The sequence below is a fragment of the Protopterus annectens genome, chromosome 5.part0 (assembly GCF_019279795.1).
Source record: "Protopterus annectens isolate FY-2018-M chromosome 5.part0, PAN1.0, whole genome shotgun sequence".
NCBI lineage: Eukaryota > Metazoa > Chordata > Ceratodontiformes > Protopteridae > Protopterus > Protopterus annectens.
This window is the reverse complement of record NC_056735.1, coordinates 746363535-746435623: the sequence shown is the minus strand read 5'-3', so window position 1 is coordinate 746435623 and position 72089 is coordinate 746363535.

Sequence of the window (72089 nt, the reverse complement as noted above, 5' to 3'; positions counted from 1 at the left end):
CTCTACAAACTCCAATTCCAAAATTCAAAAATACTGAACTAACCGCTTGTCTCCTACAATTAAATAAACATAAAAATATCTGCATTATCTCACTATATATTTCCCCAGGTGACAACATCTCTACCCTTGAAAATATTCTTCACTGGGCCTCTACTAAAATAAATTTCGAAACCTACATTCTAGGCGATGTTAATATTGATTGGAATAAAATCAAGTCACCTTCTCCCTCCTTATTCATTAACCTCTACAATTTCTCCCAAGTAATACAGACAACCACTCGCCCTAACAAACACCACCCCCCAGGATCAATCATCGACTGGGTCCTAGTCTCCCATCCAAATAAAATAACTTTCTCTGGTACTATCCCAGACACATTCAGTGACCATCTCCCTGCTTTCATACATCGCTCAACCAACAATACTAAACACCAACACCACTATATTCACACTGCAATCTCAGCAACTTCAACCCTCAAATTTCTCAAACACTTTTAAATATATAAACTGGCAAATCCTTTATACTCTTCCCCTTGACAATGCTGTAGAATATTTTAACTCTATCTTCCTAAAAACCCTCAACTCCCAAGCCCCACCAAGAAACAAACGAATCAAGACTAATTCTGCTCCTTGGCTATCCAAAGAAACTAAACAAATCATGCACTCCAGGGACAAATCCTGGAAGCTCTACCAAAAAAATAAGATGCCTTCTACCTTGCTTCAGTACACCCAACTCCGCAACCAAGTAAAGAAACTAATCACCTCCGACAAAAAAAATTACTACAATAAACTTCAGTCCAATAATAAGAACCCTAAACAATTCTGGAAATCTATTAATTCCCTACTCCACCCAGGATCTAGGAATAATCCCTGCCCTGACCCTAGCTTAACCAACTCAGAACTAAGCTTTCACTTCAACACATTCTTTACAGAATCCATTGCTAATCTAACCAAATATTTTCCCAACAATAATCCATCCGACTCTCTCTCCTCTACTCCCAGCACCCCTAGTAACTGTACGCTTAATTTCCAACTCAAACCTGTACCAACTACTTTCATAAAAAGAATCCTATCAAAACTAAAGCCTTGCTCAAATGCCCCAGACAACTTACCCTCCTCCTTCCTCAAAACTGCTGCAGATGGTATTGCTCTCCCTATCAGCATCCTAATTAACCGATCTTTAAAAGAGTCTTATGTACCCAAACTTTGGCAATCTGCCTTCATTCTACCTCTACACAAAGGAGGCAAAAACTACAATAGCTCTAATTTCCGCCCAATTGCCTTACTCTCACCATTATCAAAAATACTTGAAAAATGTGTCCATCACCAACTTATGCCTTTTTTAACTCAGAATCTCCTCTTAACTCCCACCCAGCATGGCTTTCGCCCTGGCCACAGCACCACTACTGCCTTACTATCCTTGTTAGACACAGTAAATCGAGCACGCGATTTTGGATTTCTAGTATCCACAGTACTGCTAGACCATTCCAAAGCCTTTGATACCATCTCCCACAAGCACCTTCTCGTTCATCTCTCCAACCTTCATCTCTCCCCTGATACCCTTTCCTGGTTCTCCAGCTACCTATCTGACAGATCTCAAGCTGTCAGATGGAAGAATTCTACCTCCTCTTTCTTGCCAACACCCACCGGTGTTCCCCAGGGGTCCATCCTCGGACCCATGCTTTTCAACATTTTCATTAACAACCTTCACTCAATCATCCCTGATACAACAGTTATCCAAAACGCAGACGACTCCACCTTAGTCTGTGCCACCTCCAACCTTCCTGAACTATTGACTAAAACTCAAACAGCTTTTTTCACCACCGAAAACTGGATGCACCAAAACCATCTCTCACTCAGCTCTAACAAATCTAAAATTCTTCTGTTTCCTCCCTCCAGAAAATTCTCCTTCGAGAAGAATGCTTTCAAAGTCCTTAACCAAAGCAACTCTGCCATAGAAGTGGTCCCTTCCGCAAAACTCCTCGGCATTACCATAGACGAACACCTTAAATTTGATATCCACATCCAACAAAACATCAAGAAAACCCATCAAAAGCTAGGCATGCTCTATAGAAATAACCGCTTTCTCTCCAACTCTGCAAGGCAAACTATTGCTAATACCTACCTCCTACCCTCTCTATTATATGGAGCCCCTCTACTAACTAACATATCTTCTTCCAACACCTCTAAACTCAAAATTTGCCATAATAAAATCTCCAAATTTGCAACTAAATCCAAAACCTCTACTCACCACTGCTTAACCCTACAATCTCTGAACTGGCTGGAACTCCCAAACCTCCTAGACTATTTCCAACTAACCACTGCCCACAAATTAATATTGTATCCAGATAAATGCCCAGCCTTAACAAACATCCTTCCCCCTTACATCCCAACCAGATCTCTGAGATCTGAACACCAAAATTTAATCTCTGTCCACAAACCCAAATGCCCTGCAGGCCAACACCTTCTCTCTTTCACTGTTGGCAAAAAATGGAACTCTCTCCCTCCTTCACTCAGGACTACTCCTAACTCTGAATCCTTCAAAACCCTACTTTTCTCTTACCTATCCACTAAACGTAAATTCTCCTGCTTTCATCCTACATAACTATCTTAAGAATTTCCCCTTTGAGCTCTTCATTCTCCTGCTTTTCTCTGCACTATTACCTCTTTCTATTATCCTAATTAAACCCAAGCTAACATACTCAGACTAAGCATCCTCTCTCTCTTGACTCCAAGTATTGTATATTTTGTAAATATCATCTAAGTCATATATACTTATTGTCCAGTCAATCTAAACCTACTGTCCTGAATGCAAATACCTACAAACTGTGCTACCTATGTCAAAATTGTATTTCATTGCCAATTTATCCCCTATACCTGATTGCATATATGTATTTTCCACTGTATTATGTAACCTTTGTATCCATTTATGTATGTACTTACCATTGCATTATGTATCCTTGTAACCATATTTCTTATTGGAGCTTTTCTTCCCGGGCCTCAACTGAAAATGGATACACCACTGGCCCAGTGGACTTCCACGGTAACCAAACTGAAATAAATAAATAAAAATATAGATATATATATTGTTTTTTATATATTATGTATTCAATTTCAATGTTAGATTTTATATATTTTGAATGCACTATTATTCTAATGTTTCATTATAGTTTAATGAAATGAGTTCATTTTTTAAAAATATTTGCAGTTTCCTGTCATGTGATGAGTTTTCTGCTATAAAGGAGGTGTGTTTATAACGTTTTTTCATACACCTGAAGAAGCATTCTGAGAAAGCGTTTGTGTTGTGCTTGTTCATTAAAGCAGTTATTAACTGTTGACCTGGAGTTGCCGCTGACATCTATTTCAGGAATAGGAAGCTGGAGCCTTGCCTTTGCTGGTTTTTAAGTTTTATTCATGAACTTTGTCTGTTTTTTTGCAAAGGTACCTGGTTTGTGTTGGGCTACTTTGTCTCTGCATTAAAGTTTAAAATGTGATGGAGAGACAATGTTACAGAATATGGAGCCTAATGTTGGTGCAAATGCTAATGTATTAGAATACAATGTGTCCTTGAGTGTACCAGGGAATGCCTCTTTATACAATCATACTCAAGTTCAGGAATCTGATGATGTTATGGTTAATGTGGAGAATAGTGAAGTAGGAGGGGATTTGAGGATAGTCAATTTGTCTTGTTTTGTGCTACATTCAAACCTGGTGAATGGTTTCCATCTTGGTCCAAAGTTTGTGCCTACAAGATTTCTAGGTTTGGCAGATGTCATTATTGATGCTAAACGTTTTTGTCAGAAATTGCACTTGAAAGTATTTTTTAGTGCAAAAATGCTATGTCTGGAAAGCAAGAAGAGAATTTAGAAAACTAGAACTTGAAACTGAGTTAGTAGCTGGCATTGTGTCCAATGCTGGATTTGAGACAGGTTTTGGCCATCTGCATGTTCCACAATTTTGTAATAAAAATAAATTTATGCCACCCAAGACATTTATGTGTATTAAAATGTATGAACACATTGTTTGTAATCAAATAGAATGTGAGTTTGATGCATTTTTAAAAGAGAAAGGGAAGTTCAATTTTTCAAAAAAAGAATAGGTTGAATTGCAAGGAGTATCTTTGAAATTAAATAAATATATATTTCATAAAGCAGATAAGGGAGGTATTTGGGTAATAAAGGACAGAAAGGATTATGACATTGGTAACAGACTTAGTCCTGGTTGCAGATGAGTATTTTGAGTTGGACATTAACCCTCTACCCAGATTTAATGGGGAACTATTGGAAATCTTGGAAAGAGGTGAACGGTTAGGGTTCCTAAATCAAAAGGTTATTCAAAAATTGTTTAATGGGGAACCCAGGCATCCAAGATTCTATGTTCTACCTAAGATACATAAAAAAATTGAATGCTCCCCCCAGGAAGACCCATTGTTTCAATGATAGGATCATACTTAGAAAATATTGGAAAGTTTCTGGATTTTCATCTGAAGAAATACCTAAAGAAAGTGCCCTTTCATATTAAAAATACAGTGGATTTGTGTGGAAAGTTAAGGAAGATAATTTGGCAAAGAGGTTTTTATTGGGCCATGGCGGATGTAAAATCATTATATACAAGTATTGAAACCAGGAATGGCTTAGAAGCAATGGGAAGAATGATGGGGGAGGGTCTCTGCTCTTCATTTCTTCTTGCATTATTAGAATGTTGCTTGATGCACAATTATTTCTGATGGGAAAAGCTGTTTTTTCTCTAGAAAAAAGGCACAACGACGGGGGTGGCCTTTGCCCCTTCACATGCAATTGTCTATATGGGTGACTTTGAGAATAAATTTGTTTATAAGAATAGGTTTTTTATTGAAAAATGTGGTTTACTATGGAAGATTCATAGAGGATTTGATTTTTGTTTGCAAAGGTGAGCAAGTGAAATTTTCAAAATTTATGGAGGATTTGAATAATACTGAACATGGTTTAAAATTTACTCATCACATTAGTTCCACTAACATTACATATTTGGATGTGGAATTGTATGTGAGTAGGGAAAATAGAATTGAATTTAAACCATATATAAAGCTTACTGCAGTCAACAATTTTCTACATGCAGAGAGCATGCATCCCCCTCACTTAATTAAGGCATTACCGTTGGGAGAACTGAAAATAATTTATTTTAATACATCTGAAGAGAGTTTGAAAAAAGTATTTTTAGATGAGGCCATTGAGAGATTAAAGTATAGGGGATGATCTGTAGACCTTTTACAAGATGCCGAGGATACAATCCTAGGGGTCAGAAAAATGAAGAGAACAGAAAAGAAACAGTGGAAACAGAATGTAAATGAACTACAGGAGTGAAATAAGGAAAATAAAATATTTTTGTAGGGTCGAGCATATTATTAAAAAAATTGGGTATATGGTAAAAGGACCCTAGTGTAGGACATCTTTTTTCCTGAACATATAACTTTTTCATTCAGTCAATTTGGGAATCTTACAGAGATATTAAATGGAAATGGTGAAAGGGCAATGGCCACAAACAGAGTAGGCATGCATTCATGTGGAAATTCTTGTGTCTGCAGTAGGATAAAAATCTTGATGGATTTAGAATTAATGGTAAATTCTATAAAGCCAGGTACACCTTTCATTGCAATTCACAGGGAGTTGTTTATATTATAGTTTGTGGTTGTGAGAGACTGAAATGGTATGTAGGTCAAACAAAAAGGAAAGTCAAAATAAGAATTATGGAGCACCTAGGGGACATCAGAAAAAGAAATAACTTAAGTCCAGTAGCAGAACATTTCATGTCAGTACATGGGGGAAATAGTAATGAATTATTTTTAGTGTACTGGCACGTCCCTTTATGAATAATAGAGGGAATTTTAAAAAATAAACTTGACAAGTTCAAATGTAAAATAATAATAAACTTCAGAACACTTCAACCTAGGGGCATGAACATAAAAAGTAATTTAACTTTGTAGAAAGTCTAGAATGTTTTATATATAAAAGGAGTATGATGGAAAATTGTGATATGCGTTATTTAATTAATATTTGAAGCATTCTGATTAAATTGTATTTGTTTGTGTTATATAATATTTAAAAGGAAAAAGTTACACTAGAAACATGCCTTTAACTTTGGAATGAAAACACTGGTTTCAATTAAGGTTTTAATTAAGGTATTTATGGTGTTAATTCACATTGAGGTTCGATGACTATAAAATGGGGGTATGTTTACATATTTGTATTCCTTTGAAGGTGAAAAGAAGAGATACTAGAATAAATGATTTGAGAATTTTTCACCCTGGAGTTGTGTTTGCCTTGAAGCTGTGCTTTGCTTTATGTTTTTTTGGTTGTCAATTACTGGGTGTGAAGTCGAGTAATAATTTTTAGTCTATAAAACAGCCTGCTGCAGACAGTTAACAGATAGTTGTGACTTGTTCAAAGATGTACTGTGCAGTGTATACCCAAAAGGACTCATCAAGAACTGTAAGTCTACCTTTGGTCTGTCGTAGTAATTTAGTTTAGATCAGGGACAGTGTTCTTTAGTCAGATAGGAAATTATAACTAATCAGTTGGATCAGTTAGAGTTTTTCTAAATGATGCATGTTCTATCCTTCAGTATTGATTTCATTTTTCTGGTGCTTGAGTTCTGTTTGTTTATTGGAAATTACTGTTTTTTATTTTTAATCATTTTGCTCATTATTAAATACTTCTATTAACTTACATTGTGGCTGGTCAATCAGTGTTTTTCTTTAGTGGTTTGTGAGTGCTTATACTTGCCTTGAAAACTTCCCTGGCCACTCTGAAAGCTTGGCTGCTTAGGTCATTTGCTGTCATTTGTTTTAATATCTAATTTTCATAATTGGATATACCATTAAAAGGGCATGAAGGCTTTCTGATTGGTGCAGCATGTTCATAGGTTCATAGGTTTATACTAGGCTATCTGCCCTAAGGCATTTATAAGCCTAGCCCAAATTTTTGTGGCTTACGCCACCCCTTATATGAAAAAATACTGTGCCCATTAGTTTGTTGTGCCTCTGTCCAGCAGTGACACAGATATGATTCCCGGGGTAAACCTACGATCTCCCATCCACAGGTCTAGATTTCTCTTGAACAGAGTCAGCGAGGTGCTCTGCATCACATGGACCGGGATTTTATTCCACAGCATAGGGAGTCTCTGAGTGATAAATCTATCCCTCCAGCACGTCCTATTTATATCCGTGCTAAGGTTTAAGTCGCTTGCTCTAGTGGTTTTGGTGGATTTGGATTTTTTGAGGTGGAGCATGTCCATTAATTCCGGGTTGGACATGGCCTTGTATGTGAGGCACATGTCACCTCTGAGCAGACGGTATGCGACTGAATAGAGATGGAGTTTCTTCAATCTGGCAGCATATGACAGATTTTGGAGTCCCTTTATCCTTTTGGTGAGGAACTTTTGGGGTCTCTCCAATTGCTGCAGATGTCGGGTGAGATACATCCCGAATGGGGCATTGTACTCGATCATTGGTCTGATAAGTGAAGAGTACAGGGGAACAATGACCTCACTAGATCTGGATGTGAATCCCTTCATGATCAGGTGGGCAATGTAGAAGGTCTTTCTAACCACTTTAGCAATGTGAGTGTCAAAAGAAAGGCCACTGTCAACCTGGGTCCCCAGGTCCCTGATAACCTCTTCTGTGCTTAGTGGATTGCCACCTATATGGTAGCTTGGGGTTACCTTGTTTTTCCCGAAGGGTATGACTATACATTTTTGGCGTTTAACTTCAGGCCATGGCTCTGGCACCAGCTATCTGTTTCCGTGAGTCCCTTCTGAAGGATATCCGTGTCCGATGCACTTTCCACTATGGCGCCCAGTTTGCAGTTGTCTGCAAACTTTGTCAGCCAAAGTCCTCCCATGTTGGCCTGTACTTCTGAGAAGTAGATGCCAAACAATAGGGGCCAAGGACCGAACCCTGTGGGACACCACTTGTGACCGGCTTGGAGTCTGACACAGCGCCAGCAACTCTAACCCTGTGGGTTCTGTCCTTAAGCCAGTTTGCAACCCATCTTGTGACATATGGGTTTACATTTAAGCTGGTAAGTTTTTCTACAATACCCGAGTGGGGTATTGTGTCGAAAGCCTTTGCAAGGTCAAGGTAGGCTGTATGGACTGCCTTTCCCTCATCAATGGCCTTGGTGACTGTTTCGAAGAAGTCGACCAAGTTCAAAAGGCATGATCTTCCCTTGACAAAGCCAAACTGGGTCAGGTCCAATGTCTGCAAGTCCCCTATATCTTTGTTTATGAGCTCCATTATGATCCTCTCCATAGCTTTGTAGACTAGACTTGTTAAGCTTATGGGACGGTAATTACCAGGGTCCGTAGAGGCGCCGCCTTTGTGGAGTGGGACCACAGTTGCCGTACGCCACTCCTTGGGCACGTATCCTGTGGTAAGGCTGAGATTAAACAGCTGCCTTATGTGCGGGTTTAATTCCTCATTTAGCTCGTGTAGCACACAGCCGGGGACACCATCCGGTCCCATTGATGCTGTGTTTTTAGCTTTAGAGAGAGCAGCTTTCACCTGCGCATTTGAGATGTCCGGGAGGCTACACTCGGCTGGGATAATTATCTCTCCTTTAGGGGGGGAGGGGGGGGTGAAGTTTGCACTGAACCTGTCTGCCAGTATGTTGGCAATGTCTGTGGGTTCAGTGATTTTTGTATCATTTTGGACTAATTCTGAGCATATCTGGGAGTTTCCACCCAGGTTCCTAACATAGCTGAAAAAGGCCTTACCATATTATTTTGGGAAAAAGGTACACTGAAAATCTTTGTCAGGTTTCCCAAAGTGTTTGGATGTGTGAGAATGAATTTATTTAAGTTTGAGTGTATCTGAGGGCTTATGCTGGGACACATTGGTCTGGAGTATGTAATAAGGATTCATATTTGGGGTGAACAGAAGTATACAGTGCACTCCCAGGCTATGGAACATGTTCCTGTTGTGCTTTTAGGGGGAAATTATAAAATATTACTCCTGTTTAAGTGGCAGTCTCACATTGGAGTCAGTAGTGAAGACTGAAGCTCCTTAGTTTCTGACCAAGGATAATAAGGGATGTCACATTATTTGGTGGTAGTTCAGTGGGATATTATCTGGATGTCACAAGTATGGAAGGATATTTCAGTAGTTAAATTAATCAAAATTATAGAATGCTAAGAGCTGAAGTAATTACAAAAGCAATAGATACTAGATTTATAAAAGCAGCCAATATTATTTTGCAATGGATGTAACACTGCAGTCATGTGAGTTAAGTGACATTGTCCATGTATGTTCTTTCATGTATTGTATATATTAATAATCAGAATCTCAAGCAACACAGTTATTTTCCATTATTTTCTCTTAGGATCATTCAAAAAGTTAATATTTTGAATCAGCACATTCAGAAGTTTTAAGAGGAATTTTCATTTCATTTGTTACTGTCTTTCACTGAGAACCTGGTCAATGAAAATGTATGCAAATTATTCTTACTACGTATACATGAAATGTTACTTTCAATGGTTATGCAGTACTTGCTGATTCTTGCTTCAAATCTAAAAGAAGAGGCACTCTTATATTATGGAATAATACTTGCACAATACCTCAAATTTTAAACACGTTTTCAGATAAAGATGGAATGTTAAGTTTAGTGGTGCTGGAAATTAATAGGAAATGCTATACATTGATGAATTCATACTGGATACCTGGATTAGGAACTAAATACATAAATAAATATATAGATTTCATAACACTATATGCAAAGGGAGAAACTATATTGGTAGGAGACTTTAATTGCTTATTAACAGATAAAGACACTTCTAGAAACAGTAAGGTTAAATTAACAACACAAGCTAAGAAACTAAATAATTTTATCACCTCAATGAATCTTAGGGATATATATAACTTAAGATTACAAAATTCACTTCATCATGCACACTATTCTTTCAGATTTGGCACACAAACAAATATTGACAAGATGATTCAAACAGCATAGACTCAAAAATAAGTGATGTTTTGATAAAGTCTTGCCCACTTCATGATCACAATGTTTTTTTTTTTAGTTTGAGTGTGAAAATGATGATTTGATAATATTACAAAGAATTCCAGCATATATAACAAAACTAAAAGGCTTTAGGGAATGGATACTGAAAGAAATGGATACATTTGTTGAAATCAATCAAATCAAACATCATATTATGGGATACATTAAAAGTTTACATATATGGTAGAGTAAAAGCTTGGTACTTTCAAAAAACAAAGGCGTGGGATAAATAACTTTCAGAACTACAAACCAAAATAGATAAGCTGAAACTAAATTTAAAGTTAAATGATAAAGCAGTACATAATGAAATCTCAAAATTAAATCAAAAATATTTAAAAATAGTAAATCATAAAGTTGCTATAAACCTAGAAAATTTAAAATTACAATCCTATTCTGTAAACACTAGACATTTGCATAAAGTAGCTATTAGATCCGAACAAATTAGTAAGCAAAACCACATCAATTAAATCAAATATAGGAGTAATAACTCAGTTAAAAGAATGACTGATTTAAGAGGTATATTAGAAGCATTTAAAACATATTATAGATCAATAAATGATACATATAAACGTCTAGAGGCAGACAATGTAATAGATAAATTTCTAGAGGAAAATATAAACACTGTCACCAGGATTCACGAAGCTCCATGCAAGAATAAGGCAATTCTTACATGGAGTGGTTCATGTCCATTTAGAATAGCAGCATGCCTTGCATATCCATGAAGGCATGCTGCTATCTAATCTAAAAGGACATGAACCAGGAGCGAGTGCAGGGGGCGTGTGTTAGTAGTGCCTGCACATGTAACACATCCCCTTCACTCAGAAAGTGCAGTATGGCACTTTCTGACACAAATGAGTGTCAATTTATATAATATTAGAGCCTGGCTCTAATATTATATAGTAAATGAGTGTCTGTAGACACTGAAATCTAAATAGCTAACATTTCAGTGTCCGCGGACACTGAAAAAGAAAAAAAAAAAACACAAACACCTAAAACGCAGCAGCCTTCAAGAGCACACCCCCGAATGTATGCACTCTTGCCCTACATGCATGGAAGCAGTAGAGCAAGAGGAAAGCAAAAGAAATTTTAAAAAGTAAGTTTTTTTTCATCAAATAAATCTGAAGTTTAAGCTGTGCACAGCACACCGCTATGTTTAGCCTGGTTGAAATCCTGAAAATGATAGACAAGTGCTACTGTAATAAAAAATATCATCAAGCTGCTGTAGTGTAGTGGTACTGCCATGCTATAGTATGTAGAGCATGCTCAGTTTGAATAACCCTCTGCCAAATTATTTAATAAACATTTAAGGAATTTGAATGATAGATGTCAATCATATGGCTCACATATAGCATAGTAGGTGTGGGAATATGTAAAATATAAATATAAAAAATAATTTATAAATTTAATGGAAAAAAATAGATTTAAGCAATGCTTTGCTAGTATAAGCATTCCTTACCTGCCTTCAGCTCTGCTTAGCTGGTGTAAGCATTGCTATGCGGATTTGTTCAGACCTAAGCATAGTTCGGTATATTAAAACTGGCAATCAAGAAAAAGTGAGGGAAAACTGCCCTATTTAAACCGCACAGGTGGGGATACAGCCATAACCATTTGAGATTGCTTACAGCAGGACCAAACTGTCTGGCATTGGAGGTGTTCGCTTCCAAGTGCAAAGTTGGGGTATCCAAGAGTCTAGGGTCATGGTTTGGCTCCTAATTAAAAACCATGACAGCAGGCTGCTGCAGGGCCAGTACCAGGGCTCACAGTACAAAGCAGAGGCCTTGGATCAGCTTGCACGTGATCTCACCAGTGCCACTGGCATACCCCGGACTGGTGAGCAGGTACATCACCACCAAAACAACCTGAAGTATAGGAGGGGTGCACTCTTGGGCCAGTGGATCCAAGAATCTCGAGTGCAGGATGTCCCACCTGTCTGTAAGTATGCAGTCTTATGTATCTCTAAGTATGGAAAAAGTTCAATTTGTGGCTGTGCAGGTGTGATTAATGTGCAATGTCTCCCCATACAGCTGCTGCGGAGAGGTCCCAGAATGTTGAGGCTCATGCCCAGTGACTGACCATGCTAAATTGGCAGTATGGTGAGTACAGAATACCCCCTATTAGCAGTAAGAAATCAAAATTATAGTAATGGTAGCACCGCCTATATACAATTGTACTGTAAAAGTCAGGAATAAATGCCTGTGTCAGGCTGCCAGTGTTACAATGGAGTATTCCCAGCTGCTCTGTAATACAGATATCAGTAGCAAATAAGGTACAATGTGCAGTAGAGGAATATTACAAAATGTATGAGTATGTCTGAGTGAACCTGCCAAGAAAGTGCCATGTCAGGGCTACTTTAACAGTTAGAAATGAAAAGCATTCCCCTGTGCAGATCATGCAGGAATAGTAAATTGTGGATTTCTGAGTTGTACAGAGATACGTATGTCAAAACTAATAAAGGTGATCCCAAACACTGGTGTGTGTCATCTCATTTGTACCTGAAAAATAGAAATGTGTATGTCCTGCAGAATGCATTAACTGAGGTGAACTGATTTAACTGCTTGTCTGCATACATTAGAATGGGCATGTCAAATAACTGAAAAAAGCAACAGTCCATATTTCCATCAGAATGTGTTTTACTTGTTTGTCTGCCAGCATTGTCCTGTGTTAACCTTTCAATTTCAGCTGTATGTAGCTGTGAATGTACTGAAAAATGTATAAGGCTAACAGGTTCAGACTTAAAGCCTACACTGTATAGTCAGGAATCTAAACAGTGGCTGCTAGTGACTTCAAATTAAAGGGGGGCTGCAGGAGACAGCGGAATGGGTGGGGCCAATGGAAAGGGGTGTGCCCAACTAGAAAGGGGTAGAGCTATGCTCAAAACCACAGCAACTGGAACTTTAAATTTGCTGCCCTGGGTGCCAAACCATCATTACGAGAGTCCAATCAAGACAAAATGAAGTGTAGAAGAAAAAATATTTCAACGCATTGGCTACATAACAACTTACTTAATATCTAGATGGAAACAAAAAGGTTGTGAGGCATGAAAAAATGAATTACTTTTTAAATACATTACTGGAATACCAGTCAAAATCAAGTATATAAAAAAAACAAGCTTCTCCTTGCACTGCAGTTCTAATTATAATTTATATTCAGCTTTATAAAAGTACCAAGTAACATGCTGAAAGTAGCAATCTCTGTGATACCCCCACTTGTAAAAATGTTTCTTATCCAAAAAGACCTGCTTCCTGACAACAACTATCTACTTGTTTCATGGGGAAAACATGATCAAAGTAAAAAATGAACAGAAAACAAGAAACAAGCTCAAGATAAATTGACTAAAGGATTACTGCACAGGTTATGGACCACACATGATAATTTGGCATTCTATTTAGTTTACGGGTAAAGCCTGCTAAGATGAATGCAAATCTCCAACAAATGTAATGAGCTTCTGAAAATACTGTAATCCTGGCCCTCAGGGTATTATCAACTACAGGCTTACAAACGCACAGACATTGTTATTCTCTGTAATGCACACTGACACATTTGTTTGTACTGGGGTCCATAGTTGCAGGTGTTCTTAGGTGTGTACCAGGATATTGTCCATGGAGAGATGAGAAGAGTAGGGCATGTCGGTGAATATATTCACTACTCCCTTCCTTACTTACTTTGTCTCTGTCTCTCTATCTCACTACCTCTCTGGTGGATGTGGAAAAGTGCATCTGCTTTGCTTAGGCAGCAGCTTGAGTTTTGTAAGTAATGCTCCTGATCAGCTGATGGCCTGTGCATGCATTGCAGTCCCTCACTTGCTAATTGCATGTGGAACAGCTGTGGTATCATTCCTATAGTCAATTGCATGGAAACACACTCCTATAACTAAGCACTTATTGTGGGTATTGGCCCTTTTCCTTCACTGTGAGCAGGACTTCATGTGGGTGCTTGACAAACAGCATCAGAGAGGGTAGTTGGATATACCTCTTACAACATACACTGTGAAGACAGGCCAACAAATAGGAGGTGGATGTTCCAGACATGCGGACAGAATGTAAGTATTGCACTTCTACATTTGAAGTAATAGGTTCATAGGTAAGTACTAGGCGAGTGGCCCTAGGGCCTATACAAGCGCAGCCAAAAAGGTACCCTGTCTTTTGCCACCCAAGAAAATTATTTTCCTGTGCTACTGTCGAGTAGAGTCACAGAAGTGATCCCGGGGTGAATTTCCTAGTTCCCATCTAATCATCAAGATTTTTCTTCAAGAGTGTTTGTAGCTCGGAGGGATTAGGATTTCTTTAAGTAGAGCATGTCCAACAGTTTTGGGTTTGACATAGCTTTCTATCTTAGGCAGAGATCACCTCTGAGTAGGCGATATGCAATGGAGTAAAGCTGGAGTTTTTTGAGACGGTCTATGTAGGGCATCTGTTTGAGGCCAGTAATCCTCTTTGTGAGGCATTTCTGTGGCTGTTCGTTGTTGTAGATGTCTTATGAGGTACATATGAAAAGGGGCATTGTACTCTATAATGGGTCTAATGAGTGATGAGTAGAGGGGAACAATGATCTCTTTTTTTCTGGATGAGAAACTTTTTGTGATTAGGTGTGCCATGTAGAAGGATTTCCTGACTACTGTGATGATGTCATTATCAAAGGAGAGACTACTGTCCACCTGTGTCCAAAGGTCTCTTATCAAACGTTTGGTGTTAAGTATACTACCACCTATGTTGTAGTTCATGGGTACAGAGTATTTACCAAAGGGGATGACAATGCACTTTTTGGCACTGAGCTTGAAGCCATGGCTTTGATACCAGGCATCTGTCTCAGTGAGGCCCTTTTGTAGGATGTCCACATCATTAGGAGTTTCGATTATTTATTTATTTATTTTATTTTTATTTTACATTTGTTGACCGGGTTAGTCCAACTGGATACATATCCGTTTTCAGTGGAGGCCCGGGGAGAAAAGCTCCAAAGAACAGAGGTACATAAACACATATACTGACAAAGCAATAGTAAGTTAGTAAGTTAACATAACATAAGATGGCGCATTAAAACAATAAGTAATACAAAAATATAATCCTAGATAAAATAGAAGTTAGTGAGATGGATTGTCGTGGCTACAGAGTAAACCCTTTAGGATTTGGGTTGTGTGGAGGCTTGGCTAGGCTATGTAGAGTCGAGGGCATGCGCTATTAGTCGGGATTAGAGCATGGGCAAAGCCATTGGGTTTTTAGTAAAGCTCGGAGGTGAGTTTTAAATTGGTGCAGAGTGGTCATTAGTCTTAGGTTGCTTGGGAGGGCATTCCAGGTTTTGCCAATGAAATTGGCATAAAGAGCTTCCCCTCCCGAATTGTTAGGTTTGATGGTCAATACTTGAATACATTTGGATGACCTGAGGGATGAAAGATTAGAATAGGTGGTAAGAATGTTGTTCAGTGAGGGAGTTTTATCGGGATGTTTAATAATTTTGAATGCCTCAGTAAGTTGGTTGAGTTTAAGAATATTGGGCAGTTCTAGCCATCCCAGTGTTCTTAGATTTAGGCAGTGATGGGTGCGGTAGGGCATTCCTGTAATAAATCTAGCTATGTGGTGATAGGCAGTGGATAGTTTATTAAGCTCTTTTTGTGAAGGAAGGAGAATATGGGGGAGGCATAGAGGAGAGTGGAGAGGAGATGAGTTCGGGCGATGATTAGTTTGGTGTGTGGGGTTAAGAATTTCTTAATTCTGTACATGGACCCAAGTTTCTTGTTGAGTGATTTAATGGTCAGGTTCACATGCATATCAAATCTAAGTTTGTGGTCTATTGTCACCCCGAGTAGTTTGGTGTGGGTGACTGGAAAGATTTTGGTACCATTGTTAGCGGACACAACGAAGGTTGGGATGTGGGTGTTGGGGGATTCTAGACCGTGAGTAGTTGTTGGAGTAGGGAAGAATAGAAGCAATTTGGTTTTGGTTGGATTAAGTAGGAGTTTTAAGTCTGAGAACCATTTTTCGACTAAAGAAAAGCAGTTGTGGGTAGTAGCTTGGAGTTTGGTGAGAGAGTCATCGGAACAGATTAGGGTGGAGTCATCCACATATTGAATGCAGATGGCTTTGGGAAGGATAGAGTGTAAACCGTTAATGAAGAGGGAGAAAAGAAGGGGACCGAGAATAGATCCTTGGGGGACACCGATATTGGTGGGGAGTAGGTCTGAAATCCTGTTTTGCCACTGTACCACCTGTTTTCTACCAGAGAGGTAGGCGTTGAACCAACTTATAGTGGTTTTGCTAAGATTAAAGGTTTCCAGTGTGTGGAGCAGTTGTTTGTGGTTGACCATATCGAAGGCTTTCGATAGGTCTAGAAAGAGCGCAGAGGATAATAATTTGTTATTCCGGTTGAGGTTGATTGAATCAACAAAGGAGAGGAGAGCAGTGGTAGTGCTATGATGTGGGCGAAAGCCGTGTTGGGAGTTAGATAGGAGATTATTTTGGATAAGGTGGGTAATAAGTTGTTTGTGAATGCAGCGTTCCATAATTTTGGATAAGGGGGACAATATTGCAATGGGTCTATAATTGGATGTGTCAGTAGAGGACCCTCCTTTGTGGAGAGGAATGATATAGGAGATTTTCCAGATTGAGGGAATAGAGGCTTCGGAGATAGACCGGTTAATAAGGATGGATACCGGGTAGGCTATGGCGTCAGCTGCTATTTGTAAGTATTTCGCTGGGAGTAGGTCCGCCGCTAGGGTAGTTGGTTTAAGTTTTTTCAGGAGGGTACGAATGTAGAAGGTGGTGGTGGGTTCTAAGTTGAAGGCAGGTTGATTTGGATCATTGGTTGAGGTTGCGGCTGAGGAGGAAGAGGTAAGCTGGCTGGCGAGGGACTGGATGGTCTCAGTAAAAAAAGAATTAAAAGAGTTAGCTATCTCACTTGGATCTTTGTCCATGAGTGTTTCAGGTGTGGGGGTGGAAGATTTGCCTGGATGGAGGAGGTGGTTGAAACCAGCCCAAAATTTTTTAGGGTTGTTTTGATGCTTGTCTTGGAGGTGACAGAAATATTGTTTTTTATCGGACATAACAGCTGCTTTGGTTGAGTTTCTAAGCTGTAGGAATTTTATGCGGTCCAGAGGGGTTTTTGTGGTTCTCCATTTGTTCCAGGCCTGGTCTCTGAGTTTAATTTTATTTTTTGTGTCTTTGGTTAGCCAAGGTGCGATACGTTCCTTAGTTCTAATGAGTCTCTTAGGAGCGTGAGAGTCAAGTATTTTGAGGAAGGTATCATTAAAGTATGACACACTCTCTTCTAAGGGTAGGGTATTTAGGATGGACCAGTTGCATGCCTTAAGGTCTGCAAGAAATTGGTCAGGGATGAAATTCTTGCTGTTCCTAACAAGTCTGGTTGGGGGGGGTGAGTATTTGGACATTTGTGTTTTATAATAAAGGCAATAAGGTGGTCACTAAGGTCGTTGGGGAGGGTCCCTACGGTATAGTTGGTGGGATCCTTGTTTGTAAGGATCCAGTCTATGATGCTTTCTTTTTGTTGGGCATGTCCAATTCTAGTAGGGGGAAGAATAAGTTGGGAGAAACCGTGTAAGTTAATAGGGAGAGGATTTGGATGAGAGGAGTATAGGGACCAGTCAATGTTAACATCTCCTAGAATTATCGTTTCTTGGGGATAGAAGGTGGTAAGCCAGCTGAGAGTTTTTTCTAGGTTTTCAACGTTGTTGCCTGGAGGTAAATAGGTGACTATGAGATTAATACTTTTTTAGTTGTTTAGGCATAATTTTAGGGCAATCAATTCCTGGTTGTGGACTTTTGGAGGTTGGAGGGGGTTCCTAGTGATGTTCAAGGAGTTCTTGAACATAACTGCAATTCCCCCACCCTTTCTAATTATTCTATCTGCCCTAAGGATGTTATACCCAGGTGGGATGATTTCCTCATCCTTAGTGATAGGTTTGAGCCAGGTTTCAGAAAGACACATGATGTCAGGGGAGTGGGTTTCGAGCAGAGCATGTAAGTTGTGTACTTTGTTGTTGATGCTTCGTACATTGAGGTGAAGCATGCAGAGGGAGCCCGCTAGGCTTCTGGCAGTGTCCAAGGAGTTTGGGCCTAGGTCAATGGAAGGGCCCGGGTTGGGGTGGATATCGCCGTCTTTTGTTATGGATCTTTTTAAATAGTCAAGTATACTTTGGAGTTTAATTAGTAGTTTGAGATGTTCCCTTGTTGAGGATGTTTTCGGGTAACAGAGAGTGAGGTGGAAACTGTAGGGGTTTTTGTTAATAGAAGGGTAGTGAGAGGGATGAATGAGATAAGGGGTGTCATGGGAGTACAGGGAGGTTTGACTGTTGGGTAGGTAGGCACCTGCAGGGTTTAGGGTATCATATCTCGTTAACAGATAGGTTGAGATAAGTAGTAGTATTATAAGAGGGAGAGTACTAAGAGAGTTTCCTACCATGGCGAGGGGGGGGGGATGAATTACCTTGTTGCAATTGGTGAGTAAAGAAACTAGGAGGCGGGAGGGGAGAGTGTTAATGGAAAAGTTAAGTGGGTGGGTGGATTGAGGGGGTAGGCTTTGTAGTATAGTCAGGTGGAGAAAATGGAGGGGAGTGGTACTGGGAGAGGGGCAGTTGTGATTGGGTGGTGGTAAGGGGGATGGGCCTAGAGACCTAATAAATGTAGAGGTAGTGGGGGCGGGTGGGAATAGGGGGCAGGGAGGGGCACGGAGCGAGCCCGAGCGTAGCGAGGGCGAAGCGGAGCGGGGATTACACCACAGAGTTTTTACCTTGTTCTTAAGGTAACCGCCTTTAACAGCAGATAGCAGACTGTTTTATTGAATCTAAGGTCTGCTTTCTTAGTCAAAAGTTGTTACAAGTAGCAAACAGTTTGTTTTTAAGTATAAAGTCCGCTTTCTTAGTAGAATGGTTTTTAAATAAAAAGTTTGTAATCTTTTTGTTGCTGCCTGACACTAGACAGTTGAAAATACTGTTAGGAAGGTAGGTTCTTTACCTAGGCAGCTGTTTGAGTTATAGGACTAACACGCAGACACTTTAGTCAGTTGTGTGCATTCGCACTAGGAGAGGGACGTCTCAGGGCTGCCGTGATGGTTGGGTGCCACGCGGTGTACTTTTAGCTTGGGGGCTGATAAGGGAAAAAGAGAGTACAAACAGATGAAATTATTCTAATGCACAAATCACAGTTAAATTTATCAATATGAAGTCAATTACTGTAATGGTATTATTCGTCAGCACAATACTGCTGAAGATTTTGTTAAATATGCAGTAAACAGCTGTTTGGCTAGACTAAGCAATTCTGAGACGCTGAGGCTGCGCCACTAGGCCTTCAGAGCCCGCTCTGTAACGCGCACTGTAAGCAGTATTAACTGCTATTTCATGATTAAAAATTAAGCATGTGTAAAGAATAACGCTGTACATTAAAAGACAAGGCTAATACCAGAGATGTAGTAGTGTTCAGCTTAGGATGAGCGTGCTACATTTACAACACGCTCGCGTTTAAGCGGTTCACTCAAGTAGCGTACTATACCTAACAAACAAGCATTGTTCAATTAAAATAACTGTAAAACACATTTAAAGCAAGGTATTGAGACTTGGTGAGCGTGCTCTACGAGCAAACTCACTAAATTACTACTATATAGGTTGCTGTTATATACAAGTGATTTCTCCGTTAAAAAGGAGATGTAGCAAGGTTAGAATCAGCTTAACATACCCTATTACACGAGGAAGCGTATGCCTCCTAGTTTACAGTCATCTGCAAACTTCATTCGCCAAAGACTTTCTGTGTTAACCTGTACTTCAGAGAAGTACATACAAAACAGGAGAGGACCCAGGACTGAACCCTGTGGTTCTCCACTTGTCACTGGTCTGAAGTCGGATTTGGAGTCTGCTACTTTCACAGTGTGGGTTCTGTCAGTGAGCCAGTTGGCAACCCATCTTGTGACATAGGGATTTATACCTAGTTTAGTGAGTTTATCTATAATTCCAGAGTGGGGGATGGTATTGAAAGCCTTGGCAAGCTCTAGATAGGCTGTGTGAACCACCTTACCCTCGTCTACGGCTTTGCTGACTGCTTCAAAGAAGTATATTAGGTTTAGGAGACATGATCTTCCTTTTACAAACCTGAACTGGGTGGGGTCCAGAGGTTGGAGATTACCAATGTCTTTGTTTATAAGTTCCATGATGATACGTTCCATGGCCTTACAGACCAGGCTCATCAGGCTAATGGGGTGGTAGTTCCTAGGGTCCGTGGTGGATCCCCCCCTTGTGGAGTGGGATAACCATCGCTGTGTGCCATTCAGCGGGTACAAAACCTGAGGTGAGGCTGTGATTGAACATGGTACTTAGGTGGGGTACCAGTTCATTCTGTAGTTCCTGTAGAATGCAGCCTGGGATGTTGTCTGGTCGCATGGATGCTGTGTTCTTGGCTTTGGAGAGTGTGGTTTTTACCTGTGCAGCTGTGATTACAGGGACTTTGCATTCTTCCGGTATAGAGATGGGCCCTTTAGAGGGTGAGGGTGAGTGGGGGGTAAAGTTATCACTAAACCTGTCTGCCAGGATGTTGGCAATATCAGTTGGGTCTGTATATTTAGTGCCATTGTGCTGTAACTCAGAGAAGATCTGAGTGTTGCCACTGAGATTCTTGACATAGCTATAGAATGCTTTGTGGTTGTCTTTAGAATCAGTGGTGATTTTGTTTTCATAACTAGCTTTGGAGGATTTTATCAGGGATCGCAGCTCCTTACTGAGGCTGACCAGGGAGCTCCTCCACTCATGGAATTTTACTCTCTTTTGCAACAGTTTCTTCCTTCTGTTGTACAGTTTGTTTATGGCAGGGGACCACCAGATTGGCTTCCTTTTTTTGGGGGATAGCATCTTGGTTCTGTTTGGTATAGCACGATCCATGCACTTGTGCAAGTGCTTATAAAATGCAATTGTATAGGATTCCGTAGTCGTAACTGTATTGTCCATCTGCATGGGTGTCATGAAGTTCACCACTTCTGTCATAAGAAGCATGAAGTTGGCTTTGGAGAAATTTTTTACCGTGGTTTCCTTAATGGGGGTGGGGGCAGGATATGGATATCTAGGGTGATTAGCTTATGGTCGGATCGGACCAATGAGGCATTGACTTCAGGTGTGGAACACCGGTGACTCATGTTTGTAATGACTAGATCTAGGGTATTGTTGCCCCTAGTGGGGGTGTGGATAAGTTGATCCAGGGCATTGGAGTTTATGAATTCCAGAAAGCATTGAGTGAAGGAGTTGGTACATGAGTAGTTTTCCTAGTTAATGGTGGGGTAGTTGAAATTGCCCATTATTAGGGTGTTTGGTTGAACCGTAATATTTTCCAGCATGTTGATTTATCAGGGTTTGTGTGGATATGGTTGTTCTACATGATTTAATATCTGCCATGACAGTGTTATGTGGTTGTCGAAACTCTCACCTGTATGGCTATCTGCAGATTGGCCAGAGTTTGGAGTCTTACATGTGTTATGTTACTCACATATCTCCTACGTTTCGAAATGCAGTAGCATGCTCTGATGATCGGAGGCAGTACATGGTGACATCCATGTGAGTTACTGACTTCATATCCCTCAGAAGACATATGTCACAACAAACCCCATTACACCAGTAGATGTACGAGTTTATCACAGCAACATGTCAATACTGGCCCTGTGTTTGTGGCTCCAACCTCAAGTCTGTCAACCTTTGTACATGTCATGCAGTAAGAGGTGCATATGTTCAGTACATCATTATTTACTGACATCATACCTGATAACAAGTCAGTGAGATATCAGACTGCTAGACATGTTATGTATAGTAGGCCTTATATTTGAGGACAAAACCTGGACATTGTCTTATAGTGTGTACAGTAGTGAGGTCTGTGTACTTATGGTGATTGTTGACAGAATGTATATTATGAATATGTACCCTGGCCTGTGTACAGACTGTGGTAGATGTCATTGTTCTTGGTCCTGTTCTATCTGATGTTGCATGCTGCTCCAGTGTATAGTACCCTATTAGCATACATGTTTGTAGGGCCAGACCGACACATGTCCCATACCACAGTCAGGCATCAGAATACACGTGTATTGGCCCAGTATATGTAGGGTTAGTGTGTGAGTGGCACATATGAGGATGGTGTTGTTCACACAGTCCATATACTGTAATATTAATTAGGCTTAGCATATGTGACTGTGGCTGTGTTCAGATTGGTTGTGGGTATGCACTTTCACACTGGTGTCTGTTACTCTGTGCTGTTGCATGCCTGTAGAGCCTACTATATTAGCAAGTAAATGTGTATTCCCCCATAAGAAATGTAGGCCAGTGTTGTGGCAGTCTGCCTGTAGTTTGCACAGTGCTTTGTGACATGCCTAGCAGCTCAGTGTATTTACCTAGTGTGACGTTTTGTCCAAATATTTGTCAGATGTACTGTTGCCGGGCCACCATAACTGTTGTGTATTTCTGACAAAGCAGTGGGATGCTGTACAGCTGTATGTCACTAACTAGTGGGTAGTATGTGGGCTTATGACCTCTGCTCCTCTGGTTAATATGTGTCAGGACAGACAGGAGTGTGTGAATGCATAAACTGTGTGAGCTTGTCTATTCCAGTAATTTCATGATATCCCCATTTACATGGCTGTAAACATCCACTTTGTCAGGCTTGGTCCACACATCTTGCACTAAGGAGTTATGTGTATACCTCTGGACTGACCAGATTGTGTCAGACTGTCCACATTTATTGGTCATATCTCTGCTGTCAATATCAAGGTGCAGGTACTCCACGACTATCGAAGCCAACCATCAACCAAAAAAAGCAAAAATCAATAAAAAATTTGTATACTTGAATAGCAAAATAACTTTATTCCATGGGTTGTTAGCGCTTTCACGTCTACTCTGGACGCTTCTTCAGACTTTAATAAAACACTTCATCAGTTCTGTATTTAAACACTTATCAATTAAACAGTGAACCAATGAAAGCCTTTGTACGAATACATAACTATAAAAAGTCAGAAACATCTAAATAGATAAAAGTCAGAATCTTATATTGTGAAAATTAAAAATTCAAAATTCAACATTGACACTAAAATGGATGTAGTAATAGATTATAACTGTTATTAACATTTCAGATGGCAAATAGCATATAAATATTTAAAAATACAAGGGCATATAAAAGCAGGATGTAATAAAAACATTTCAAGTGTATGAAACTACTGAAAAACTTCTAAAAATCCATATTCCTACTAACACCAAGAAACATGAAAAAGTCAAAGGTATAGCAATACATAACTGCTAATGCTTAAGATGACGACTGACTAGAAAGGGTTTCAAAGTAACCCTCTCATTGAGGACATGTCCTTCATCTGCTTTCATTCTGATGATCCATTTACATTCTTCCCTTTCAGTGAAGTTACTTACATTGCCTAATCTCAATGCGGTGTGTATCAATTCAATAACTAAGAACTCAAAGGTGTGTGTGGTGCTTTGCGATAGAACATGTCTAGCCAGTGCGTTCCTGTCATTCTCCCTGTTGATCGCATATAATTGCTCTCTAACTCTTTCCCTCAACGTTCTATTCATCATACCGACATAGAAAGCCTGGCATTTGGTGCAGATGGCTAAATAAACTATGTTCCTTGCCCTACAGTCTGCATAATGATCAAGTTTATATAGCACACCTGTGTCCGGGTGCCTAAAGTTATTCCTGCCCAGTGTGTATTTGCACTGATTGCAACTGCGACATGGAAAGGTACCCATTCTAACAGTAAGTGGTTGATCTTGAAGTCGCCTTTCATAACATAACATGTTCCTTAAAGATCTAGTATTCTTGTAGGAAAAACTGGGGTGAGGACCTACAAGTGCTCTAAGCCTATCATCCAACTGTAGGATACCCCAGTTCTTTCTAATGACATTAGTAATACTCTTGTTCTTGTTGGTATATGAAAGTACCATCCTCTTTTTACTTCTAATAAATGGCCTGCTTTGTTCCACCTGTTCACTAGTTGCTATCCTAATGTATGGTCTTGTTTCTTCATTGCGTTCTGTTTGTTGCAGGACTATCAAATCATTGTCATGGTAACCCCTTGATTTAAAGTCAGCATCTAAGCCTATCAATACATTCCTATATGCTGAATCATCGCTTGTTAGGCGTGAACAGCGTGCTGCTTGATTCTTAACAATGTTCTTGTGCATGTGGGGAGGGTGCATACTATCACGGTGTAAGTATGTGTTCTTTCTACAGGGTTTCCTGTAAATGTTGGTAGTGAAACACCCATTATGCTTCCTGATGTTAACATCTAAGAAGTCAATCTGGTGACATGATCTCTCCCCAGTCAGCCTAAGAAAAGATGTGGTGTTGTTGATGTAACTTAAAAACTCATCTAAGATAGTAACATCACCACTCCAAACAAAAAACACATCGTCCACAAAACGTTTATAATACTTGAGGTGCTGTGAATAAAACTCATTTCCAAAGATATACATAGATTCCCAGTAGGCTAGTATAAGGTTTGCATAAAAATTGGCACATGACGTGCCCATCGGTACCCCTGAAGTCTGCAGATAATAACCATCACCATATAAAAATACATTATTTTCTAACACTAATTCCATCAGCATGGTGATCATAATTACTTTGTTGATAGTCATGCCCTTCTCTAGAAGAAAAAGCCTCAGGAAGTCTATCCCTATATCAGCAGCTTTAAAAAGTTTACAAAACAATGATACTATAGTTATCCGCCCAGCGGATAAAGGTGGTGCAATAGTGTTGTTTGATAGTGTATATTATAACAACAGAATGTTAGAAATGTTATTGGATAAAACCACATATAAAAAAATACACATGTATGATCTAAACAAGGTTATTAGTAAACTTCATGCCTCATTGTATGATATGTTGATGTCCAATATTATAAACAATGATCTCTATAATTATTTTCTAGTTGAAAAACCTTTGGTACCTATCATCAGAGGTCTTCTGAAGGTGCATAAGACATTGTCTGACCCACACTTCAGACCTATAGTCTCAGGGAGAGGCTGGCTAACTGAATGTATCTCAATTTATATTGAGAAGCAACTAAGACCTATAGTTGATTCTACCTTCTCCATTTTGAGAGATACTAAACAACTATTGGAATATCTAGCTGAGAGTGCTGTTGAAAAAGCATACTTGGAGAATGACATTATGATGACTTTAGATGTTCAGTCTTTATTCACCTGCATACCTAATGATATAGGGATAGACTTCCTGAGGCTTTTTCTTCTAGAGGAGGGCATGACTAACAACAAAGTGATTATGATCACCATGCTGATGGAATTAGTGTTAGTAAATAATGTATTTTTATATGGTGATGGTTATTATCTGCAGACTTCAGGGGTAGCGATGGGCACGCCATGTGCCAATTCTTATGCAAACCTTATACTAGCCTACTGGGAATCTATGTATATCTTTGGAAATGAGTTTTATTCACAGCACCTCAAGTATTATAAACATTTTGTGGACGATGTGTTTTTTGTTTGGAGTGGTGATGTTACTATCTTAGATGAGTTTTTAAGTTACATCAACAACACCACATCTTTTCTTAGGCTGACTGGGGAGAGATCATGTCACCGGATAGACTTCTTGGATGTTAACATCAGGAAGCATAATGGGTGTTTCACTACCAACATTTACAGGAAACCCTGTAGAAAGAACACATACTTACATCGTGATAGTATGCACCCTCCCCACATACACAAGAACATTGTTAAGAATCAAGCAGCACGCTGTTCACGCCTAACAAGCGATGATTCAGCATATAGGAATGTATTGATAGGCTTAGATGCTGACTTTAAATCAAGGAGTTACCATGACAATGATTTGATAGTCCTGCAGCAAACAGAACGCAATGAAGAAACAAGACCATACATTAGGATAGCAACTAGTGAACAGGTGGAACAAAGCAGGCCATTTATTAGAAGTAAAAAGAGGATGGTACTTTCATATACCAACAAGAACAAGAGTATTACTAATGTCATTAGAAAGAACTGGGGTATCCTACAGTTGGATGATAGGCTTAGAGCACTTGTAGGTCCTCACCCCAGTTTTTCCTACAAGAATATTAGATCTTTAAGGAACATGTTATGTTATGAAAGGCGACTTCAAGATCAACCACTTACTGTTAGAATGGGTACCTTTCCATGTCGCAGTTGCAATCAGTGCAAATACACACTGGGCAGGAATAACTTTAGGCACCCGGACACAGATGTGCTATATAAATTCGATCATTATGCAGACTGTAGGACAAGGAACATAGCTTATTTAGCCATCTGCACCAAATGCCAGGCTTTCTATGTCGGTATGATGAATAGAACATTGAGGGAAAGGGTTAGAGAGCACTTATATGCAATCAACAGGGAGAATGACAGGAACGCACTGGCTAGACATGTTCTATCACAAGGCACCACACACACCTTTGAGTTCTTAGTTATTGAATTGATACACACCACATTGAGATTAGGCAATGTAAGTAACTTCACTGAAAGGGAAGAATGTAAATGGATCATCAGAATGAAAGCAGATGAAGGACATGGCCTCAATGAGAGGGTTACTTTGAAACCCTTTCTAGTCAATCATCATCTTAAGCATTAGCAGTTATTTATTGCTATACCTTTGACTTTTTCATGTTTCTTGGTGTTAGTAGGAATATGGATTTTTAGAAGTTTTTCAGTAGTTTCATACAATTGAAATGTTTTTATTACATGCTGCTTTTATATGCTCTTGTATTTTTAAATATGTGTATGCTATTTGCCATCTGAAATGTTAATAACAGTTATAATCTATTACTACATCCATTTTAGTGTCAATGTTGAATTTTGAATTTTGAATTTTCACAATATACGTTTCTGACTTTTTATCTATTTAGAAGTTTCTGACTTTTTATAGTTATGTATTCGTACAAAGGATTTCATTGGTTAACTGTTAATTGAAAAGTGTTTAAATACAGAAGTGGTAAAGTGTTTTATTAAAGTCTGAAGAAGCGTCCACAGTAGATGTGAAAGCGCTAACAACCCATGGAATAAAGTTCTTTTGCTGTTCAAGTATAAAAAATTTTTATTGATTTTTGCTTTTTTGGTTGATGGTTGGCTTCGATAGTCGTGGAGTACCTGCACCTTGATATTGACATTTTTTCATTTGGGGACATAGCAGGTACCTTACCCTGAGAGATCTCTGTTTATTTATCATATCTCTGCTGTATTCCACAGGATCATTACTGTGATTTGTGTGGTACTGCACTATGATGATCTTACGATGTCTGTCAGTAACTGATGGCGTACATGTCAGTATCAGATGTGACTTCCCACACATTTCTGTTAAGACAACCCTGTTACTGTAGTAACATTCTACATTTATACCTGCAATACTTACATAACATCCCCTTGCACTAAGAGGTTGTGACTATTGGTGCTGTGGTATGACTCCACTACATGTTATGGATATATGTTATACATATATGTATATATATGCCTATCTCGCTCTCTCTCTCCATATATATATATATATATATATATATATATATATATCTATATATCTATATATATATATATATATATATATATATATATATATATATATATATATATATATATATATATATATATATATATATATATATATATATATATATATATATTTATATAGATTTTATTTTATTTTTTATTTTACATTTGTTGACCGGGATAGTCCGACTGGATGCATGCCCATTTTCAGCGGAGGCCCGGGGAGAAAAGCTCCAAGGGTAAGCATATACAGCATTACATAATACCAGCATTACATATTACAAACAGACTATTTACAGAGATTACATAAGTAAGCAAGTTAAACAAGTTCCACAGGTTCAGTTAATCCCGAGTGTAAATCAAGATTAAATTAAATTACACAGTAAGATGGTTAACAGATTTTTACACATTCTAGAGAGAGTTAGCCAGGCTTGATACAGTGATATAGCCAGTTAAGTGACAAATGTCATTTGAGTGTAGTTTTAAATTGACCTAAGGTGGAAAGTAAGGTAGTATCAGCTGGAAGAAATTTCCAGGATCTACTTACAGAGTTTGCAAACAGAGAGTCACCGGCTGTGTTATTAATTTTGCTAATCTGAATTAGTAGTTTGTTAGAGGATTGAAGCAGTCTAGGATTGTTATAGGGGGTGATAATATTTTTAAGTGCTGGAGTATTGTCCGGATTATAGAGGATTTTATAGGCCATAATCAGTTGGTTATACTGGATTAGGCTGGGTAGTTCAAGCCAACCAAGCTGGTTTAGATTGATGCAATGATGTGTCCTAAATGGCAGCCCAGTGGCAAACCTGGCAATGTGGTTGTAGCAAACTGAGAGTTTGTTAAGGACAGTCTTGTTTAAATTCGAGAGTAGAGGGGATGCATACAGAAGGGTTGAAAGAAGGTGAGAGCGAGCTATGGCAATTTTAGCTGGAGGGGTTAGGAAGGCTTTTATTCTGTAAATTGACCCTAGTTTTTTATTGATGGTTTTGATAGTTTGGTTAACATGTAGGTCGGATTTTAGATTATTATCTATGATGACACCTAATAGTTTTGTAGAGGGGTCAGGGGAGATTATTGTGCCATCATTTGAATTTATGGTAAAGGTGAAAGCGGTAGACCTATGTGTTGGTGACAATAACAGCATTTTAGTTTTTTTTGGGATTTAGGATCAGACGATGTTCAGAAAGCCAGTTTTCTATTGTATTAAAGGTGGTCTGGGTAGCTGACCATAACTATATTGGAGATGTGGCCGAGCAAATCAGAGTAGAGTCATCAGCATATTGGATACAGATGACTTTTGGGATGACAGTATAAAAGTCGTTAATGAAGATGGAAAACAGCAAGGGCCCTAGTATAAAGCCTTGTGGTACTCCAAAGGTGTTAGGTAGAAGGTTAGAGAGTTTGTTCTGCCAGAGGACAGCCTGCTGTCAACCATTCAGGTAGGAATGAAACCATTGAAGGGCTCTAGAAACTAGACAGAATGTTTGCAGGGTGTGGATTAAAAGTTGGTGATCAACCATATCGAATACCTTGGAAAGATCCAAGAAGAGGGCTGAGGATATATAATTATTGTTGTGATTATGGTTTATGGTGTTGGTAAAGGCTAGGAGGGCTGAAGTAGTGCTATGATGAGGACGGAAGCCATGCTGAGTGTCTGCCATAAGGTGATTCTGGATTAGGCAGTGCATGAGTTGTCTATGAATACATTTTTCCATAATCTTTGCAAGTGGATTGAGTATAGCTATTGGCATATAATTGGAAAATTCAGTAGAGCTGCCTCCTTTGTGAAGTGGGATTACATGGAATATTTTCCAGATGGTGGGAATTTTAGCTTCTACTATGGTTCGATTGATTAGTATTGAGATGGGGTAAGCAATAGCATCAGCTGATTTTTGTAGGTACTCGGCAGGGAGTAGATCAGCAAAAAGTGTAGTAGTATATATATATATATATATATATATATATATATATATATATATATATATATATATATTGATATATATACATATACGTATATATACATACATATATATATATATATATATATATATAGTTTGTTTGAGTCTTTCGGCTTTTCCCGGTTAGGGGTCACCACAGCAGAACTCTGGTCTGCTAATGATTGGTATATATATGTAGTACAACCAAACCACAAAAAATGAATCCAAACCAAATAGCTAAGAACACTGCTGTTGAGGGAATAAAACGGACACCACAACCTTATTTAACGTTTTCGTTCGATTTAATACAACTGAACTTCTTCAGAAACACACCAAAATGTATCACAAAGTATAAATACCTGTCTAAAGCATCACATGTAATTGGTAAACAATCGTAATGTGTATTCAATTTACACTAATAGATAATAATATAAGCATTTTTTTTAAAAAAATACTTTGGATCACAAATTGTATGTAAATGCACATGCATAAAAAAATGTAATAATAATAATGATAAATGTATATTGTCAAATACAAAAAATATATGGAACCCTCCATTAAAAAACATATACTAAAATCACTGTGCCAATAAAAAACATTTAATGTTGATCATGTCATTTAAGCCTGGAAGCTGGTCAGCATTTAACATGATTTGCCATATCGCTTCGCGACACTCCAGAAGTGTTTTAAAATCTCCACTAAAAGGTGCATTATTTACCCTTTCTAACAGGGAAAAAGAAATTTTTTTGAACACAGAACACTCCAAAGAGTGACTGGCCAAAGCATTGGACATGTCCTTTTTCTTAATGGCCAAAGTGTGTTCACAAATGTGTTTGTTCAATGTACGTATGGTTTTCCCAATGTAAAAATGTTCACATGAAGTACATCGAGCTAAATAAACTATGTTGGTAGTTTTACATGTATAGAGCCCTTTTACTGTGAAGGTCCTATTCTTGTGCTTAAATACAATTGTAGATGTTCCACTAACAAATTTACATTGTTTACAAGATAAACAGGGAAAAGTGCCAGGAGTAAAATTACAAGTGAACTCTGAATTTTTGGATCCTCTCTCTAAAATCATCTTAATGTTAGATACTCTTTTGTAACTAAAAACTGGACGGTCACCTAAAATCTTAGCCAGTTAAAAGTTACCTAACACTACTTTCCAATTGTTGGAAATAGTCTCTCTGATAATGGCCATTTTGTTAGTGATAGGTATAGCAAAGGACACATTCTAATGGTCCACAGTGTGATGTGGTGCTACAACTCTGTTCAAATCAGTGTCTCCAGTGAAAGCCAAAATTGGACTTGCAATGTTAGATCTCAGTGCAGAAACTTCACCAATAATCTGATTTAACCAACAAGATTCATATCCCCTATCTGTGAAAAAACATTTTAACTTGGAAATTTCCTCCAAAAAAATGTCATCTCTACTGGTTAGAGGACTGAGCCTTATAAACTGTCCCTTAACTACACCTCCCTTCATGTGGTGAGGATGTAAACTGTCATGATGTAAGTATTGATTAACAAAGGTAGATTTTCTATAGATGCTGCTTTGGAAAATGCAATTAGAATAAGCAATAGTGAAATGCAAATCCAAAAAGTCTATACTACTACCAAACCCTCCCAAGGTGAATCTTAAGAAACTGGTGGTACAGTTCAGGTCCCGAAGAAATGTGGAAAAAGAGTCAGTGTCTCCCTTCCATAAAAATATCAGATTATTGATGTATTGTCTGTAAAATATAAAGTTATGAGCCATAGAATGAGTGACCAAAAATTTGGTCTCCCAAGTTGCCATGACTAAATTTGCAAAACTGGGTGCTACACGTGCACCCATAGCAACTCATGATGTCTGCTGAAACAATTCTCCTTCGAACCTGAAAAAATTGTTATCTAACACCAATTCCATTAAAGTACAACAAGTGTAAACAAGAGTGCTGTTAAAATTAGCTTGTTGACTAAGATATTCTCTCATGTACTCAATACTTAATTTTTGAGCAATACTAGTATACAGAGAAGCTACATCCAAAGAAACAAACTGAATGTTAGTGTCTACCACTTGAATCTTGTTCAATAATTCTAAAAGGTGCCAGGAATCACAAAGATAAAATTTGGAGTTTTGTACAACAGGATTTAACAAATTGTCTAGCCAAATGGAAATGGTTTCTGTTTTAGAAAAAACAGCTGACACTATAGTTCTAAATGGAAGGTGTTCAGAAAATTTGTGCACCTTCGGTATTCCAAACACTGTGGCAATTCTAGGATATTCTGTGAGCAAAAAGGTGTAAACAGAAAAATCAAAACAGCGTTGACTGAATAAATCAAACAGGCAAGCATCTAATCTTAAAAAACTCTTACTAATAAAATCAATGTTCACTCTTTTATAACAATGTTCATCAGCTAATAATGTGTAAATAGCTGACACATAATCAACAGAGTTCATGACTACAATGGTCCCTCCTTTATCAGCTTTCATAATACACCAGTTTGTGTTGTCAGCCATAATATGAAGAGCTGATACCTCTCCTGCAGAATGGTTGGACCCGTGATATTGCCTACTGTCAAGTTTCCTAAAATCTTGTTCACATAGTTTACTAAACACAGATAAGGTAGACTTCAATAAGGGATTGTAAGCACTTTTCTTTTTAGTACATTGTTGATGTACATCTGGAATTTCAACCCCATCAAAAATATATTTCAAATTTAATTTTCTACAATATAACTTCGAATCAACTATCAATTTAAGAAGGTATACTGTGTTAGATGGAATAAAAGAAAACCCTTTCTTGAGAACAGAAACCATATCCTGAGACAAAGGAATGTCAGTTAAATTTAGAATATTGATGGAAAATTCTAATATTTCTTCTTTCCTTTGCTCTTCCCATTGTTTCTCATTTGTACTTTGTTTGACCACTTGGGAATCTTTTTGTTCCCAGAACTGTCCATCAAAAAAGGACCTGTTGTGTTAGAATCAACTGTAGCCAAACCAGGAGAAGCTGAAATGGGCACAGTCACATTGTTGTTGTTACTGTTCTGCCTGGTTTGTCCCAAACCAGTACCAGAAGTATTAACTGAAGTGCTGTCCCCACTAGTTTCATTGGCTTTGTTAGCCTCTCTAGAAAGGTCACAAATATTGACCTCTTGTCTTCGGTCTTTTTGTGCAGCTTTCACTAAATAAGCCTTGTGAGCAGCATAAGCTGCAATATCTCTTTTTAATTTCCCTTGTTATTAATTAAAATAATGCACCTTTTAGTGGAGATTTTAAAACACTTCTGGAGTGTAGCGAAGCGATATGGCAAATCATGTTAAATGCTGACCAGCTTCCAGGCTTAAATTACACGATTAACTTTAAATGTTTTTTACAGGCACAGAGATTTTAGTATATGTTTTTAATGGAGGGTTCCATATATTTTTTGCATTTGGCAATATACATTTATCATTATTATTATTATATTTTTTATGCATGTGCATTTACATACAATTTGTGATCGAAAGTATTTTTTTAAAAAAATGCTTATATTATTATCTATTAGTGTAAATTGAATATACATCACAATTGGTTACCAATTACATGTGATGATTTAGACAGGTATTTATACCTTGTGATACATTTGGGTGTGTTTCTGAAGAAGGTCAGTTGTATTAAATCGAACGAAAATGTTAAATAAGGTTGTGGTGTCCGTTTTGTTCCCTCACCAGCAGTGTTCTTATTTATTTGATATCTATATATATATATATATATATATATATATATATATATATATATATATATATATATATATATATATATATATATATATATATATATATATATATATATATATATATATATATATATATATATATATATATATATATATATATATATATATATATATATATATATATATATATATATATATATATATATATATATATACATATATATATATATATATATATATATATATATATATATATATATATATATATATATATATATATATATATATATATATATATATATATATATATATATATATATATATATATATATATATATATATATATATATATATATATATATATATATATATATGGATCTAGGACATTTGATCGAATGATCAAACGTACAAATTCATAACCACCGAAAACACTTTAATGAAACCACTTTTATTGAAAAAGGGGTTTCGCTAAAGCGTGTTACTAAAGAAAAAAAAAAAAAAAAATACTACATTAATGTTTAACACAGGGGGCTTTGCTCTCCCCTGCTCCCTGCATTTGGAGGGCTGTGCCCCCCATACCCCCCCTACTTTAATATTCTCTATTCGAGACCGCACTACAGTGGGAAAAAGGGAATTTTCCCTTTTACGCACCGTAGTACGGCCTTGGCAACAGGCATGCTTACGCAAAAGTGCTTCTTCTTCAGTGAAAAGCACTTTTGCGTAAGTATATATATATATATATATATATATATATATATATATATATATATATATATATATATATATCCAAATCCTCATGCGTAAACATGAGTGTTGTATTTACTTTCCCAGACATATCCAACCATATTTATCTGCTATGTGTTTATATAGATATAACAAAATACTGATTCAACATTATTTTCACTAACAAGTGCTACACAGTTGTAGAAGTCAAAGAAGTTGTTCACTACTATTCAGTATGTGTACTGACAGATATATTTGGAAAAAACAACAAACTTCTTCATGGCTGTGATGGCTTAGTGGTTAACTGCTATGACTATAGTGTACAGGGTTCAAGACCTGCAAGGGCTGTTTATTCTGTTGCTACTCAGAACAAGGACTGTTGGATACAGAGTGGTTAAGGCAGTATTGAGCAGCTTTAAGTGGGTTTGCTCATGTTTGCATGAAACTAAGCGGTGCCAACGTACAGTTAAACAAAAAGGTGCTTGCACCGTGTAGGCTTCGGTTACCAATGTGCAAAGGTGCTTAGCATTTGCATTTAAGCATTGCTTATACCTGCTAAGCATAGCTCAGCCCTGGTAACCACTGATCACATTCCTGTCTGATAAAATAGCAGGGTATTGGCATCTTTAATAAGTGTATCTAATTCCATGTACATAACATGCTTCTATGTGCTGTCATTACAGTAGCAAGTGGTATGAGTCTACTGTCTGGGACACCTGAGTATATATGGCTTGTGGAACAATCTTTTCCATTTGAATGTGTTTCATACATGGGTAGTATCCCAGGTTATCTGCAGTCACACTGGCATGTAGTGTATCATTACATTACTACTGTTAGCAGTGCTTTCCCAAGTAAGAGTAGATTGCAGATTGTAGTACTGGAATCAAACAACCCTGCATGCAAAGATGGACTCTGAGTCCTGACTATCATGTTCTTGGTGTGTGAGCTGTGTGTCATTAAGTATTTACCACTGGATATTCATCTGACATGTGGATATTAACTGTAGACTACTGTGTGTATAGAACATGTCATTGAGGGCTGCTGTCATGTAGTAATGGCATATCTATCAGTGTCAAACATCCATCTGTCAAAACATTCATCCTAATGCATAACCAGTTGGCTAGCTGATGTCTGTCTAACCTCTGTACAGATGTGCAGATTTCAGGCATCCATCTTGGCTGCTTACAGGCAATCTATGCTTGACTGATACTGACATGTCCGCCCAGCTGTGTTATGAATGCCACAGCTAGGGAACACCGCCCTGTATGCACCACATGCCATACATACCTCAACTACACTACCACAGTCAACATAACATGCTTGGGTAAAGGTCTCCAAGACAGGCACTAACCATGTTATGTAATATATGTTGCATACATGTCAATTGGAGCATCTCACTGGCCCTCTGCAAGAGGTAACCAGATGATTGGATGTTGCATTTAACTCACTCCCTGAGGATCACTCATGTGGCATTAGTTGATAGATGCCCTGCTGACAAATGGCAGGTGGCATGATACCACTGTACCCACATACCCTACTCTTCTCATCTCTCCATGGACAATATCCTGATACACACCTAGGAACTCCTGCACCTATGGACCCCGGTACTGACAAATGTGTCAATGTGCATTACTCAGAATAACAGTGTATGTGTGTTTGTAAACCTGTAGTTGATAATACCCTGAGGGCCTTCTCACCCACTACAACCCCATTGCCATAGTTAGATATGGCTGCTGCTGTAATGGATATTAAATGTACCTTGTTATACTCTTCACCCTATGGGCTACCTCGAGCTTGCAGTACCAGCGCAACACTGTTGTACAAATGAGTAGATAGGCATGGGTTACCCTCTGAGTCCTGGTAAGTGTGTTTATGTGTGCAAGTGTGTATATTTGTAGGATACAGCATTCTGAGGCCACATTCTCCTAATACAATACACATTGCCATACAGTATAAGGGATAGTGATGTTCCTAACCATAGGAGAGCCATGAAAATCCATCACCCTACTATCCCTGTAGGATGTGCAGTAGATCCATATCCCTGTAGTAGCACTCTTGATATAGACAAGGGGTTGTATTGCAGTCTTGGTCAATGTGTGATTGTGGGTATGTCAGAGTATTATCATGGGTTTCAGTGAGTCCAATATCCAATGTGTGATGTGAGTGCCGGGTATGCTGTCTTTACACCATGGTACCCCCAGTACATATCCCAAGGTCCACTGTATGGGATGGGAACTACTGTCACCATTAACCATAACTGATTACACTATCCAGCCCAATGATGCATGTGCTGTGTGCAAATTATCTGCAACAGATTGGACTCACTGACAAGGTAGTTAGCAATGATAAACCCAGGTCTCTCAAATGTGTCTGTGACTGTTATGTGTTTTAATTGTGTATATGACAGTATGTCACACTATGTATTTTTCATAAACAACCAGTAAATCCCCGATTACCATACTGTACAAGGCCTGGTGATGTTCTTCACTTAACAAGTAACCTGGGACACACCTCATCCTAAAAGCTGTGTGGTGTGTGCAATTAAGGCCACACACATTAGTAGCAATAAGTACCTAGGTACAGGTTCTATTCTCAGTGTTGCCAAGTAAGATTGCGGGTGTATGTGAAGGGATCTACTTCAGTTTGCAGAAAATACATATCCCAGGAGGTCAACTATCCAAGAACTGACTGGCAAATACTAACATTTCAAATGTATCATCTTGTGGAAATTCATTCCATCAAAACTAGTAGTAGATGTGTAAATGCCCTCTTCCCCACTGTATAGCTGTACAGCGATACTGGGGTTGGTATAAATAGTTGGGTGTGGATGTTGTGGACACAGCCACCATCACTGGGGCTAGTGTTGTGTGTATCCCCCCCCGCTTAGTCAGCTGTAATACTGTACAGTTTATGTTAATAGGTAAAGTAGTTATCAGTCACACTATCTGTGGTTCTACACCACCCCACACCCTCCAAAGGGTAGGGCTGTGCCACCCACACCAGCACAGCTATGTTTACCAAGTCTAGGATTCTACTACATTGGGGAAGGGGACATATACCCTGCCAATACCATCGTCAATGACAATAAACTAGCAGACTGATTATTTACTAATGTGATGCTGTGCCTATTCTGTCTTGGTGGAATTACATAGGCTAAAATGGGTTCCCTGCAAAAGTATAAATCCATGTGTACAGTATTCTCTGTGTATTGCATCATTACCAAAGCCTCTGGGTGTGTGTGTTATACACAAACATGTGGTGTGTAGCACCCAGTACACTTAGCATTGTCCACTGTAGAAGGGCTGCTGACATCAGCCACCATGTACTCACCTGTATACACCCCTCAGACCTATCAGCCATGTGGCACATGCAGTAACTGTTATACAGACCTGTTACTTGTGTTCAGCTGTAGCACAGTCAAGGTGTCACCACAGTGCCATACCCCTTGTAGGAGACAACATCAGACCAACATCCTGCTCACACATAGACACCTACAACACAAACGGAATGCATTATGGAGACCACAATCAGTCAGTGTTAATAACAGCTATAATGCATCATGGCTGGACAGCTACACATCCTGACATGTAAGCATTAAACTTTAGTGTTGAAAACATGTTACACAGACATTACATTGGTACACCTTAGTGCATTCTCCCTGTACATCAGAACCATATTAGCTTGTCCCTGCATCCATGTTATGAATGACAGTGATGTGGCACAGGTAACATCATATGCACAGGGTGTGTTGTGGGTTTGCTAGAGACCTAGGCTTAGTCGTTTGGTTGACATCATGTGTGTGTGTTAAGGGGTTTCATTATTAATCGGGCTGTGCATATGTGCTGTGTGTATGTATAGGGTTGCCCTAGCTGTGTTGGTGATGTGTGTGTGTATGCATGCACACAGTTCTGCCATATGGCTACCCTATACAGGCGGTTGTTTGACAGCTGCAGACTGTACCTGGCAGGGTGTGCAGTTTACCGTCTCTGGCCATGGACATGAGAACTGTGCCTGCCAGGGGTTCCACTGGCACTACCAGGTATAAGGCCAGATATGTTACACTCCTCTGATGATGACAAATGTCTGCTGGAACCAGATCCCTCTTGGGAGTGGTTGGAGCCACGTGTACATGGCCTGCTCTGTTGTCGTGTGGACAGCACACCCCCTGCAGTGCTGGTACTTGTACTGCCACTATGGGAGTGGCTCTGACTTGTTGCACATCCACGTCAACCTCCACCTGTTGGTATAGCTGACCTATGTCCAATTGGATGTTGCACTACTCCCATCATATGCTCAAGCACAGACATTGCATGGTCAAGGGCTCCCACCATATCACCCAACCATCTATCCAGGACCTCTTCAAAATAACGGTAGGCACCTGCAAGATCATGGATGTTGTCAATAACAGCAGAATGAGTAGCCCTCTGGAGCCTCAGACCCTGTCAGGTATAATGTTCCATATGTGCCTGTGCCAGCATGGTGGCCTGAAACATGCATCTAGTGACACCTGCTGTGGCACTTCTGCCAGGGGCACAATGACCAGCAGCCTTTCAATGAGTACCCCTGTACATCTGCCTGTGTGGTATCTCTCCAGTCATCTGGCTATGATTGCTGTGTCCAGATACACTTGCCATAGTCACCACACTGTCCTGTCCCATGCCACCACCTGCCAACTGGCCCTCATCTATGGCCACTGGTGATGGGGTATGTATAGGCAATGTGACTGTGTGTGGGGATGGGGTGGATAACAGTGGGATGTCAACCGATGGCACAGCTTCAGCCCCTGACAACTCTGCCTGTGCCTCACCATACCTATCATCATTGTCAGAGTCTGTATGGACACTAACATCAGTTTGCCTGCAGAAGGGACCCTGACCCACCTTGCCACATGTGAGAGGAAAACAAGAAATGCACTTTAAGACCTGTACATCATTGCTTAGATGTACACACACTTGCACACATGCACACACACACACACACACACACACACACACACACACACACACACACACACACACACACACACTTACAGGTGAGGCTGCACAAAGATATTACACACAGACGTCTCATTACCCAGCTGTCAACATGCATGACATATGGCACTCAACAGCATGCACTGCAGCTGTAGTCAATCTCTGTTCCAATATTATACATCTCTGTGATGCATGAGTTGTTTTATTAGGTGATGCCCCTTCCAGTGGAACACACTGCACTCATGTACACAGTATTTCTGTGCACCTATTCACCACTCTGGCATGTACTGTGCACCATATCTCACAGGTGTATATGCCATTGCTGAATGTGTATACGTGTGTCACATATGTTTGCTCTGCTGATGACAGCCCCTATGTGTTTGCCCGACACATACCTGGGATGATATGAGGATGGATGTCAATAGTGAATGCCTGATGTCTGATTTGCAAATCTCATCTTCAGCGGTGCATGTATGAGCAAGAAAATACAATTACACTTATAACTTTCAAAGCTTACTGTGGTTATGAAGAGTGTACACACCCTTATTGACATGTCACCCTCTTCCCTGATATGCCATGGGGCCACAATACTTCATATATTAACATTACACAAAAATAAAATGTGACATATGGCCTGTGCAATCAAATGTAGTATCAAACAAATGTGCTAGTTGTGCAGATGCTGATTGAGATGCTTATAATATGTGGGTGCATAAGTGTGCACATTCTTAACATGATGGTTTGTGCATCAACTGTTAAGTGTACTACAGAAGTCACTATTCCTAGAAGGGGTATACTAGCATGTCCCATCTGCTCTTGCCAGTATTTGGTCACTCTGTCCTACAATTGTTCCCCAACTCTGCCAGATTGCAAGGTCAACTCATGTGCACAGCCCTTGGAGATCACACAGTGCCTTCACTATTGCTCTATAGTCAGGGTTATGTCTGCCACAATTCATGACCTTGAATGTGTGCAGATGCAGCCATTCTTAGCGAGCTTTGGATGTCTGCTTCAGTTCACTGTCGTGTTTTAGGATGACACCCCTACCCATCCGCAGCCCTTTTACAGATGCTTGACAACTATGGGCCACAAATGAGTGTCATTTTGCAGTGTCCCAAATTCAGAACACCATGTGTACCAACCTAATCCCTGCTAATGAATAGCAAACATACAGGTGTACACTGGCACCAGCAAGATACAGATGGGGATGGTGGGCCTGAGGTGGAGTGAGGTGTTGCTTGTGCAGCACATGTAACTTTATTAATACTATCTGCAGGTTTCGAACTTGGTCTTCGTGCACCATTACACATTGCAACACATGTCTTTGGGGGACTTTTGATGTTATGCATATGCTATCTGTAGAGAGTTTCCTGTGGAACAACTTTCCCAGTTGATTACCCTAAGCCATAGGCCACACTTATGCAGAGTCCAGGCAATTGTCAACACAGGTACTGCACAGCCAGTACTTGCTAGACAGTCCTGCAACTCCCTCAATGTTGCGGCAGCCTCCATGACCAGTTTGCAACATGTGTCGTCATCTGCCTTGGATGGCCATCTTTTTATTTTCTACATTAATGTTGTTCCATACTTCCTCATCACATACATGACTGTCTGCACTATTTGCCATGGTGTATGCAATGGTGAAGTAAGGCTACATCTCTCACTCCTGAATGCTACCTATTGGATATGGGATCCATTCCATGGTTTGTAAGATGTGTGCAGGACACTGCTGCCTCTTTTGCAGATGAGTGGGTAAATGTCATGGGCATGCATCTTTGACAGCAGACCATTTCTTGGTGTGACATTGAGGACCTGTACTTGATGGAAGGTGCATACTCATGAAGAGTGAATGATGTCAGTATCTCAAAAGCTGCTTCCACAATATGTTATTTGGAGTATGTGCACACATAAGCTTCCAGTGTTTGTTAAGGTATGTATTCCCCATATTTGCTGTCCTAACATAGCATTCCATATTACACATTCATTGCTCATGTTAGGATCACATTACACGTTGTAAGGGTTGTGGAATGTGGTACTGTAATATGCCGTTGTGTAGATCTGTAACAGTTGTCATTGTAATAGTGGTATATACACTGTTGTAGCCACTGTATAAGGGTAATGTTTCAGACATGTTCCTACTGTAGGCCATTTGTCCCATCATTATGTTTATCTCTGTGCACACATCTTGCAATGACAGGTTGTTAGTTATATTGCAGGACTCTTACATACCCTTCAGATATGCCTCCATGGTGACCACTGTGATGCAATGCAGTTAACAGCGACAATAAGTAAACATGTACAGCATGCATTATGGGTAGGTGTGTTAAATGGGTGCATTGCAAATACCATGGCCATAACATGGCTGGTGTATTGGCAAACCTGAACAAAAAACACTATACTCATCAACTACAGGCTGCTGCCCCAGAGGTATACCAGAGGGACCTACACAGTTGTGTGAGAGCTGTGATGTCTGTAGCAACACATGTGGCATTGCTACAGGGTGGGAGCAGCATTTCAGTACATCAACAGTACCAACCCAAAATACTACAGATTGTGCACATCTCTTCATTACTACACTGCAGCAACAAACTATATATATATATATATATATATATATATATATATATATATATATATATATATATATATTTATATATATATACATGAAGAAACTTTACAGATGCAGATGGATAAGCAACAGTGGTCTACTGATGTGTCCTGTGGCCTTATCTGCAAGCTCCTCAGCCATTGTGTGGGTAGCACCCACCTCCACAATGCTATCAGCTGGTTCTTGGCTTTTGCTGGCGGGATGGTGTTTGGAGGCTGGCGAGGAGCTCCTCAACATGTGTCAGTGGGGGCTGGGTGGCATGACTCCCACCTGTGGCTAGCTGGTCCCTCCTAACTGCAGCAGCACACTGACGGGTGTGGCGAATGTGGTCAGTGCAGCGATGTCGGACCTGCTCATAACTGCGGTTATGCAGGCCAACATCGTTTACCCTGTGGACGAGCTTGTTACACAGGGCAGTCCTCTCCTGTAGATCATGGGCTGTATGGCCAAAGAGGGTTTGTTGGTGTTGCACCAGGTAGTTAATAATAACATCATTTTCCTGGGGGGAATACACTGGAAGGCGTTCTCTAGACATGGTACCTGAAAGACATAAAGAGGAAAAAAAGGTCTGAAGACCTCATACTGCAAGGATATAATAATTGTTAATTGACATCTCTTCCTCCCCCCACCATATCTGCAACAATAATATGAACACACAACTCAATGGCTATGTTTACAGCAAACCTACTGTTGGGACATATATTGTATTGTACGACAAATATTGAAATGTGTTTCTAGTCATGTTCCATGTTGAAACACTATCATTGGTGGCCTGTTGCTAACAATGTCACCTGCATGACATGATAAGGGCCACTATGGTTCCATATATGCATGTGTTTTGTTTGCAATGCGACTGCTCCAAATCTGGTGTTTTGTGTTAATGGGAATATCTATGCATTCTGTTAGAAGTAATCCTGGATTGCCTTGACTATTACTACCCACATATGTTCTAAAACTGCGACACAATAGCATGTTTGGGAAGGCTGTTCCCAGCAGAACCACCTCTCCCATCTCATCTGGCCTTGTTACCAGGCCACAGCACATGTGGGACTCACCCCGGGACCTCATCATCTGCTGGTCCTACAATACCTTCAGGTGGAACCACCTCAGGGGATGGTGCTCATCCGCCACCCTGGGAGAACACACAGACAGGATCCTGTCACCTGAAGTCAGGTCTATGGTCTGGTGCATAGGGAGCTCCCCAGAGAATTGGGGGATCTGCTATGCCACCTTGAGGCCTGCGATAAATAATTACAGGGTCCACATGCTCCTCTTGCTCAGCCCCCAGCTCAGCCACCTTCAGGACTGTGAAGCTGCAGTGGTGAATGACCATGATTGGGGACCTTGGTCCCACTGTTTCCATTTTGGGGCTCACAAGCTTCCACTTTTCAAATACCACTCCCCATCCAAGGTGTTTACCCACCACATGTGTCATATACCACCCCTGTATGCTGTCTTGTCTGTTTTCCAACCCAGCCAACCTCCACAAATACACCTACTATCCTTCCCCAACATCCCACTCTCACCTTCATAAAGGGCAATGTGTTCCCAGCATGAATTTCACACCAGACATAACTGTCCATTTCACACCCGCTTACAACTGTGTAGCTATAGATATATGTATATATATATATATATATATATATATATATATATATATATATATAGATATGTGTGTGTGTGTGTGTGTGTGTGTGTGTGTATGTGTACATAAATATGTGTGATGTTTTCTGAAGCATATCGTGCAGCACAGTCATTCAACAGTAGAAAAATGTATTTATATATATATATATATATATATATATATATAGAGAGAGAGAGAGAGAGAGAGAGAGAGTGCATTTAAACATCAGGTCCACACTCTCTAAATCTCCTTCTTCAATAGCTGCACTGTTCTGACTTGCTACAAAACAGAAGAGTGTCACATGTGGACACAGCCTAACATTAGGGGGTATATATAGAGACAGATTGTGGGTAAGCATATTACAAACCTATGACGTTTGTGCATGATGCATTTCACACTAACATGACTGTCCTGAAGGTGGTGGGGTCTGAAACTCATGTGTCTATCATGACTTCATTACTTCCACCTTCAGCTATTTGCCACACTAATATACATGTTTTGAGGTACAGAACACACACTATGATGGCTTACATCTTGTCATTTTGTACTGATCTGCACAGTTGACCGGTATGGGCTACTGCCCACAGGGCCAGATGCTATGTCCATAGCAGTTGTTCAGCAGGACATCATTACAGCAACAAGTCTTGATGGCACATGTAAATTTTTCCACAGCATCTATCTCATTATTACAGACCAAGTACTACACTCAATTACATGTATACAAGTTTCACATACCTGTTTTAGTATTGTGCTCTCTTCTATGTACGCTTGTATATGTCTCTTGTTTTATTTTATTTTTGTTTGGTTTGTAGTATTTCTCTCTCTCTCTCTCTCTCTCTTCACTACATGGATTGAACTGCTTTGAATAGGTTGCAGCATGGATTTTGTAGGTGATGCTCATGAACAGGTGATATCCTCTGCACCAATCAGTGTTCACCACTTGCTAATTGCATGCAGCCAGCTGTGTAGTACTTCCAATTACCAATGTCATGGCAACCCACTACTATAAATGACTACATCATGTGAGTGTTGTCCCTTTACTTTTCCTGTATGAAAGACATCCTTCCTGTGTGTGGGCAGCAGTGTTTCAAACAGCAGTTAGCAATACCTCTTACAACAGGACTTGCAGACACACGCCAACTACATATTTGTATAAGGTTCCAGACCTACGGACAGTGTGAGTATTGCTGTTATATGCATTGAATACCACTAGTTTTACAGGATTTGTGTGTACATGATAGTTTTGCATGGAATGCAGTTTGTCTGCATAGCTCTCAACTGTGGGCCTGTCCACATGATGGCCAGCAGATTGGCTGTTATGTTTTGTCTGTTCACCACAAAGGTCATTTCTCTGACATATTAATGCCATTCTCTCTGTCTAGTGCTATCAGTACATGGCATCATCCATTTCTGTTTCTGGCTTCATTTTCCTGAGTAAGGGTATGTTGCAAGCAATCCTGTAACACCAGCAACTTTCACAGTGTATAACAGCAATATTGCAAATATGGCCCTGTGTTCCAGCCTCTGTCCTCCACCTATATGCCAGGCATTGTCTAGATGTCATGCAATAAGAGATTGTTAGGTAGTGGCCTAGCATTATTTAGTTTTGGCATTCCTGCTATCATTCCAGTGATCTTGTGAACTCCCACACAAATTGTGGGTTAGGGTCCATATATATGAGGGCTACAGCTGGACAAAATGTGTGTGACCTTGTACAGTCCAGAGGTCAGTGTATGTAAAACACTGTTATATGTCATTGTAAGACAATTTATGAGAGAGGGTTATGAATTGTTTTTAACCTAGGCTGTTACAACATGTGAGGGATATCAGTAGTAAGACACATTAAGGTTTATGGCTGTACATTTTCATACATTTCACCATGGGAACAGTGGTGGGCTAGAGCTTACTGTCTTACAGACAGTTCTGTTTGTCAGTGTGGTAGTGATGTTTTTAGTTAAGCATTGTTATGTAACAGATACAGTTGCATTGTGATAACTTAATTCCCAGGGGTTGAGTACAGAGTGTAATTGGAGTCTGCTGAACTACATGTGTAATTATTAAGTCCTGATTGGTTCTTATCTTCAAGGCAATTTTTTTCTGTTGTACTACTTGAAGGCCTTAGCCTTGACAGCAACATATGTTATGTTTTCAGATTACTGTATCAAATGTTTTGTTTGAGAGTTGCATTACTCAGTTATTAAGTATTTCAAACACCTAACTGCTATAAGAAGTGGCTTATACAACTGAAATAGTACACAAATAAACATTTCTATGTATGCAAACTTTTGTGTGATGTCATGTCCTTTGCATTGTCTGTGGGTATATGTTTCATGCAATAATTGTCTTTTATATGAAAGAATCAAACATTGGCCATTTTAAAAGGTGACAACTGTAGGAATACTGGCTGTTCGATATGCTGTGCACCCTCTATATATACTCTTCTTATACATATCTATAAGTCGTAATATATTTATATGTGTATTTATGTGTATATACATTTATATATCTATATATATGTATATATATATATATATATATATGTATATATGTATATATGTGTATGTGTATATGTATCATTGGAATGCTTACTGCTTCCACATTGTACATTCCCTATGGTGGAAAGACTGTTCTGCATGACATGTTAGTGATATAATCCTGACATCTTACAGCTGAAATGGCTTACTGTTAACTTGTTGTGGCTATGTTGTGCAGGGTCCTTGGTTTAAGACTTGCAAGTGTTGGCTATTGTTTTGCAAGGCAGATCTGTTCAGCTGTGGAGGAGAGGATGATGTCAGTAATTACAAGAGGTACTTATTTTGGGCCCCCTCACTCCCATTAACAGTGTCTTTCATCAGATGTTTTGCAGTGAGAGGTTAAGAGTGTGGATCCAATGTGCGAACGAAATACACACACACACACACATATATATATATATATATATATATATATATATATATATTTTTTTTTTGTATATATCTATATATATATATATATATATATATAGAGAGAGAGAGAGAGCAGTATATATATTTTTCATATATATATATATATATATATATATATATATATATATGTGTGTGTGTGTGTGTGTGTGTGTGTGTGTGTGTGTGTGTGTAAATACATTTTCTGTACATGATATGTTTGAGAAAACAGCAAATTTATGTACATCTCAAATGGCTTAGTGGTAAATCACTTTGGCTGTAGTCTACAGGGTCCTGTGTTTGATTCTTGCAAGGGCTGATTATTTTGTTGCTGGGCAGAACAGGGCCTGTTGGAGACAGAATGTTTATGGCACCTTAAAGCAGTTGTAAGTGGGTTTGCATGGAGCTAAGTGACGCTTACGTGAGCTCAGCTTTGCTTACACGCACTTAAACCCATGCTAATTTCAAATAAAGAAAAGAAAAAAGGGAGATAAGAAAGTGGTGAAATTGGGGCAAGCAGGGGGAAAACAAGAGGAGAAACAGGTAGGGACGTGCAGAACTGGTGTAGGAAAGGACCCTAGCTCTACATTTCTTTGGCAGCAACAGCTGCTTTCAGTGTGGGCAATTTAGAATTTGTGGCTTCACACCCTACAGGGAGGTGTGTGGGCGTCATACATTGTGGATGATTGGTAGGATTAGCTTGTGTGATGGGTACATGTCTCTGGGTGAAATGCAGAGCTATGTATGGGACATGCTTTTTTTGGGACAGATGCCCTTTTTTTACGGTGAAAGTGAGATGTTAAGGAAGGATTATAGGTAAGTGTGGTGAGAGAGGTTTGGTAGGAGAGGTTGCATTTGCAGAAGACAAGACAGACAAGACAGCAGACAGGGTGGTGTATGACACATAGGGGGGTAAACACCTTGACAGGGAGGGTGGTTGGGAATCCATGGCTCATGAGCCCCCCAGATGGTAGTAGTGGCACTGATGTCCCCACCCAATGGCAGTCACCACTACTCCTTCACAGCCCTGAAGGTGGCTGCACTGGGGGCTGGATTGAAGGGGCCACCTGCCCCCCTATCTGCACCAGCTTGCCCTCCACCTGGTGCAGGTGGACATCCAACTCTGTCTTGAGGACACTGTGCACCATGCCACAGATCTCGTCCCGTGTGACAACATCCTCACCGCACCCACTTGCAGGGGGGGGCGAGCCCGGTCCCCTGCAGCGGTTCCACTCGAGGGTGTTGCAGGACCAGCAGATGAGGGATGTCTGTGTTGGGTCTCAGATGTGCTGGGACCTGGTGCCTCATCCAGGTGGGGTGGGAGAGGCTGATCCTCTGGGATCTGCCTTCCCATATGTGCTATGGTGTACAAAGGAACAATGAATATTGGTTAGTCATCCAAAACACATTACAACATCAGTCCAAATAGCATGCATGGATATTCCCATTTACCCAAAACAGTGTAATTATAACAGTGCCATAGCAAACAGAACCCATGCATATATGGAATGGCATTCAGAGTTGCATGCCAGTTAGTGGTATGTCAGACAGACAATAACAATGATTATTCAACAGGGCATATTAGTATGCATACAGTTTAAACAATGATAAACCAAATCGAACAAAGGTCCCAACAGTAGAGGTTTGTTTAGAAACATACCCATGTTGGTTTCAGTCTGATGGTTAGATTAGTTGAGTGGTGGGTGAAGGGAGCTGATTCAATTGACAACTTCTATCAAGTATATTTGTCAGTACACTACTATTCACTACTGTACATTCTGACCCCACTTACACTCTACCTGGGCTATAGGGCTGCTACAGCACACCAACAGTTGTAGATATCAACAGAGCAATTGTACCCTTATTGTAGTTATACACATCATACCTGTTTTTATACCAATTTCTTTACCTGTGGGCCCTGTGCAGATGGACTGTGTGCACATTACATTGCTGTTTCTACACATATTTCAGATTCACATATTAGTTGCAGGCCCTGGAGCGTGTGTTGTGCCTTTAACATACATCTACAGTGACATTATCTATGTGCAGGTTTCTTGGAAACTGGGGAAACTATCTGTGACAGCATGACACTTGAAGGGCTTGTCTGGGCCAGACTGCAGAGTGTGGATGTCTAGCTTGCATCTATTTGTAGACTTGGGCTGATCAACACAGCAACTGCACACCTTTCATAGTTATACACATTATACTAGTATTTCTTTTCAGATTTCTTTACCTGTGTGCCCTGTATGGGAAAGGTATGTGTTGCAGTACATTACTTTTTCTATTTGGATTGCAGTTTACAACTGTAGAAGCAGACAGACATGTTAGTGGCTGTTCCTGGATTTGAACTGTGGTGTGTGTGCAAAGTTGAATTATAGGCCTGGTTCTTATCATACTGAGCTACTGGGGAGGTATGTGTTGCTTGTGACATTTCTATCTAGTACATATTTTTGTGCACAGCACTTTTATTATGACATGTTGCATTATTTGTTTCCCATTTTCTGTACAAATTATGCATACACAACAGACATTGGTGTCACTGTTTGAGAAACATGTGCACATTAGCTGGATTGCACATTTGACTGTTTTACAACTACATACTGCAATTTATATTCCTGAGTACACAGTGTAGGTTTTAAGTCTGCACCTGTTAGCCTTATACGTTTTTCAGTACATTCACAGCTACATACAGCTGAAATTGAAAGGTTAACACAGGACAATACTGGCAGACAAACAAGTAAAACACATTCTGATGCTAATATGTACTGTTGCTTTTTTCAGTTATTTGACATGACCATTCTAAAGTATGCAGACAAGCAGTGCTAAATCAGTTCACCTCAGTTAATGCATTCTGCAGGACATACACATTTCTATTTTTCAGGTACAAGTGAGATGACACACACGAGTGTTTGGGATCACCTTTATTAGTTTTGACATACATTTCTGTGTACAACTCAGAAATCCACAATTACTATTCCTTCATGATTTGCACAGGGGAATGCTTTTCATTTCTAAGTGTTACAGTAGCCCTGACATGGCACTTTCTTGGCAGGTTCACTCAGACACACTCATACATATTCTAACATTCCTCCCCTGCCTATTGTACCTTGTTTGCTACTGACATCTGTATTACACAGCAGCTGGGAATACTCCATTGTAATGCTGGCAGCCTATGTATTCCTGACTTTTACAGCACAATTATATATACAGGCAGTACTACATTATTATATTTTTAATTTATTACTGCTAATATTAAGATATATTCTGTACTCACCATAAGGTTGACGCAGCTGGGTCAGTCACTGGGCATGAGCCTCAGCATTCTGGGACCTCTCCACAGCAGCTGTATGGGGAGACATGACACATTAATCACACCTGCACAGTCACAAGTTGAAGTTTTTTCATACTTAATTAGAGATACAAAAGACTGCATACTTACAGACAGGTGGGTCATCCTGCACTCGGGCTTCTTGGATCCACTAGTCTAAGAGTGCACCCCTCCTCTGCTTCAGGTCATTATGATGATGACATACCTGCTCACAAGTCTGGGATATGCCAGTGGCACTGGTGAGATAACATGCAAGCTGGTCTCAGTTCTCTGCTTTGTACTGGAAGCCCTGGTACTGGCCCTGCAGCAGCCTGCCATCATGTTTTTTTACTAGGAGCCCAACCATGACCCTGGACTCCTGGATGTCCCAACGTTGTGCTCGGAAGCGAAAACCTTCACCAACACCAGACAGTTTGGTTCTACTGTGAGCATTCCCAAATGGGTATGGCTGTATTCCTGTCTGTATGGTTTAAATAGGGCAGTTTTCCCACACTTTTTCTTGATTGGCCGGTTTTAATATGCTGAACTATTCTTAGCTCTGCACAAATCCACATAATAATGCTTTAACCAGATGAGCACAGCTGAAAGCCAGTAAGCAATGCTTACACTAGCAAAGCATTGCTTAAATCTATTTTTTCCATTAAATTTATAAAGTACTTTTTACAGTTATATTTTACATATTCCCACCCCTACTGTGCTATACCTGAGCCATATGATTGACATCTATCATTCAAATTCCTTAAAAGTTTGTTAAATAAATTGGCAGAGGGGGATTCGAAGCAAGCATGTTCTACATGCAAAACCATGGTAATACCACTATGCTACAGCCACTTGAAAATGTTTTGTATCACATTAGTACTTGTTTATCATTTTCAGGATTTCTGCCAGTCTAAACATAATGGCATGCTGTGCAAACAAGTTGTGGACCGCTTACATTTCGGATTTATTTGATGAAAAAATACATTTTTGTGTTTTTATTGCTTACCTCTTGCCCTACTGCTTCCATGTATGTAGGGCAAGACTGCATACATTCGGTGGTGTGCACTTGAAGGCTACTGCCTTCTAGGTGTGTTTCTCTTTTGTTTCTTTTTTTTCAGTGTCCGCGGACACTGAAATGTTAACTACTTAAATTTCAGTGTCTGCGGACATTGGTTTAGTGTGTATTAGAGCCAGGCTCTAATATTATAATAATTAACACTCATCTGTGTCACAAAGTGCTGTATGCCACTTTCTGAGTGAAGGGGGCATGTTACATGTGCAGGCACTGCTGACACACACCTTCTGCACTTGCTCATGGTTCCTGTCCATTTAAAATTGAACAGCAGCGTGCCTTCATGCATATGCAAGGCACATTGCTATTCTAAATGGACATGAACCACTCCATGCAAGAATAGCCTTATTCTTGCATGGAGTTTCATGAATCCTGGGGAGTATTTATCTGACATAAAATGGGGAATATGATGTAAACTGATGCATAGCAATAAGGGGATCTATATGTCATTGAAGCATTGGTAGTAAAAAGATTTTTTTTAAATTAATGTAACAGTAAATTTTACCACAATGTGTTGCATTGTATGAGCTGGCAAACCACTTTAGAAGTTTTTCCATCCTTTTATCCCCTGTGGTACAACCATGGAGTTGGTATATATATATATATATATATATATATATATATATATATATATATATATATATATATATTATTTATGTTTTTTATATCATCATTTTCAATATTTAATTGTCAGTAAATGGTGATTCAGACAGCAAAGGTTTGATTGCATGTAGGTACACCTAGCTGTAAGAAGTGAGGTAATTAGTGTAGGGTGTGCATGAGCTCTGATCATTCTAGCACCACTCAGCAGTGGCAGCAAATACCTCATTGTGGCAGATATTATATCTAACCTGTAAGAATATTTACTGAGCATTCTAACAGACATTTCAAATGTTATAAAAATCTACACATTGTTCTGCTTGCTGTGCCATTTTATCAGGTTTCTTTATCAGGAAGTGCTCAGACAAAAAAGATATATCAGAATTGCTGTTGTTGGATGTATTGCAGTTTGCTACTATATATGTGAATTGGAATGGCAGTTGCTAAATTTCATGAATAATTCAGAGTATGTGAAATACTGTGATGTCAAAATGAAAATTGTATGCTTATTTGTTCTGCAAATAAACTGAAGGTTTGGTTTTCAAAGCTGAGAACAAACAGTCCTTAATGTCAGACAAAGTTATTTCAGAAATTGAAGTGGTTTTATCTAATGTTGGTATATATTGGCGTTGCCTTTCATCATCATCTCATCAACCCCCTTTCTCTCATTTTCTACACAAGGTTAGGATATCGTGTCAACTGTCTCTGTTCCACTCAGTTCAATGCCACTTTCCTGCCATATAATTCAATGCCATATTCAGTAGTCATGCCTGACTGTCACAAGTGTCCTCTCACACATTCCATCCACCTCTTGCTGGACACCCTTGTTTCTTCTTGCCTTCTTCCTGACTGTTCCAAATGCTCTTTACCAGACTGTCTCTGGTTTTCTGCACATGTACCTAAACAACCGTAATCCTTGTTCATTCACCTAATCTTCAGCTGGAGCTACTTTGGCTTCTGCTTTGAATATGTATCCTACCACTCATCTCAGGCACTTCATATCCATTGTCTCTAGCTTCCTTATCTGCTCTGCCTTTACTGCCCAGATCTCTGTACCTTACAATAGTACTGGTCACACCACTGCTTTAATACCTTACTTTCCAGTTCCTTTGGTGTTCTTCCATCATATACAAACTCTGCCACTTTGTGGCAGTTGCTGCAGCCTCTCTGATTCTAGCTTTGACCTTCTTATTCAGACTAGCCTTCCTCTTAACCACTCATCCCAGATAGTTGAAGCTGTTAACCTGTTCCACTACTTTCCCTTCTATCTCAGTCCTCAGTTTCTCCTGACTTCCCCCTTTAGCTGCTTCTATAACAGTTTTATCTGTACTCATTTTCATTGCCATATGCCTTTAGTTTTGCATTCCATTCCCTTATTCATTGTGAAGTTCTTGTTCACAGTCTGCATGCAAGGCCACATTGTCTGCAGTAAAAACTTACTTGATCTGTCTTCTCTGACCTGTTTGATAATATAGTCCAGCACCAGTATAAACAGCAGTAGGCTCAGAGCTGGACCCTGATACAGACCAACTCCATCTAGGAATCCCTCTGTGAGACTACCTTTCCTACTTGAGTTATTGGGTCCTTAGCCTGTACTAATTCGACCATGATTTCTGGGACTTCAAACCACCACAAGACTACCCAAATCATCGTTCATAGGACCTTGTCATATGCTTTCTCCAAGTCTAGGAATGGCCAGTTGTACTTTTTCCTCATTTTCCAGCTTCTTGTAAATTATCTGTCTCACAGCAAACATCAGGTCAGTTGTTCTGCATCCTGATCTGAAACTGAACTGCTCATCTCCCAGCTTACTTTCTACTACTCTCTATATTTGTTTATCAATCACTCTGTCCAGAACTTTCATGCAGTGTCTCAAGAGTTTGATATTTCTGTACTGCTCACAGCTGTGGATGTCCCTTGGTCCTTGAACACTGGTACTAGTATGCTTATTCTCCAATCATCTGGGATATGTCTTTCTCTCCATACCATTATGAATACCCCCAGGAGCCATTTCTCCTGTATCTCACCAAGCATTTTTAACATTTTTGCTGTGATCACATCTGATCCTGCAGCTTTCCCTGACTTAATTTCCTTACTTCTTCTAGGGTGGTCTCTTCTTCTTTCATCCTAGGCTGTGACAAGGGCAGTACAGTTTCTGTGGGATTTTCTTCAATTCAGAAGCTGCTGGAAGTATTCCTTCCATCTGCTTTTGATTTCATGTGGGGTGGTAAGCAGGTTGTTGCTGGCATCCCTTAAGAAGGGTATCTGATATCTTCTTTATCTTTCTGCCTTTGCCTTGCAAACAGGTAAAATGTCATTGTGCCATCTACTGAGACACTTTCCTCAAGCTGGTAGAATGTCTTTGATACCTTGTTCTTTGCTATTGCCACTCTTCCCTTAGCCTCTTTGTTAACCAGCCAGTATTCTTTCTTATCCTTGTCTGTCTTTCTATTTCTCAAATTGTCCTGCATGCCATCATTCTTTTTATGACTTTCTGGACTTCTCCATTCCTCCACCAGCTTTCCTTATATACCATTTTTCCATACCTGGCATGGCCACGTACCTGTTCTATAGTCTTCACACATGCTGTATTCAGGCACTGCCATTCTTCTTCAGCTCTTTCAATTTCCTCTTCTTCCTGAGATGCAAGGGCCCTGAGTATTTCCTTGAAATCTTGTGCTTTCTCTCAAGTCAATTTCCAGGTTTTCAGCCTAGTGACTGTTGACCTTAGAGCCTTCTCTGACCACTTCTTGCAGCTGAATGTAGCAATCAATAGTTTATACTGTAGGCTGACTGTTTGACTAGGCATGACTTTGTATTTGCTGATTCTATCCCAGTGCCCCTTCCTTACTAGGAATGAAGTTGCACGTTGGCCACTCTTGTATGTGATCTTGTGGATGTCTCTCTTCTTTCTGAAATATGTGTTGGCCACCATTGAGCCATTTGTCAGACAAAAGTCTAAAATGATATCTCCTTCTTCATTCCTGTTGCTCCCCCCCCCCCCACATGGACTAAGGCAGTCCTCGTATCCTGTTCTGTCAGTTCTGATGCAAGCCTTCAGGTCACCCATTATCAACACAAACTTAAGCTGTTCAAGCACTCTTTTCCTCACAATCACAACCCTACTGTTGGGTGGGCATAGGCTGAGATTTATGAATACTGCCCTATCATTACACTGGACTCTAATTGCCATGTGTCTGCCCTAATTCAGATGATATTTCTCATTGTCTTATGAAGTCTCTCTCTCATCACAGTTCCCACACCATTTCTAGTCTGTCCTTCTCCTCCTGAGTAGTTCACTCTGGATCACAAGCCAAGTGTCTTTGCTACACTGTCCTTCCATCTTGTCTCCTGGATACATAGTATGTCTATCCTCCTCCTTACCATCATGTAACCCACTTCCAGCCTGTGTCCTCTGAGTGAACTTAACACTGCGTAATTCTTATTTTGTGTTTGGGAGGTTAAGCTGGGCAACTGGACACTGGCAGTAGCTTATTGGCTTATTAGCCTATGCTGCTAGGCTTTATAGCAGGCAATGGCCAATAGGAGCACATACACCCTGGCCACATTTAGCATGGCTCCTTAGCATAGGTCAGGTCCCCAACCTACTTATCACTGGCAAATACCCATGCCAATTTGAAGATATTAGTTAACACAACCATATCAACTACTTACAATTTTTATACCATTGACTGTTTACCCTGACGTAGCATGCAGTTTCTGATCAGTGTTCTCCCATCTAGAGGATACTGTGTGCCACAGTTGATCCCCAAAGTGGATGGTCTTCATGTTTTTGGGAGATGGAAGGAACCCTGCAGAGACCCATGGAGAATATGCAAACTCCATACAGGCAGTGGCCAGAAGTCTGGATCAAAGTATGTACCTTGATTAGGGAAGGTAAAGATGTTAACCATTATGCCAACTGGTATCACTGGGTTACCTTTAAAATGTTATTTTTCAGATTTTATAGGAGGGCAAGTACATGCATTTTTATACAAGGCAAGGAAAGTTTCATCTTGTTCAACTTCAACTTTATTGAGCTTTTTGGCACAAAACACCATTAGCATTTGTCAAACTGGTACATGGTTTTTACACAGTTTTTTTTTTTAATGGGGGGGGTCATGTTTTTTTCCCGTTGGTGAATTGTTGGGAAGTCAGCTTTTAGCACATGGCATTTCATGTATATGTATTTGTCTTTTAGGTATCAAATGTATCATTTTAACAGATCACTCTCTAATTCATTTTAAGACAATGCTTTCAGCTCTGCTATGGTTTAAATAAATATGACATTATTGACACAATATTGCCCAAAGGATATTTATTTTAGTTGATTAAAGAAAAAATGGGAACAAAAGAAAAATGTCTTTCCTTTTTTTTCTGAACAAGAAAAAAATATATTTTACATAAATGAACTGGATTCATGTTTATTCATTGATCTATGGATCTTAAAGGCTAAAACAATATAAATTAAATGGTTCTCTGATTATGCCACATGTGACTGAGTTTGACTAGCTGTTTGAGTGCCAGAAAATATATCACAGGGAGGTGGAAGTACAACAAATAAGGCTAGCTCACAGACCTCAGAGGAAGGGTCTGTGGTGATTCCTGGGGAGGCAATTACCCAGGCTTGCCTTATTGGTGCATTTGTGCTACCATCTGAGGACATGTGCATAATTATATGTATTCTCAGATGCAGGATTAATAAGGAATATTGAGATTGCTAAAGCTAGTGGCAGAATCCTTATCTTCTCTGCAGATGATAGCTGCATTTCCAGCTCATTACTCTTGCCCTGAAGGGAATGAATGGGGTATAGGTATAATACCACTGGGGATATAATGAGGCAATATGGTATTTCAGGCATAGTGTAGATGGTCCGAGTGAGAACTGATTCAAAAAAATGATAAAATTATTTGCATTTCATCAAATTTAATAAGAAAAATAATCTGTTAAGAGTCAAGTGCCCTGACCTCCAACATGCCAGCAATTTTCCTTAGGCAACTAAAATCTCAAACAGCCTTGTTGGCAGGAGGAAAATATCCTTACCACCAAAGTCTGGTGATCACAGAATTAAGAGTAACTCTATGTAAAGTGGAACAAAAAGTAAACAAATCAGGATAGACAAGATGAAACTCCATCAAAGTTTCATGAACAAACTTGAAGCATCCGGAAAGATCTTGCTTTTTCGATATTTGTTCTGAAAAACTGTTTTATATTTCTATCTTGTTTTCATCTTTCATGTTAAAGTTATTTACATGTTTTACTAATAGCATTTTATAGGAGGAACAAATGTAGCACATCTTCTGTTTTATCATCATTGTGTTATCATTCCTATACCAAACAGTACCTACCACACCTCTTTCTTCACTTCACTCTAATAGCAAATAAATAAATAGTGTTGATTAATGACATATGGCATATAATTATTTTGTCTAGCAAACATGAAGTACATCAACACTGGACATTTTAATTGTGGTATAACATAAAACATGAATATAGTATATGTATTCCTTGTTAAAAATGATGCTCCCATTTCATCATTCTTTGTATATCTGACAAAAATTAGTCTGTAGTTAAAAATTCAAAATATCTTTCTTCCTCGCCTTTTCAGCTCAAAGTATAAACTAAATAGACTTTGCTGATATCACCTCAAATAACTTGTTTAAAAGTATAGCTGCAAGTTAACATATTGTTATAGGTATATTTACATATAAGGACAAAATTAAGCCCACAGCACCAACAAACAGGAACATTAAACTCACAAATATGACAGGCTTTAAAGATTAAAGTAAAAGCTGCAGTAAACAGGGAAAAGTGAAATAGATGAGCCAATTAATATTATGTAGTGTTAGCATTTGTGCTTCTGCAGGCTACATGTATAAATAATTGAAACCAATGAGAACAAGTTGAAATATTTACCTTAGTGCTGTGAAACATCACTGACAATTATTTTTTACAAAACAAGCATCTTATGTTGGAACAACCTGCAATCTAAACTTTTAACTAATTGCATTGACTTTTTATGTGCAAGTGAAGGAAGTATGCAATGTGGAAAAGAGAACTAATATAGCCATGTCTGTTAAAATTATAGTTGATTGCTAAATTTAGTTTTAATTCTTTTACTGTCCTCCACAGGGAAATAAGGGGAAGTCAAAAGATGAAATAAATCTTTCACGGATTAGTGTCCTGAAAGTGCTGGGTTAAGGATGCCAAATAAGATTCTGATGAATTGCATAATGAGTGGTTGTGAGATCTATCATTAATTGAAGGGGTATTTCCAGTGTTTTAGTATAGCATTTGGAAACAATTTACAGTGTAGCTTTCATACTCCAGTTTATATAAATGACTTTATTTACCTGCAACTTCACACCTACAGCAGTATGCACCTCAGTGTAAAATTAAACATGCATGATAATCCAAGCCTATGGAATATATAAATTAAATGGTTTTGAAAATACAGGTATTTATCTAATTAGATATGCAGTAATATGATAATCTGTCATAGTAAATGTGCAGAGTGTTTGAACATTTGAAACAATCACAGCATATCATGGACTTTCTGTGAAACACTTTATTTTCACAACTATCATAACAGTATGGGAATCCTCATCTTCAGTAGACTGAACAGATACTGCCCCTAGAAAATTATACTTCATTCAGTTACATTAATTCAAAAACATATTTAAAAGTACTGCAGGGTGCAGGGTTTTGTCATTGTGACCTTCCGTGTGGGTATGTGTGTGTGTGTGTGTGTGTGTGTGTGTGTGTGTGTGTGTGTGTATATATGTATTTACACACACACACACACACACACACACATATATATATATATATATATATATATATATATATATATATATATATATATACAGATAGATATATAGAAAGATATGAGAGAGAGAGCTTGAGGCAGAAGAATGTTATGTTGTGTTGTTTTCAACACGAGGAGGCACTTTACAAAGTATTGCTTCTATTTATTGCTGTCATTATTTGTTGCCCTAATGCACTATCACATCATTGAAGTACCACAACCAAGTACTCTTAACGTGTTCTCTTCCCACTGTTACCTCACTGTAGAAAACCAAAACAGACAGGGGTCACTAAAATAAAATAAGGCATGAGACAGTGAAGTATACATTGGCTCATTTTACCTTAACCATGTGTATTCAACATTTAAATATTCAAAGGATAACACAATTTCAGAACAAAAAAAAAAAAAAAACAGCTGGCCCTGCTTGTTGACTAGTACAAATAGCTTTACAATTGCAAATCTGGTCTTTTTCCAAGACTACACAGATGCCTGATATTGTTACATTATTATCCTATAACTGAAACCTCCAGTTCTTCCCGTGACAAATATCTGATGATAGGTGATTGTTTGCTGCATATATCCTGATGATAATTCTTATATATTTTATCTAGAAGCCTGTGCACTATTGTGAAATTAAAATATGTGTATGTCTGGTGATCCTTTCTTCCTGCTTATATGTGATCTGCTGGAATGCGCTATACTATGAATTTAAACGCAAGAAACTGCTGCCATGGCATATATCTGTACAAAACCTGGTCCTATTTTTCAGTCGAAAAACTATAACACTCATAACATGAACATCATTCATCAGGTTGAAGAAGTAAAGCTAAACGTCAGTACATTGATTGACTGATTTGTTCATTCATTCATTTTCCATTTCTCACTTTGTCCACTTCAGAGTCAAGGGGATCCATACTCTATCCAAGTTCTTAGCATGCAGAAGGGAGAAAAGATATCCTAGATAGAATGTCCTTTTTTGCCAGGCATAACATGCTTACTCACTAATACGTGACACATATACCTGCAGGCAGTTTAGAAAATCACCAATTTACCTATGACATGCCTTTGAGATACAGATGGAATTGGAAGCTGAAAGCTCTGATAAAAATGCATACAGACTCAAACAGGATATGCTGAACCTACAAAGAAGATGGAGTTTTAAGCATTTGCTGGATAATAAATCAAAACAGCAAAACATAGCAAGGTAACCAGCCCTTATTGAAATTAGTGCATAAAGGACAAAATAAGAGTGTTCCATTACTATTATATTTTGCATGTTTACATAAGAAACAGTGACAGGGCTTATCACCTAGCATAAATATCATAGTGTAATATCCACATGTTCATTAGGACACTCAGTAAATAACAAAACACTGTGGAGATACTTCCAGTCTCCATGAAGTTCTTTTTATGATGTTCTTTTAGAAAGAAGCATGCATCATAATATATAATTTTATTTAGGTAGGAATTAAAGTACTTCAATATGTATACATTTATCATATATCTCTCTTTCTTTTAGATATAAAATATATTATTTTATAAACAATCAAAGGGGTATTATACAGTATTTGCAATGATAATTTTAAATTATCTATAACTTTATGTAAATTATGTCATTTTTTTACATCACGATAAGATATGTTGCTCACATTCATAAAAATCTCAGGAAGTGCAGCCTTTCAACTTTTTGTGTGAAGTATTTTTCTTTAACTATTCCTAATTAGTTTCTATTTCCATATCTAGAACATGTATAGGGGTGCTCCATCTAGCCATCTGCATATCCTTTTGGACAGCACTTGCTCTGTGCTACTTTTTTGTCTAACTGGAATTAGAAGAACCTCACACCATAAATGTTAATGTTGACAACTGCAGCTTTCACATTCTCTGTTTTCACATGACAAGATGGATTATGTCAATTCTGCTTGCTCATCTTCATGAAATATTACTTTAACATAAATGTATGTGACTCCTTATATGTAGTTTTCTGTCCTCTTGAATAAAACAGGAGTTTGATTTAACTGTTCAGTCATCAGCTTTAGCTTCAGACTGCAAACTTTCCTCATGACTTTTGTATTATTATTTTCTCTCCTACTCCCTACATTTCTGACTTGAGAAGAGACTTCATTTTCATCATATTTGATCCCAGCATATCATTTTCATTGTAATGATTTATTTCAAGCATCAGTAATGTAAATAAAGTAGACAGTTTCCATTCTGCCTTTTGCCTACTAATAACTAAGCTGGTAAGAGACAATAGTCCTTGTAATGGAGGACTCGTACTATCCAAACTGCATTGAAACAGTCCCCATAACTATTGATTCAGCATTTTTCTCATGTGATTTTCCATTCTTTGGATGGTACAGATTTAAACCATGTGTACCCTGTAACCGGATATGATCATTATGAATTCCCACTCATGGACAAATCTTCTTAATTCCTATCTATTGTCAGTTATGACAATACCGGTGTGCCTTATTATCGCAATACAGATTTTAAAGTACTCATTACATCTGCAGTTATTGTTCCTGTCAGTTTGATTACTTTGAAGTATTTGGAATAACAATCTGCACTTTTAAGACACATCTTCTTTTACTCAATTATATATGTGACTATTCATCTGTATGGATCACCTGGCACTGGGTATGCCATTATTATTATAATTTGGATTTTATATATATATATATATATATATATATATATATATATATATATATATATATTTATAAACTGAAAACTGAACAGCTCTGCATTTTTTGTTCTATTTGTGTTTACATTCTTGACCCATGGATTAAAATGTTGCTATTATGTTGCACACTACTATTTACAGATGCGATCTACATATCACATTCAGCACATTTTCTCATTGCATTGAGAACTATTATATTATCAGCTTTGAATATTAACTTTTGGACACTACCATTTTCCATAAACCCAGCTATGATTTTGCTCACTCTAACTTCTTCCTTACTTCCCTGTACATTTTTAAGTCCCTTCTGATCTTCTTTGCCATAGCCATTGTTGGGAAATTTCTTGAAACTAATAATAACATTTGTTTTCTTTCTGGCTCTGGGATTCAGAGGATTTCTCTCCATACATACTAATTGCACAGAGTTGATTCATGGACATTGCATAGCTGCAGTGAGAAAGACCTCACTAGTATGTCATTATCATGTCTCTGAATCATCAGACATGACTGTGCCAGTTATCTCCCTATCAGCCAATGCATCGTACTAGTAAAGGCATTCACCTACACACACACACACACACACACACACACACACACACACACACACACACACACACACACACACACATACTCCCAGGAATCCCCCAACATGCAATCACATCCATTCATCCACAAACTATCCTCTTCACACTCCATTACACTCACTGAAGCATGTACACCTGAACATGTTACAACTCACCCAAACACATGCATATTTTTACCCTCCTACCTACTCCCCGTAGAGAGACCCCTCAGGAACACACACACACACACACACACACACACACACACACACACACACACACACACACACACACACACACACACACACACCCATGAGCACGTTTCAACACATACTTACATTTGGACATCAGCCACCTATAGCTATCCTGTGCTTAACTGCACAGCAAAGATGGATACTTGCTGTATACATTGCCCTTTCATGGCATTCACTTTTTCTTCCTACAGAAAAATGTTATTCAGCTAGGTAAATCTCTAAATCATTCAGTTGAGTGATGTGGGACCTGAAGACATTTGTGTGTGTGTGTGTGTGGGGGGGGGGAGCACATGGCTAATTAACATTAGATATTCCACAGGACTGCCAATTTATCATGCAATTTAACCCACTGGTCTCATAACTGGAAAGGCTTAGTGAGATGCAAAAACCTTCCAAGATAAAAATTCCACATCCCATTACGCCTTAATAAATTCTGGGTTAAGAATGTCCCTTATTTGCAGCTGGTTTATTTTATTGTAGGATAGGATCACTGTTCCCATACTATTCTGCCTGGTTTGAAGACATCTTAGGTGTATAAGGTACAAAAATTATAAGATACTTCATAAATCCAAGAAAAAAAAACTATTTTGTGCTTGTTTGTCTTCTGAATTTGTAGTTCACATAGTTCCTCCAACATTAGAACATGAATCACATATTACTTATTTGCCACTCTACTTTTACATATTTCTTGTTTAACTTGAAATTGTGCTGAATTAATTTATTAAGTAGTTTACCAGTCCCACAATACACTTCTTGTGATTAAATGCACACTACTGAACCCATAAATATATTTGTTATAACCCTTTCTTGGTGTTTGATTACTCATGCAACAGCTTTTTAGAATGCCTGTTGTGCTGAGGAAATAAATCAAACTCTAAGGAATCTGTACCTTCCTGACCTGGTAGTAAATGAACACAATTGAAGGCTTTTGTCATTAGCTTTATCTACCAGAATCCTGTTTTTGCAAGACGTACAGAAAATACAGTGGCATTTGGGTTAGCTGAGATGCTTTTTCAAAAGTAGAGAATAGCTAATCCTCTCTTTTATTAGTTTGTTCAGATCAATACAAATGTATATTTTATCCTTCTTTCCATCGGCACCATACCCAATTGCCCTGTTGGCTTTGACTTATGCTTAATAACACTTCAGATTTCCTTTCACTTTAATTTCTATTCTTTTCTACTTACAGAGAACTGCTAGTACTTTTATTGGTGCATATGTCAATGCTATAGCATCAGTGTTTAGCTTTATACTGCATTCATAGCATATTTCTGCAACTATGCAGCTGTTTATGAATGAATAAAGGAACTATATTACCTCTTCGCTTTCACACTGTACATTTATTTTATCTTTTCTGGTTTCTTACAAGCCAAGCAGCCTTGAATATCAGGTGAATTGGTTTCTTTCAATGCTACAGTTTAAACCACAGCCTTGTACTCTTCTACTGTTCACCTCATATAGGTTCATAGGTAAGTAAGTACTAGGCTATCTGCCCGAGGGCATCTATAAGCCTAGCCAGAATGTGTTGGCATTTGCCTCGGTCCATTAGTTCCCTGTGCCTCTGTCCAGCAGAGCCACTGCAGTGATCCTCGGGGTAAATTTTTTTGTTTCCCATCCACTCGTCAAGGTTTCTCTTGAAGAGTGTTAGTGAGGGGCTCTGCCTAATGTAGATTGGAATCCTGTTCCAAAGCATGGGGTGTCTCTGGGATAAGAATATATTCCTCCAGCATGTCCTATTTATCATCGTGGTGAGGTTTAGATCTCTAGAGCGTGTGGCTCTTGGGGATTTGTTTTTTTAGGTGGAGCATGTCCATCAATTCTGGGTTGGACATGGCCTTGTATGTCAGGCAGAGATCACCACTGAGTAAGCGGTATGCAACTGAGTACAGCTGGAGTTTCTTCAGTTGGGCTGCATAGGGCATATGTTTGGGGCCAGTAATTCTCTTGGTGAGGTACGTCTGTGGTCTTTCCAGCTGTTGCAGGTGACTTGTAAGGTACATCCCAAATGGGGCGTTGTACTCTATGATGGGTCTGATGAGTGATTAGTAGAAGGGCACACTAACCTCTTTTGTTCTAGATGCGAACTCTTTTGTGATTAGGTGGGCCACATAGAAGGATTGTCTAACCACCTTGGCAATATGATTATCAAAAGAGAGATTACTATCTACTTGGATCCCCAGATCCCTTATTGCATTTTCTGTATTTAGGGGACTACCACGTTTGTGGTAGTTCATGGGTACTTTGTTTTTTCCAAAGGGAATGACTATGCACTTTTTGGCATTTAGCTTGAGGCTATGATTTTGACACCAGGTATCCGTCTCAGTGAGACCCTCCTGGAGGATGTCTGTATCACCTGGAGAGTCAGTTATGGCCCCCAGTTTGCAGTCATCTGCGAACTTGGTCAGCCATAGTCCTCCTGTGCTTGCCTGTACCTCTGAGAAGTATATACAGAACAGGAGGGGTCCCAGGACTGAGCCCTGGGGGACGCCACTTGTAAGTGGTTTAGAGTTGGACATAGAGCCTGCAACTCTCACCCTGTGGGTTCTATCCATGAGCCAATTGGCAACCCATCTCGTAACATAGGGGTTTATGTTCAGGCTGGTGAGCTTGTCTATAATACCAGAATTGGGAATGGTGTTGAAAGCCTTTGCGAGGTCTAGGTAGGCTGTGTGGACCTCCTTTCCCTCATCTAAAGCCTTGCTAACTGTCTCAAAGAAGTCCACCAGGTCTAGGAGGCATGATCTGCCCTTAACAAAGCCAAACTGGGTAGGTTCAATGTTTGAAGGTTCCCAATGTCTCTGTTAATGAATTCCATGATGATGCGCTCCATAGCCTTGCAGACCAGGCTAGTCAGGCTTATAGGGCGATAGCTCCCAGGGTCTGTTGTGGCTCCACTTTTGTGGAGTGAGATAACTGTTGCTGTGCGCCACTCTATGGGTACGTAGCCTGTAGAGAGGCTGCATTTGAACAGTGTGTTTAGGTGAGGGGTTAGTTCATTTTGGAGCTCATGTAAGACACAGCCTGGGACACCGTCTGGTCCCATTGAAGCTGTATTTTTGGCTTTGGATAGGGCTGTTTTAACCTGTGTGTCAGTGATTGCCAGGACACTACATTCTTCAGGTCTGGTTATGGGCCCTTTAGGGGGTGAGGGGGGTGAAGTTTTCACTAAACCTGTCTGCCAGAATGTTGGCAATATCAGTCGGTTCAGTGTATTTTGTGCCATTCTGTACTAACTCAGAGCAGACCTGAGAGTTTCCACTTAGGTTCTTGACATAGCTAAAGAACGCTTTGTGGTTATTTTTGGAGTCCTTGGCAATTTTTCTTTCGAAGCTAGCCTTGGATGATTTTATGAGGGATCGTACTTTCTTGCTGATACTAATCAGGGATGTCTTTCCTTCTTGGGATTTTACTCTTTTCTGCACTAGTTTCCTCCTTCTGTTGTATAGCTTGTTTATGGCAGCAGTCCACCAGACTGGTTTCCTTTCCTTGGAGGAGTGAGTCTTGGTTTTGCTTGGGATAGCACGATCCATGCATTCTTGCATGTGCTCATATCGTGCCTTTGTAAGGGATTCAGCAACTTTGACAGCATTGTCCTTTAGCACAGGGGCTGTGAACCTTTCCACTTCTGTCTTATGTAATGTGAAGTTTGCTTTTGAAAAGTTTTTCACGGTGGTTTCCTTGATTGGGGGTGGGGGCGGAATGTGGATATTCAGAGTGATTAGTCTATGGTCTGATCTAACCAGTGAGGGTTTGACCTCTGGTGCAGAACACTGGTCACCCATGTTGCTCATGACCAGGTCCAATATGTTGTCACCTCTGGTGGGGGTGTTGACCAGTTGATCCAGGGCATTTGAGTTTATAAATTCTAGGAAGCTTTGGGCAAGGGAGTTAGTACTTGAGTAGTTCTCCCAGTTAATGTTTGGGTAATTGAAATCACCCAATATTAGGATGTTTGGTAGGATCTTCATATTTTCCAGTGTCTCCAGAAACGTGGAATGGGGGTCCTGGGTCATGGTGGGTGATCTTTAGCAATCTACAATTTGATTTGCAGTTTTGCCCATTGTTAGTTGCACATGGATGATCTCTGAGGCATTGTGCTGTGCCACTAACCTGGAGGCGTGGGTATCCTTGATGAATATGGATACACCCCCACCTTTTGTGTTTCAGTCCGGGTTCGGTGGCCGAAAAGTATGGTATGAGTTATAGCCTGGTAGTGCTGGGGTGCTCTCAGGAGCCTTAAACCAAGTTTCTGTTACTGCACAGATATCAATGTTCTCCATACTAAGGAGTGCCTCGAATGCATGCATTTTTAGGTTTAGACTTCTAGCATTGAGTAGCATTACCCTCAGTTTTTGGTTACTTTTGCTATTTACGGTGGTGGATTTGTCTTTTGAGCCTTGCCTAAAAAAGGCACTATGGGGGCAGCAAAAGCCTTGGTCAGTATTTGAAAGCCTAAGGGTGACAGGTGCAAGCCATCTCTTGTGAAGCAACGAGTCTTATCGAGCATGTCATCCCAGGTGGACAGATACTGGATCCCCTTTGAATGACACCAGAAACTTGGCCAATTGTTGAAATTGATCATTTTTTTCTTTATACTGTGGCATCATTCTTGGTGAGGGCAGGATGCTACTCAGGGTCAGAGTCATACTGGCCTGGGCTATGTGATCAGAGAGCTCTTTCATGTCTCTTTTCATGTTGTCCAGGGAGGTACGTCTCAGATCATTCACACCAACATGGACAATGACAGAGTTGTATTTGTACTTGTTCTGGAGTGACCTGACTATAGAGTCACCTATTACTAGTGTGTTGGGTATGTTATTTTGCCTTAAGGGCTGTGATTGCGTGGCACACTGATTATGTGAGGTATGTGTTTCATTGTTTGTGATGGGGTGTGGAGGTTGCTTGGGTGTCTGCTTTGGAGGTCTCTGTTGCTTTTGCAGATTTTTATTTAGAGCCTACGAGTATGTTTTCGTCTATTTATGTGTGTCATTTGCTGGTGTTGGTTTACTAGGTCTATGTGAAACTGGTTGTGTGTTGCAAGTATTTTCCTTCTCCTCTTGACTGTCAGTTCCAGTCTTGGGTTGAGAGAGCTTTGCTTCCAGTTTGGCTGGATAATTGCATCTCTCGCTGGTCGTAGGAGGAGAGGGTTGTCTGTGTACATGAGGCAGTTGTAACATTGCCTCAAAATGCCCAGATTCACCAGTTGAACTAGAGAGTACACCTGAAACTGCCCTTTGGACATCCATGAATAGGTAAAATAAGCTGTTTTACTGATTAGCTTGTAGGGATGAATAGAGTTAGCTGTTGGTAGATTTAGATCCTGTGGCTTTAGCTGGTCACCCGAATTTATTAACAATGTGCAAACATCTTCTATGTTCTGTGCATTCATGCTCTTTGGCTTACAATGGATCTTCTGACACACTATTAGCATCTGCTCCAGCATCTGACTGATATTAAGCATTTCATTTATTATTCTAAGCATTTCTTGCCGACAGTCCAACTTAAATTCATTGTAAAATGATTCTGCTGCAGTTTCAGTTTTAATCAACTCTTTTTGATTAATATTACCCACACACAGCTTCTTTTCATGCTTCTTTTCAAAACATGCATATCCATTTCAACACATTTCCTTTTCATGTTTAGAACTGGATTCTTTCTGGCACATATCTGATTAAAGACACAAACAGTGCCATAACACCTGTGCCTCTCTCCCTCTCTCTCTCAGTGCCATTATCATTGCAGCATATAGTATCTATACTTCATATTTTCATTGTAGTTGACTCAGATTTTTGCTTACATGTTTCTACTCCTTCAGTTAATTCCTTAACAGTGTACTTGTCATTTCACACTCTCTGTACCTCATCATCATCATCCCCCTTTTTTCCCATTTTTCTTCATGGGGTTGGGGTATCACGTTAACCGTCGCCAACTCTCTCAATTCAGTGCCACACTCCTGCCTTCTTCAACACTCATGCCTGACTGTCACAGATCTTCTTTCACACAATCCATCCACCTCTTTGCTGAACATCCTCGCTTCCTCTTACCTTCTTCCTGTCTGTCCCAAATCTTCCTCACCAGATTGTCTTATGCTTTTCTACACATGTGCCCAAACCATCTTAATTTGTTCTCCTTGATCTTTTCTGCAATTGGAGCTACTTTGGCTTTTGCTCTTATGTCCTCATTTCTTTGCCTGTCCCACAGTGTGCATCCTACCATCTTTTGCAGGCACTTCATTTCCATCACCTCTAGCTTCTTCAACTGTTCTGCCTTTACTGCCCAGGTTTCTGTACCATACAGTAGTACTGGTCGCATCACTGTCTTGTACACCTTACTTTTCAGCTTCTTTGGCATTCTTCTGTCATAGATTATACCTGATACTCTATGCCAGTTTTGCTGCAGCCCCTCTGACTCTTCATTCAGACTACACTTCTCCTCAACTACCCTTCCCAGATACTTGAAGCTGTTTACCTGTTCCACTATCTTCCCTTCTATCTCTATTCTCAGCTTCTTCTGATTTCCCCAATTTTCTGCCATTATCACCATCTTATCTGTGCTTAGTTTCATCCCATGTGCCTTCAAGATTTGCATTCCATTCTCCTATCCTTTGCTGAAGTTCTAGCTCAGAGTCTGCCTGCACTGCCACATCATCTGCATACAGCAGCTTTGTTGATCTCTCCCCTCCAACCTGTTTTCTAATGTAGTCCATCACCAGTATGAACAGTAGTGTGCTCAGAGCTGAACCCTGATGCACACCCACTCCCACTGGGAGCACCTCTGTGAGGCCGAACATTGTTCGTACTTGAGTCATTGGGTCCTTGTACATAGCATGCACTAATTCTACAAATGTTTCTGGGACTTCAAACCACCACAGATCAGGTTTCTTGGGACCCTGTCTTATGCTTTCTCCAAGTCTAGGAATGCCCAGTTGGACTCTCTCATCATCTCTAGCTTCTTCTCAAGTATCTGTCTCAATGCAAACATCGGGTCAATTGTGCTGCATCCTGATCTGAATCCAAACTGCTCATCTCCCATCTTACATTCTACTACTCTGTGTATCCATTTATCAATCACCGTCTCCAGAACTTTCATGCAATGTGATAACAGTTTGATGCCTCTGTACTGCCCACATTTGTGAATGTCATCTTCGTTCTTGTACACTGGCATGAGTATGCTTATTCTCCAGTCATCTAGTATATGCCTTTCTCTCCACACTGCTATTAGTACCTTCAAGAACCATTTCTCCCCTATCTCACCCAGCATCTGTACATATCTGCTGTGACCTCATCTGAGCCTGCTGCTTTCCCTGACTTCATCTTCCTCTAGGGTGAGCTCCTCTTCTTCTCTCATTGTAAACTGTTTCTGGGGCAGTACAGCTTCTGTGGGATTTTCTTCATTCAGAAGCTGCTGGAAATACTCCTTCCATCTGCCTTTGATGCCCTCTGGACTGGTGAGCAGGGTTTTTTTTTGGCATCCCTCATAAAGGTTGGTCTGACTATCTTCTTTACCTTTCTGTCTTTGCCTTGCAACCTGATATAGTTTCTTTGCGCCTCTTACTGAGTCACTTTCTAAAAGTTGGTACAGTGCCTCTGAGGCCCTATTCGTTGCTATTGCAACTTCTTTCTTAGATTCTTTGTTAGCCAACCAGCAGCCTGGTCAGTCTTCCCACTTCTTCTGCACTCATTCTTTCTTTTGATGAGTCCTGGACTTCTGAATTCCACCACTAACTTTCCTTACACACCTTATTTCCATACCTGGTTCTGCTACATATCTTTTCTGCATGCTGTTTTTAGGGGCTCTGCCACATATCTTTTCTGCATGCTATTTTTAGGCACTGCCATTCTTCTTAAACTCCACCTATTTCCTCCTATTCTTGGGGTGCTAGAGCCCTGAGTAATTCCTTGAACCGTTGTACTTTCTCCAGTCAACTTCCAGGTCTTCAGCCTAGTGTCCTTTGACCTTAGAGCCTCTGACAACTGTTTGCAGCTGATTGTGATTGTGGCAACTAGTGGTTTATGCTGTGGGATGACTGTTTTGCTGGGCTACAATCATGGATTCTACCACAGTGCCTTTACCTTACCATTTGCCAGACAGTCTAGAATGGTGACTCCTTCTTTATTCCTGTTTCCCCACCCATGTGGACTCAGGCAGTCTACATATCCTGTCCCACACTCTTTTCATCTATCACAACCCTGCTGTGTGGCATAGGCTGAGATTATGAAACACTGCCCTACACTGGGGGACTCTATTTCTCTCTCATCACAATGCCTGCCCTCCACCTGAGTAGTAAACTCTGGATTCCAAGCTTTGCTGCACTGCCCTTCCAACTCTTGGATACATAGGATCTCCAGCCTCCTCCGTATCATCATGTCATCCACTTCCAAGTTGCATCCTGTCAGTGAACCTATATCTCAGTTCATGTTTGACATGTTGGTTGGTTTTCCATCCGCTATCACCCAGGCTGAGCATCTAGACACCAGCCTAGCTTATTGACCCAGGGCTGCTGGGCTTTATGGCGGGCACACACTGACCAGTAGGGGAAAATATACCCCTCCCACCATTAGCAAGTTCTTTCCTGGTTCACAGTAATTTGTGAACTTTTTTCTCTTATTGTTAGCATTTTGTTTTTATTCTCTTTTCAAATGTAAAAAATGTTAAAGTATATTTACTGCTTCTTCTGCAGTAACACGCACAAATGGGACACACTATATAATTTCAGGCTTTTTAGCTGTTCCACACACACACACACACACACCACAGTGGTGAATACATGTAAATTTGAGATCCAAAGTTTCCAATTTTCTGCTAAATTGTTTTCTATTGCTTGCAGTTAGACCATTTTTTCAGTATAACATTCTTCTACACTTCTAAATGTACAGACTTTCAAAAAAAAGTAATTTCAGCTCTTTCAACAATATGTAATATTTGGATGTTCATCAGAATGATATATAAAGAACATGGGCACTGTAGATATAGCTCCAGCTTTTATAAGGTCTTTACTTTTTCCTGCCTTCTGGAAACTAAACTACCACATTACATATTAAAAGATATAGACCACCATATAATATGCTTACTTTAATAGACTATATCCTGTCTAGTAATTGACATTTGTGCTAAATCATTTTAAGCCACTATTCATACTCCTTGGCATAGCTGATATAACTCTCACTGAGATCCATTTAATGGCCTGGTCATAATTGCTTAAAGCTGTTCTTCCATTCCATTGGACATTTATTTATTTATTTTACATTTGTAAACTGGGTTAGTCTGGCTGAGCTTTTGGCTCATTTTCAGCAGTGACCCGGGGAGAAAAGCTCCTCTGGACTAGAAAACAATTTATTAAATTTTAGTAACATAGTAGTAACAATCTAAAATCTATCCTTATCTGCTGTTGGTATGCTCCTGAGCTGACACACGTGACTATAACCTAATGAGACTGGGAAAAGATTGGTGTATTGTCAGAATCCCACAACCAAACAAGTAAGGTTCAGTGCAGATGAGATAAAGTTCCTGCTTACCAGTTTTCTACAGGAGTACAAGTTGAGCAATACTTACATGTTTTTTCTCTATCATTAATTCTGCATGCACATGTGTCAAGAGATCGATGATAGTTTCAGAGAAAGCCATTGTAGCAAAGTCAATTCATTGAAACCACTTGGTGCAACAATGGAGTTTTCACTTTTCTCCCTTGTTGTGCAATGCCAAAGTAGAACTATTTAAGTTCAGGTGCTCTCCCACACATGGATGGTGGAAAGGAGCTTGCCCTCATGCAAAAAAAACCCCAAAACATACAAAGTTCACTAAATGTAAAATCAGCAAGTTGAATTCTACATTTTGGCATTTGAAGAAAGCACTGTCAGCATATGCAACAATACTCATATACAACTGGATTCACCAACAAAGTGTCTATATCAATATTTATAGGTACTTATCCCAACCACCCCCTGCAAGTCCTTCAGCAATGTGGCATAGGTCACTGACACTGCAGAAAAGATTAAAGCATCCACTGTCAAGATGTTATTTTATAACTGTACGAAAAAATTATCTAATTTATATATATAGTGTGTGTGTGTGTGTGTGTGTGTGTGTGTGTGTGTGTGTGTGTGTATATATATATGTATATATATATATATCTATACATATATATATATATATGGGAACACTTCACATAATCGAATTATTGAAATCTCGAATTTCATATGGTCAAGACCATATGATCGAGATTTTAATAAATCGAATGTGTGTAGTGTTTAGAAATAAGACTTTACTTACCTTAATACATTACGTGCACACAGAGGCAAGTATTGTTGTACGCCTTGTGTGTACGTAATGCTTTATTTTTGTGGTGTTGGCAGGAAGTGATAAATTTCCCGTTTTGCGCTTCCGCATACAGCGCAAGACGGGAGATTTCCCATCTCCCCACTGTAGTGCGATCTTGAAGTTGGTATATCTAAGTAGGGGGGGTGTGGGGGGCACAACCCCCCACATGGGGGGTGCAGGGGGGCGAAGCCCCCCTGCAAAAGCAAAGTTTGTGTTTTTTTTTTTTTTATGGTTTCCCTTCAGAAGTTCGAGTTTCCGAAACTCGAGCTTTTGGTTTCGGTTATTTGCAGTTCGAGATTTTGGAAATTCGATCTTCTGAAGTGAATCCATATATATATATCTATATCTATATCTATATATATATATATATATATATATATATATATATATATATATATATATATATATATATATATATATATATATATATATATATATATATATATATATATATATATATA